The sequence below is a fragment of the Salmo salar genome, chromosome 06, assembly GCF_965601325.2.
Source record: "Salmo salar chromosome 06, fSalSal1, whole genome shotgun sequence".
NCBI lineage: Eukaryota > Metazoa > Chordata > Actinopteri > Salmoniformes > Salmonidae > Salmo > Salmo salar.
In genome coordinates this window covers 4,286,298-4,358,386 of record NC_138296.1, presented here as the reverse complement: position 1 = coordinate 4,358,386, position 72,089 = coordinate 4,286,298, and the positions used below count along the sequence as shown (strand labels likewise).

The following is a 72,089-nucleotide window of genomic DNA, read 5'->3' as shown; positions in this document are numbered from 1 at the left end:
CACAATCTGTTTTGAGGAAGTGTAATTTGTTGTTAGTCTTTCCACAATATTTATCTGTCTCTCTTTCACACAACATACCTTCCTGAGTGAAAAGCATAAACTTTAGACTAGAAAGAGAAAATGTTTGTTGCTTGTTGTGTTTTAAGCCTGTTTTGAGAAGACAAGTCTATAGACCTATGATACAGTACACACTTAGAATAAAGGGTTCCATACGGGTCCTCCGGCTGTCCCCATAAGAGATTATTTGGGGTTCCAGGTAGAACCCTTCTGGCTTCAGTGTAAAACCCTCTGTGGAAAGGGTTCTTCATGGAACCCAAAAGGGTTCTACCTAGTACCAAAAAGGGTTCTACAAAGGGTTCTCCTGTGGGGACAGCCAAATAACCTTTTTAGATTCTCGATAGTGTAGGAGCGATCACCCTGGGGCACACAGATGGGCACAGAACGAATTCACCCCACGCATCTAATTTATATCGAAAATATCATCAACTATATGAATACACATACCAATATCATCAACTATATGAATACACATAACAATATCATCAACTATATGAATACACATTACAATATCATCAACTATATGAATACACATTACAATATCATCAACTATATGAATACACATAACAATATCATCAACTATATTAATACACATAACAATATCATCAACTATATGAATACACATTACAATATCATCAACTATATGAATACACATTACAATATCATCAACTATATGAATACACATAACAATATCATCAACTATATGAATACACATAACAATATCATCAACTATATTAATACACATAACAATATCATCAACTATATGAATACACATTACAATATCATCAACTATATTAATACACATAACAATATCATCAACTATATGAATACACATAACAATATCATCAACTATATTAATACACATAACAATATCATCAACTATATTAATACACATAACAATATCATCAACTATATGAATACACATAACAATATCATCAACTATATGAATACACATAACAATATCATCAACTATATGAATACACATAACAATATCATCAACTACATGAATACACATTTGTTGTCTTACCTTTTATCTCTCAATAGAAACAGAGTCTGGAATGATCATTAGGTCGTCGAAGTTGCTTTCGTTTACTCTGCTCATTTACATATCAGGTTCTGCCTGTTCTCTCTCCACTCCCTCTCTCTTAACAGCTCTTACAATGAGCCTTGGCAAACATTCTACAACTGTCTGGAACTCTATTGGAGGGATGTGACACATTCTTCCACAAGAAATTCCATCATTTGGTGTTTTGTTGGTGGTAAGTGTTCAATTAGGTTGAGACCTGGTGACTGAGACGGCCATGGCATATTGTGAAACATCAGCAAGTTCAGCAGTCTTCATCACTGAAGCTCCTGACAAACGTTCCACAACAATCAACAAACGTTAAGCTCTTATAGAGCATGGTCGCAGTCTCTCCTGGTTGCAGCTCCTCTCTCCCCAGGGGTAGCACCTCCTCTCTCCCCAGGGGTAGCAGCTCCTCTCTCCCCAGGGGTAGCACCTCCTCTCTCCCCAGCGGTAGCAGCTCCTCTCTCCCCAGGGGTAGTAGCTCCTCTCTCCCCCAGGATTTGAAGACATTGGTGGCTTAGCCTACAGCCAGTAGGGGGGTCTGGGACGAAATTTCAACAGCTAAATCCATGAATACATCTAAATTGTATTGCCAAAACCCACTCCACCACTTCAAACATAGACTCTGACCTGTCCAATGAACCAAACTGATGAAAGAATCCCACAGTACCTAACCACCCTCTCTCTCTCTCACACACACACACACACACACACACACACACACACACACACACACACACACACACACAGTGCAGTAATTAGAATCCCTATAGCAGCTTACTGATACAGTCTGCTGTGTGCTCTCCCCTCTGCCTCTCTCCATCACTTTCTCTGTGTCGTCTGTTGCTGTCTCCGTGTCTTGTCTGGTGTCTCTCTCCATCATATCCTATTCTTCTGTTGCTGTCGCCGTGTCTTGTCTGGTGTCTCTCCATCATATCCTATTATTCTGTTGCTGTCTCTGTGTCTTGTCTGGTGTCTCTCCATCATATCCTATTCTTCTGTTGCTGTCTCTGTGTCTTGATTGGTGTCTCTCTCCATCATATCCTATTCTTCTGTTGCTGTCTCCGTGTCTTGTCTGGTGTCTCTCCATCATATCATATTCTTCTGTTGCTGTCACTGTGTCTTGTCTGGTGTCTCTCTCCATCATTTTATTTTCTTCTGTTGCTGTCTCTGTGTCTTGATTGGTGTCTCTCTCCATCATATCCTATTCTTCTGTTGCTGTCTCTGTGTCTTGTCTGGTGTCTCTCCATCATATCCTTTTCTTCTGTTGCTGTCTCTGTGTCTTGTCTGGTGTCTCTCCGTCACCTGAAAAATAGGTGAGGGTAAGGTCTACTACGATGCAACATTCAAAACATGACAACAGAACTACGTAACACCATTAAACACAGTTGGTTACGACAATACAACATTCACAACATGACAACACAACTACGTAACACCATTAAAAACAGTTGGTTACTACAATACAACATTCACAACATTTGAGGGATACTACAATACAACATTCCAGCCCTTGCACTTAGTCTGCCACCAGTCACTCCTATCGTCATGGGTACACCTTCCTGAAAACAATGACACCATACTTCGCTGAAACCTGTTCTGCCAGTTCATGTCCTTAAAGACTAGAATGTTCCAATGTGGTCACCCAAAAAGATGTCAAGATCGTTCACACATTCATCATCCAGGGTTACTGTCAAACAGATACAGTTGAAGTCAGAAGTTTACATACACTAAGGTTGGAGTCATTAAAACTCGTTTTTCAACCACTCCACAAATTTCTTGTTAACAAACTATAGTTTTGGCAAGTTGTTTAAGACATCTACTTTGTGCATGACACAAGTAATTTTTCCAACAATTGTTTACAAACAGATTATTTCACTTATAATTCACTGTATCACAACTCCAGTGGGTCAGAAGTTTACATACACTAAGTTGACTGTGCCTTTAAACAGCTTTGAAAATTACAGAAATTATGTAATGGCTTTAGAAGCTTCTGATAGGCTAATGGACATAATTTGAGTGAATTGGAGGTGCACCTGTGGATGTATTTCAAGGCCTACCTGCAAACTCTCTTTGCTTGACACATGGGAAAATCAAATTAATCAGCCAAGACCTCAGAAAAAAATGTAGACCTCCCTAAGTCTGGTCATCCTTCGAAGCAATTTCCAAACACCATGGGACCACGCAGCCGTCATACCGCTCAAGAAGGAGACGCGTTTTGTCTCCTAGAGATGAAGGTACTTTGGTGCGGAAAGTGCAAATCAATCCCAGAACAACAGCAAAGGACCTTGTGAAGATGCTGGAGGAAACAGGTACAGAAGTATGTATTTCCACAGTAAAACGAGTCCTATATCGACACAACCTGAAAGGCCGCTCAGCAAGGAAGAAGCCACTGCTCCAAAACCGCCATTAAAAAGCTGGACTACAGTTTGCAACTGCACATGGTGTCATGACGTTGGCCTCTTTGAGTACAGGGAGGACAGTTGACCCCCTCCCCCTCCCCCTTGCACCATCCCCCAACCTACCTCCCCCCACCCAGTCCCTGTGTGAAGGGGTGGTAAATTTCCAGAGGAGAATCTCTTGCCACATGGCCCATAGAGACACACATGAAATTCTTCCAACTCACAGAATTGGGGAACCGAACAACATTTATGTTCTGGAGAAGGTATGGAAGATTGGTGAAGAATCCAGCTACGAACTGGTCCGCTTGATACAACTTTGTGATACTCAGAAGAGACAATATTGCAATATTACCATAAAACTGTTGATATAAGAGCCTCAGCTGTGGGACTGGCATCCAAATGGTTGTATAGAATGTATTAATAAGGATAAAGCTATTTTGTTATACATTGAGATGCTGTGTACTGATGTTAATGTGATAGAATGTATTTATGTTCAAAGATTAAATCAGTCATCGGCACGCCCCCAGGGACACAGACAGGACCAGGCGTCATGTGACAAGCCTGTTCTGTGTTCACTATAAAACCCCACCCTGATTTACTTTCTTCGGACCAGGCCTCCACTCCATTGCGAGTTGGCCAATAGGTTTGACCATCCAATTCCTCTACTGAAAGTGAACTATACCACGTGGTTAACCTCTCTAGGGTAGGTGGCACCAAATCGTCCCACCTACGTAACAGCCAGTGGAATCCTGTGGTGCGTTATAAAATACCTTAGAAATGCTATTACTTCAATTTCTCAAACATATGACTATTTTACAACATTTTAAAGACAAGACTCGCGTTAATCTAACCACACTGTCCGATTTCAAAAAGGCTTTACAACGAAAGCAAAACATTAGATTATGTCAAGTTCATATTTATATCAAAAACCAGCTTTTTACATTAGCATGTGACTAGCATGTGACTAGCATTCCCACCGAACACTGCCGGTGAATTTACTAAATTACTCACGATAAACGTTCACAAAAAGAATAACAATTATTTTAAGAATTATAGATACAGAACTCCTCTATGCACTCGATATGTCCGATTTTAAAATAGCTTTTCGGTGAAAGCACATTTTGCAATATTCTCAGTAGATAGCCCGGCATCACAGGGCTAGCTATTTAGACACCCAGCAAGTTTAGCACTCACCAAACTCAGATTTACTATAAGAAAAATGTTATTACCTTTGCTGTCTTCGTCAGAATGCACTCCCAGGACTTATACTTCAATAACAAATGTTGGTTTGGTCCCAAATAATCCATCGTTATATCCAAATAGCGGCGTTTTGTTCGTGCGTTCAAAACACTATCCGAAAGGGTAAATAAGGGTGACGAGCATGGCGCAATTCGTGACAAAAAAATTCTAAATATTCCATTACCGTACTTCGAAGCATGTCAACCGCTGTTTAAAATAATTTTTTATGCCATTTTTCTCATAAAAAAGCGATAATATTCCGACCGGGAATCTGGGTTTAGGTAAACAGACGAAAGAAAATAAAGCATGGGGTCGACTCGGGCACGGCCACTTGCCAAAAGTTATAATGTGTTTCAGCCAGAGGCTGCCTCGATATTGTTCAGCTTTTTCCCGTGCTCTGAGAGCCTATGGGAGCCGTAGGAAGTGTCACGTTATAGCAAAGATCCTCAGTCATCAATAAAAAGAGCCAAGATGAAACACAACTTGTCAGACAGGCCACTTCCTGCATGGAATCTTCTCAGGTTTTGGCCTGCCATATGAGTTCTGTTATACTCACAGACACCATTCAAACAGTTTTAGAAACTTTAGGGTGTTTTCTATCCAAAGCCAATGATTATATGCATATTCTAGTTACTGGGCAGGAGTAGTAACCAGATTAAATCGGGTACGTTTTTTATCCGGCCGTGTCAATACTGCCCCCTAGCCCTAACAGGTTAACTTTTAGACTATCGATACCGACAGAATAAGAACAAGTCTTTGATATTAATTAATAGTCTGCAGCTAGAAATTATATCATTGAACGCGAAGACCGACGAAACATCCATCTATAACGACATTAATGAATGTCGCTTTGAAAGATCCATTCTAACCGAGAGAGAGAGAGAGAGAGAGAACTCTCCAGCAGAACGACGCTCCAACAAGGATCCCGACGACACACTGAGCGTAAATATATATTGATTGCAGTTGTTCCCGAATGAGTGAGCGTTCATGTACAAAGGATTAGCATATCAATTGTTAATATTAATGAACTCTGTGTGCCTCCTCAGCTGACCGTTTATGACCCTTTGTTCAACAGGCCGCCATGCCTGTTTAGCCCACTAGGGCACATTACTCTACCAATTCTTTGTGATGATAATTACTGTTTGTATGCTTTCTGTGAATTACTTAGTTTAGTAAATAAATGATTTTAAGACAATTGATGTATGGATGACTTTAGTAAAGACTGGGTTCGTGCAGATACAACAATTTACGACGTTTGGAATGAGACTGGACGCGAGGTAAAATACATCATTTAAACCAGAAGATAATCGGCCTATACTATAATAGAATATAATATATAATGTTATAATATAGGAAAGTTATATTAGGAAAATTATAACTTTGTAATCTGAATATTTTCCTTGGTGCCCCGATCTCCTAGTTAATTACAATTAAACGATTAATCAGTTTAATCGCATGATAATAATTGCAGGGAGTTAATTGATACACATGTCTTCAGTTTAATGGTACCCCAAAGACACGACATTTATGGAGCCCCCGTGTGAGGAATCTAAGATAGAATTGGACTTTGCTGTGAAATTCTATATATCAATTGTGCGAACAAAATTGTACAAACAGCCTGCTATCTAAACAAAGTGATTGTGTATTTTCCATTGGGAGAAGCTATTTAGAGTGGCTCCGGTCGTACGTCGATAGCAGTGAGGGATAAATTCCAGATTTAGTCCGTTAGGCCAAACGGTACTATTTCTGTCGGTCAATATTAACTTCTAGAGTAAGGTTAGAAATTAGAAGATAACTGTCCGGTGACCGAGCCGAATAATTTGTCTACCGCACTAAGACAGTGTGGACAGACCGTATGCGTATCTGTATTTAAGTACCGTGTCGCTCCGGTTAACATAAACGCTAGCAGAATATGCTGAATGGGGTTAAGGTGAGACGTCACTAGAAAACCCACCCTTTCCATTGTGAGAGGACCCTATTTTGGTGCTTGGAAGTGATACTCCTGAACAAAGTTAGGAAGAGCTTAGCATTACTGCAAGCTAACAAAGAGGGAACATTTTACCCTCCCCGTACCACGTCCGCTAGTGCGACGGAAGTCCCGACCTTTGTACTTCCGTTTAATTCCAGCATTCTATACCCTGGTGGTGAAGAATTTCCAGTACATCTCTAGGGGAAATCCAAACGTGGATCACGGTAAGATATCCAGACAATCGCAATTGACTGGATATGACGTCTCATTCAATTTAACTAACAAGTGAAATTGCCAGATTTACCTTTTCAAGTGGATCTTTTAAATAATATCCCAAATTGATTGGGCGTCTACAATGAGACATGATTAACTTTTTCCAAACTTAACTTAGATGAAGCAATGCTCTCAGGTTAATTGAAAGTTAATTCCCAGATAGCCTATACAGGTTTGATTTATCAAAAATAGATTAATCAGTAAAATCTGCTTTAGCAAAGCACATTCAGTAAAACCCATTACTGACGGGAGTGAATCCCATGTGGCTTCGGCCTTAAGGGAAAGTATAGCGGTGAATGTACCCTAAACATTTACTACATTACTGTTATGATAACCCCACAATCTGAATTGCTTGGGTATCATTGCCTCATTCAATTTATTTAGTTAAATTGTCGAACATACCTTTCTAGGTTCTTCCAATTAAATGAGACAACTTAAACTTTGCATATTAACCTGGATGAAGCAACCTCTCAGGTAATTCAAGTTTAATACCCAGATAGCCTACCCAGGTAGGACTAATCATTGGCATTGATTAATTCAATTTGCTTTCGCAAATTCATTCACGTCCAACTTCCACAGTACTGTACTGTACAGTACTGATGGTTCATTAACGTCTATAAATAGATTAAAATCGTCTTTGCAGCTCCCCACATTCCAAAACCAAATTTTGGAAAATTAGGAAAAACATTTTTCCTTTCAAATGTTCTAATAATGTGCAAGCTATCAGAGGGGGTGGTCCCCACTCGCCCGCTAATTAGTGAACCTCCACCCGTAAATGGAGTGATCTCTGACCTCAGCAGCGATAACAACCCTAATTATGCCATTAGTGGAAAAGCAGACAACAATGCTTTCCAAAATCAACCATCGGGCGCAGGCCTCGTAAAGGTTCTCTCCAGTCTAGCCCTAATGTCTTGCCATCCGAGATTGGCATCTGTCCAATACCGCAGTGCACAGCTGAAGCACGAGCAGGTAACGGTAGACATAAAGGGACAGGTGGAAATAACCGGGAAAACAATGACAAATGCAGAAAAGGGAGAAATTCTGCTAGCTATGGAACTGCATTTGAAAACTGAACAATTAAATGTAATTGCAAAAACGTACGACGATGAACAAGCACAAGCTCTTCAACAAAATTGTTTTCTACAGGAACAAAATCATATGCTACAGGAACAACTCGATTTAGCCAAAACTAAATACGATGATGTCCACGCCAAATTAGATAAATCTGAAGAGTTATCTACAAACAGGAGCGCTCAACTTGACAACATGCATGCTGTTTTGTTGAATGTTACTCAAAATAACACGGTTCTCCTCAAAGCGCTGCAGACCAAAGACGATCAGTTAATGAACACCGTGACAAAGTTGGATGATAAATCAGCAGAACTTATTGAAGACGCTGACCAAATGAATGATGAGAGAACTCCCACATGTGGACACCTCCTAGTGGTGGGGTTGTCAGGAGTGTTTATCAGAACATGTGGACACCTCCTAGTGGTGGGGTTTAATGTGATCTCATCTGTGACGAGACCAGTCATGTTTAATCACTGAATTGTATTATTTTTAGAGTGGTATTTTTAAAACATACATTTTGTCCTTCCTCCTCCAGCCATTTCTTCCTACATCTGACAAAGGTTCCGTCTGCTTTCAGTCTATAAATATCATCCAACAGAACAGATTTATCCTCCTCTGAAAGACTTTCAACAGGCTTTTGAACAAGACAGGTGATCTTTGTAATTACACTTTCTTCTTCAGCTCTCCTGGTCTTGGCAACAATACTCCCATGTTTTCTTGCATGTTTTCCAACCTTAAAAAGCTCCCAGTTATTACTGTATGAATTGTTATTCATAGCGTTGTTCCAGAAGTGTGTAATTACGTTGTTTATCTCCATCTGGACCAACTAATGTTTTAATAGAGCTATTAATCTTCCAATAGGATGCTCTGCCAGGGCCATTATCAGAGATAAACAGTGTAATGTCAATATAAACAGCTCTATGATCAGTAAGGGCCATTATCCTCTATGGGCTAGGTGGGACGCTTGCTCAACAGCCAGTTGAATCCTGTGGCGCGTTATTCAAATCCTTAGATATGCTATTACTTCAATTTTTAAAAAATATGACTATTTTACAGCTATTTAAAGACAAGACTCTCGTTAATCTAACCACACTGTCCGATTTCAAAAAGGCTTTACAACGAAAGCAAAACATTAGATTATGTCAGCAGACTACCCAGCCAGAAATAATCAGACACCCATTTTTCAAGCTAGCATATAATGTCACATAAACCCAAACCACAGCTAAATGTAGCACTAACCTTTGATCTTCATCAGATGACAACCCTAGGACATTATGTTATACAATACATGCATGTTTTGTTCATATTTATATCAAAAACCAGCTTTTTACATTAGCATGTGACTAGCATGTGACTAGCATTCCCACCGAACACTGCCGGTGAATTTACTAAATTACTCACGATAAACGTTCACAAAAAGCATAACAATTATTTTAAGAATTATAGATACAGAACTCCTCTCAGTAGATAGCCCGGCAGCACAGGGCTAGCTATTTAGACACCCAGCAGGTTTAGCACTCATCAAAGTCAGATTTACTATAAGAAAAATGTTCTTACCTTTGTTGTCTTCATCAGAATGCACTCCCAGGACTTCTACTTCAATAACAAATGTTGGTTTGGTCCAAAATAATCCATCGTTATATCCAAACAGCGGCGTTTTGTTCGTGCGTTCTAGACACTATCCTAAAGGCTAAATAAGGGTGACGAGCATGGCGCAATTCGTGACAAAAGAATTCTAAATATTCCATTACCGTACTTCGAAGCATGTCAACCGCTGTTTAAAATCAATTTTTATGCCATTTTTCTCATTAAAAAAGCGATAATATTCAGACCGGGAATCTGCGTTTAGATAAACAAAGGAAAAGAAAGCATTCGGTCGAAGCGGGCACGCGCCTAAGCCCATAGTACTCTGAGTGGCCACTTGCCAAAAGTGATAGTGTTTCAGCCAGAGCTTGCCTCGATATCGTTCAACTTTTTCCCGGGCTCTGAGACCCTATGGAAGACGTAGGAAGTGTCACGTTATTGCACAGATCCTGAGACTTCAATAAAAAGAGCCAAGATGAAACACTACTTCTCAGACAGGCCACTTCCTGCTTGAAATCTTCTCAGGTTTTGGCCTGCCATAGGAGTTCTGTTATACTCACAGACACCATTCAAACAGTTTTAGAAACTTTAGGGTGTTTTCTATCCAAAGCCAATAATTATATGCATATTCTAGTTACTGGGCCGGTGTAGTAACCAGATTAAATCAGGTACGTTTTTTATCCAGCCGTGCAAATACTGCCCCCTATCCCCAACAGGTTATCAGAGATAAACAGTGTAATGTCAATATAAACAGCTCTATGATCAGTAAGGGGAGTGACCAGGATGTTAACAGAAATAGCCTGTTTATCAAAACATTGCGACACCAACCAAAGATCTGTGGTGATTGTCTGGACCGGGTCTTATTACTCCAAGTGAAAGACAAGTCATTAGGAAACTTTACTATCCAAATATCTACAATATCAAACATTTCCATAGACTTCCTCAAAGAAATGAAATCCCCACCTACTATAAGTAAAGCATTAGGGAACTTGGTTAGCCAATGGAGAATAGGCTTTTCCAAAGATTCAAGTCACTGATCATTTTCAAGTTTGGAATTTAACCAATAAATGTTGGTAATAATGATGATGTCACAGTTGATGACAAGACACAGAAAGTGACCAATAGGGTCCCAGTCTGAGTGCAAAATACTTCCATTGAACTGATTCATTAGAGTGGTGACTCCAGCAGAGAGTTCAGAACCATGAGACAGAAACCATTTCCCCACTGACATCTGCAGAAGTTGACGTAAATCTGTTTGGCAATATAAAAATAAGGCATTGCGCTACATATGATTTCTTAACCCCCCGGCATTGAGTGAAACTATAGACAACGACAAAGTGGAATATAGAACAGAAAGTATTACGAGCTAAACAACAATTACAACCTCCAGTAAAACTGAGAAGAAACCAGAGCTGGACACCATATAGATTAAAATGATTGTTATGCTGACACTACTCTCACTCAAAGATAACTGTCTGACCTCCATATAGATTAAAATGATTGTTATGCTGACACTACTCTCACTCAAAGATAACTGCCAGACCTCCATATAGATTTAAATGATTCAGTGAGAATAGTGTAACATAACAAAGATAACTATCTAGGTATGTCAATAATAACAATAACAGTCTATGACAGTCCTCAAGGAGGAACAAAATTTAACTCCAGTTGAAGAACTGGGATGAACTACAAATCTCATTGTGGGGTAGGACACATGTTATAAAGATGGTTAAAGCTCCTAAACTGAATGACGGACACATGTTATAAAGATGGTTAAAGCTCCTAAACTGAATGACGGACACATGTTATAAAGATGGTTAAAGCTCCTAAACTGAATGACGGACACATGTTATAAAGATGGTTAAAGCTCCTAAACTAAATGAAGGCCACATGTTATAAAGATGGTTAAAAGCTCCTAAACTGAATGACGGACACATGTTATAAAGATTGTTAAAGCTCCTAAACTGAATGAAGGCCACATGTTATAAAGATGGTTAAAGCTGTCACGGTTGTCGTAAGGATTGGACCAAGGTGCAGCGGGAACGTGTATACTCATCTTCTTTATTAATTAAAAGAAGGAAAAAACGAACAAATCATGTATACAAAACAACGAACGACACTAACAGTCCTGTCAGGTGCACAGACACAAAACAGGAGACAACTACCCACAAATCCCATTACAAAAACATCCTATACATAGGACCATCAATCAGAGGCAACGAGGAACAGCTGCCTCCAATTGAAGGCCAATCAAAAACCCTAAACATAGAAATAGAAAGACTAGAACATAGAAATATACTATCATAGAACATTAACCAAAAACCCCGGAACACTCTAAACAAACACCCCTATACATAAACACATAGCCCAACAAACCTCGAAACACTCTAAACAAACAACCCCCTGCCACGTCCTGACCGAATTACAATAACAAATAACCCCTTTACTGGTCAGGACGTGACAAAAGCTCCTAAACTGAATGACGGATACATGTTATAAAGATGGTTAAAGCTCCTAAACTGAATGACAGACACATGTTATAAAGATGGTTAAAGCTCCTAAACTGAATGACGGACACATGTTATAAAGATGGTTAAAGATCCTAAACTAAATGACGGCCACATGTTATAAAGATGGTTAAAGCTCCTAAACTGAATGAAGGACACATGTTATAAAGATGGTTACAGCTCCTAAACTGAATGATGACCACATGTTATAAAGATGGTTACAGCTCCTAAACTGAATGACGTCATCAGCATGTTTCCACTGTCCATACCTGCCTACACCTTTAACACCAGAGACAAAATGATTAATCTGGACTATTAAAAGGACCAGGATGAACCAAGATAGATTACAGGCAAAGACTTAGAAGGAGGATTAAAGCTCCCTAACATGTAATTATATCAAGAAGACTTTATAACTGCCTTAATAGGCTCTTTATTGACAACTCTAACAGGACAATTTGGGTCGACATGGAAGAAGAACTTAATGCCCCATTTGGACCATCATATTATCTGAACACTTAAATGTGGGACTGCAGAATCCCATCATGTCCCAAACTAAGAAATATGGAGTCAGATAAATAAGAGACGGACATCTTCACCTTTCCTGTCTCTCACGGCTTCCGCCGCAGTCGGCACCTCTCCTTGTTCGGGCGACGTTCGGCGGTCGACGTCACCGGCTTTCTAGCCATTGCCGCTCCCTTTTTCATGTAACCATTTGTTTTGTCTTGTTCCCTGCACACCTGGTTTTCATTCCCCAATCACACTACATGTATTTATTCCTCTGTTCCCCCTCATGTCTTTGTGTAGGATTGTTTGTGTGATATGTGTTTTTGTAGGCTTGCGTTTGTTTTCTCTTGTGTTATTTTCACGAAGTCTGTTTGTATACATTTGATGGTTGTGACTGTTTTTGCGCGTTTTACACTTTGCCTTGTTGGTTGGAGTTTTTTTGGACGCAGCTGCATCCGTCTGTATATTCTCCCCTGGCGAAATAAAGTGTGCGCCTGTTCACAATTCTATGTTCTCCTGCACCTGACTCCACTCCCAGTACGCACACCATTGACAAGTAGTATAATTGTATCAACCTTTACATAGTAGTAGTAGTAGTAGTATGATTTTATCACCCTTTACGTAGTATGATTTTGCTTCCAAATCTATGTAGTGCTCAGCCCAAGTACGCACACGCCTGACACTGACAAGCTCTGCTTCGTTATGGAACAACCATGAATACACATCAGGAGGAAAGGTGGTTGTCTGGAAAGAGTGAGATAGGTTTTGTTTTAGCCTCAACACTAATACATTTCACTTCTGCTTTTAGTGTCAACTTGAATTAGAGTGTGGCTGTGGAAGACTGGTCCCTTGATGATGTCTGCAAGTGGCTGAGTACCAATGATTCCATGATTCCATCCCATCATTCCAAGGTTCACAATCTTTCTGAAGAATGCCAACTCTATTCAATTGTCCCCTTTGCAACGAGCATTCTTTCTCTGTGTCAAGACTACTCACACATATTGTCCTCTATCAGCAGCATGAACCACATGTTGTAATGACCTGTGGAGTTAATGGGTGTGGGAAAACAAATAGATGTTTCAGTGTCTATCAGTCACACATCTACCAAAACCACAGAGAGACTTTAAGAGACAACTTAGATGAGAATTGTCCTCATGATGAATCTGAGACTGGGACTGATCCCATTGAAGATGACATGAGCGATGTAGAGAGTCTGCCAGAGACTGAATATGTTCAAGACACAGAGATCAACACTGAGCAGCTAATTGAAGGTCTCTAAAACAATATCTGTCTTTTTATTTAGTAAATCAGGAAAGAACACTGCATCCCAGCTACGGTAGAGAATAACATTGTTGAGGACCACAGAACCATTTTGGATGCATTTATGACCCACTACAGTGATCCCCTCAGGTTTCATCTGACAAATAAGCAAATAAATGTGGTTGAACAGGACGATCTCAGGGACTTGCTGAACAACTCTGCAGTATTGGAGGAATGCATTAGATGCATAATCTATGAGTGGATGCTGGAGCATTACTGTGTGAAAGAATTGGACATGGTCAGGTCAATTGAAGTACCACTGAGCAACAAAGAAGGTTATAAAACAAGGTAATTTCAATACAGCTACATAGTCCCCAGGCTATATGAATATAAAGGGACATGAGACAAAACAATGGACCTGTTGAATGTAATAAGTTATAAGACCTCTATGATTCATTTCATTCTTCAGTTCTACCAGCGAATGTGAGATGTTTAGATTCCATAACATTTGAGGATACATACTGTAATTTATCAGGCAATCTTTTCACCTCCCTTCCTGGCTGCCCTCCTTCTTCCCTTCTCAGTTCAAGTTTGTTTATTTGTCATATACATGTATGACACAGTGCAATGAAATGCTTCCTTGCAGGTTAACCTCTTGACAATGCAACAACAATAGAACAAGTCAGTAGCTAAGTTAATAAAAAGAGTAATACAATAGTAATAAACCCTTCAATCATCAGTATCCTGAACATAGCTGGGTGTTTCTGGGATAGAGGGTTGATATTAAAGTCAGTACTACAATAGTAATAAACCCTTCAATCATCAGTATCCTGAACATAGCTGGGTGTTTCTGGGATAGAGGATTGATATTAAAGTCAGTACTACAATAGTAATAAACCCTTCATTCATCAGTATCCTGAACATAGCTGGGTGTTTCTGGGATAGAGGGTTGATATTAAAGTCAGTACTACAATAGTAATAAACCCTTCATTCATCAGTATCCTGAACATAGCTGGGTGTTTCTGGGATAGAGGGTTGATATAAAAGTATATATATTAAGATGTAAGCAATACAACAAGCAATACCCCCAGGCTATATGAATATAAAGAGACATGAGACAAAACAATCATAATGAATCAGATTACATGGAGAGGGGGACCTGATCCTAGATCTTAATGAATCAGATTACATGGAGAGGGGACCTGATCCTAGATCATAATGAATCAGATTACATGGAGAGGGGACCTGATCCTAGATCATAATGAATCAGATTACATGGAGAGGAGGGACCTGATCCTAGATCAGTACTCCAACTCTGGGACACTGCCTGTATAAAACAGAACACATTGTTGTAAAGTCTAGTTACAGCAGGTGTTTACTGCCATCTAGTGGAAGATACCAATAAAACACCTTATTATCAGGGTGGGGAGACGGCTGATTGAAACTGAAAGTAAAGTTGTTCTTTTGTTCAGGATCCATTTTGAGACGAAAGAGCAGAAAACACTACATGGAGATTATTGAAAAATAAAGTAAGTATTTCTGAACAATAATCTATTCTAATGGACAGAGTAAGATAATGAATACCAGGAATGAGATATTACTAGTTAGTAGAACTGCTACTTGAGCTGAGTTGCTGACAGACAGCAGTTTTCAAAGTGGAAACTAATCAGTAGGTCTACATGTTATCAGTAAAACGTCTGGTAAAGATGGTGGAGGAGCTTTTACATTATATGGTTTTATGTTTATCTCAGGGTTTCTCATCCTTTTGTTCTTACCAGCACTTACACACCTGATTCAACTAATCATCAAATATTTTAAGACAGTTTAAAATTTGAAGCATACAAATTAACATTCTCAAATTAAAACCTTTTGGGTTTGTAGGCCTGTTAACAATTATTAAAGTCCTACAGTAATTCACATTTTGGAGTAAAAAAAACACAGCTAAACTTGGTTTCGAGTAAATTATATGTTTATCAAAAATAATGTAAGAGAGATGTCTTGAAGAAACGCGTCTGGGTTTAGAACTCTGTGTCTCAGTGCCCTGCGACAGTGGGAAGTTCGTTTTGCATGGCCCGGTGCTACAGGTGAGTGGACATTTATTTTAAGGACCAATGGAATGGTCTAAAATGCGTAAACTCTGCACACCCGGGGAGCCGGGCAATGCAAAACGAATTCACCCAGTGACCGTTACTTTATTTCCTTATATGAAATTGAAAGTAACTTTGTAGCCTACGCAGTTACAAAATGTCTGTTGAAACTGTGGCTCATATGTCTCTAGAACATTAGAACAGTGGTGGAAAAAGTACTCAATTCTCATACTGGAGTAAAAGTAAAGATACCTTAATAGAAAATGACTCAATTAAAAGTGAAAGTCACCCAGTAAAATACTTCTTCAGTAAAAGTCTAAAAGTATTTGGTTTTAAATATAAATAAGTATCAAAAGTAAAAGTAAAGTAGTAATAATTTCCTTTTATTAAGCAAACCAGACAGCACAATTTTCTTGTTATTTTAATTTACAGATAGCCAGGGTCAAACTCCAACACTCAGACATAATTTAAAAACAAAAGCATTTGTGTTTAGTGAGTCTGCCAGATAAGAGGCAGTAGGGACGACCAGGGTTGTTCTCTTGACAAGTGTGCAAATAGTACAATTTTCTGTCCTGCTAAGCATTCAAAATGTGACGAGTGCTTTTGGGTGTCAGGGAAAATGTATGGAGTAAAAAGTACATCATTTTCTACATGAACGTAATGAATTAAAAGTAAAAGTTGTTAAAAATATAGATAGTAAAGGACAGATAACCCAAAAACGACTTATGTAGTACATTAAAATATTTTACTTAAGTACTTTACACCACTGCATTAGAAGACAGATAAATGTGTTGATTTGAAGGAAAGACGGGCAGATTCTGGTAGGTAGTCTACAAACTATTATAAAGTTAGGTCGTCGTCAGACATTCAACAGTCACAGTAGGTTTGAGCTACAGTATGATCACTAATCATGCCGACCAACCTGATGGTCTCTGTTGGAAATGTTGTGAAAAGTATCTGGCCTCGGCTATAAATATCTGGCATTACTCATCTCATATGTATATACTGTATTCTATCCTATTCTACTGTATCTTAGTCTATGAATTACTCATCTCATATGTTTATACTGTATTCTACACTATTCTACTGTATCTTAGTCTATGTATTACTCATCTCATATGTATATACTGTATTCTATACTATTCTACTGTATCTTAGTCTATGCCGCTCAGACATTGAGACCAATAACATTTGATTTGATTTAGATTAGGCTATATACACTACATGACCAAAAGTATATGGACACCTGCTAGTCGAACATCTCATTCCAAAATCATGACCATTCATATGGAGTTGGTCCCCCCCTTTGGTGCTATAACAGCCTCCACTCTTCTGGGAAGGCTTTCCACTAGATGTTGGAACATTGCTGCAGGGACTTGCTTCCATTCAGCCACAAGAGCATTAGTGAGGTCGGGCACTGATGTTGGGTGATTAGGCCTGGCTTGCAGTCGACGTTCCAATTCATCCCAAAGGTGTTCAATGGGGTTGAGGTCAGGGCTCTGTGCAGGCCAGTCAAGTTCTTCCACACTGATCTCGACAAGCCATTTCTGTATGGACCTCGCTTTGTGCACGGGGACATTGTCATGCTGAAACAGGAAAGGGCCTTCCCCAAACTGTTGCCACAAAGTTGGAAGCAAATAATCGTCTAGAATGTCATTTCATGCTGTAGCGTTAAGATGTATCTTCCCTAGAACTAGGGGGCCTAGCCCGAACCATGAAAAACAGCCCCAGACCATAATTCCTCCTCCACCAGTCCGTCGGACTGCCAGATGGTGAAGTGTGATTCATAACTCCAAAGATCATGTTTCCATTGCTCCAGTGTCCAATGGTGACGAGCTTTACACCACTCAAGTTGATGCTTGGCATTGCGCATGGTGATCTTGTGTGCGGCTGCTCGGTCATGGAAACTCATTTCATGAAGCTCCAGATGAACAGTTATTTTGCTGACGTTGCAGTTTGGAACTCGGTAGTGAATGTTGCAACTGAGGACAACGCTTCCCCAATCAGCCGGCCCATTCTGTGAGCTTCTGTGGCCTACCACTTCACGGTTGAGCCGTTGTTGCTCCTAGACATTTCCACTTTACAATAACAGCACTTACAGTTGACCTGGGCAGCTATAGCAGGGCAGGAATTTGACAAACTGACTTGTTGGAAAGGTGGCATCCTATGTAGGTGCCACGTTGAAAGTCTATGAGCTCTTCAGTACGGGCCATTCTACTGCCAATGTTTGTCTATGGAGATTGCATGGCTGTCTGCTCGATTTTTATACACCTGTCAGCAACGGGTGTGGCTGAAATAGCCGAATCCTCTAATTTGAAGGGGTGTACACATACTTTTGTATATATAGTGTAGATGCTCTGTCTTGCTACTGGTAGGCCCATAACATTATGTGAACTGATCTGAACAGGTTTAGACTGGTCATCTATGATATGTAGGTTATATACAGTACATTCTCTGTCCTGCTACTGGTAGGACTTTAACATTATGTGAACTGATCTGAACAGGTTTAGACTGGTCATCTATGATATGTAGACTATAGCCGAGGTATTGACCTTGATCTGCATATCACTAACAAACTGCTATTATACATTATAACCTAGCCTACTTTACATGATTTAACATCTCTTACTTGATGCAAATAAACTTTCTAAATGGATGAATGATTTCCCCCTCAGATCAATCATGTCCGTTTTATCCCTTCTGTCTATATTCTCAGATACGTTTAGAAAATAACAGATTGAAAGACAATAAATAGTCTACTGTTAGTGAATACAAATAAGTGTGAGACATGGCCTTGTGTTGCCGTACTGTCTATAACTACCTTAACAAACAGTGACTTATGATTATTATTATCATCATTATTATTATTATTATTATTATTATTATTATTATTGTTGCTGTACTGTCTATAACTACCTTAACAAACAGTGACTGATTATTACTGACAGTTACCATGGAGATGAAATGTCACAAATACATGTTCATGTGATGCATTAAATCACCTGACTGTTTCTATGTCTCTTAGTAAATGTTTTATTTCTCAAAGAGATAATGAATAAATGATAACAATTGACCTTCAATAATTAGTTGTTACTGTGTTAACCACAACCAACATGCTGGATCTCTGTTTAGTTGTCACTGTGTTAACCACAACTAACATGCTGGATCTCTGTTTAGGGGTCAGTGCTGTAAAATGAGTCTCTCTGAGGAGAGAGAGGAGGGGGGCCCTGCCTCTAAAATGAGTCTCTCTGAGGGACATGACACCAAAGCTAAGAGGTAAGATGACAATTTTATGAAGAATTTATTATGTTTATTTCCAAAATAAATAGCAATCTTAAGATGAATGCAGTTACTGTAAATCTCTCTGGATAAGAGCATCTGCTAAATCAGGGGTTCTCAATCCGGGGTCTGTGGAGGTACTGCAGGGGTTCCACGGCACCCTGACTGTACTCGTTGCAATGTAAGACATTTGATAGAATTTTCACATAACACAACCACTTTGTCTACTCTTAATTATTGCCTAATATAATGGAATGCATAGTTTTTTAACGAATTCTGATCGTTGTTACAATAAGAATTTTGACAATTTTACCATTATATCAACACACTCTTCACACCTGTTTAACAACTCTGAATAGCTTTGGCATAGTAGGCATCAAGTCCCTTGCCAATAATGTTGCCTACAACGTTGCATACAATGTTCATTTTCATCTAACACATATTACGCCCTAGATGCCTTCAATTTGCCTAATTTGTAGCCATGCCCAATTTAGGATTGTTTTTTAACAACGTGATGTTGCGCTCCAAAGGGATATCTAGAAATAACATGATGTAGATAATTAAATAATCAAAAGATAAACGTGTTAATTTTACACTCTTAGAAAAGGCTTCTATCACTTCCTTAATATATGGAACCACTAAAAGTTATATATATATTTTTGGGTTCAGTGAAGAAGAACCTCTAGAGTTCTGATCAACGAAAGGTTAATGTTTTGAGGATGTGAACCCAGCAGCCCTCCAGTGGTCAGATCAATTCCTCCCGTTTTTTCCAGCGCCCGGCCCGGGATATAAACCAGCCACCTTTCGACCACAGGTCCAACTCCTGCCACAGCTCCAACTCCTTAGCCGCTGGGCGAAAACCTGAGTTAATCTTGAGAAATTAGCTTAAATGAATCTGCCAAAATGAAGACAAAATACTTTGCAGACATACATGGTATCACTTGTTATACATAAGTATTATACATAAATCATTGCCAAAAGCACAAGACATATATTATTTATGGGTTTATCATATCAAATATCAAAACATTATTTTTAACTACTACAAAGCATTTACATGTGGAGCAGGAACCACTGACTCACTGCATTATTCTATAGTATTATCAAGACACCTGCTGTTAACTCTTAACTACTTAGGACAGCTCATGAGGTGTCCTAAATATCTACCGACTAGGTGGGACTAGAGAATTCATGCATAGCTTTAATTTATGCCCATAAGTGTAAAATGTCTTTATTCTCAGCACTTATATGACCAATTCTCTACTCTGAGACGCTTTGTGGACATGGGCCTAGATCTCAAAATATTGTTACAAAAAAAGTTGAATGTTTGTTTAACATAATAATAATAAAAAAAATGAATATTACTAATGTAACCCACTGTAAAGACTGGGTTTAGTTGATTGTGTTGTACTGCTCATGTCCGCGTTCTGGAACTTCCCGCGTCCCCGTACAGAACTGTCCGCGTCCACGTACAGAACTGTCCGCGTCCGTGTCCGGTGTGGCGCCAAACATATTGTCCGGTTACGCGCAGGGCTGAGGTGATCTAACGACTGAGTTTGTTACAGTGTTGAAACGCCGAAGTTTATTGTTCAATTAGCTTTTTGCTTTACAGTCAGGGACAGTATGAGTGTAGCCAGATCCTTTTCACTCTCTATCCTTGTTTCATTTTGTGGTTCACCTGATTCGTCATCATCATTGAGACAGATGAACGACCTGCTAGTTATCCAAGCTAGTCGGTACAGCTAGGTAAGCTAGCTAGCTACTCTACCAGCAGCATCCTAGTTATCCTAGCTAGTCGGTACAGCTAGGTAAGCTAGCTAGCTACTCTACCAGCAGCATCCTAGTTATCCTAGCTAGTCGGTACAGCTAGGTAAGCTAGCCAGCTACTCTACCAGCAGCATCCTAGTTATCCTAGCTAGTCGGTACAGCTAGGTAAGCTAGCTAGCTACTCAACCAGCAGCATCCTAGTTATCCTAGCTAGTCGATACAGCTAGGTAAGCTAGCTAGCTAGCTACTCTACCAGCAGCATCCTAGTTATCCTATCCTCCTTCTCTCGTTGACGGATGCTGGCTACCTCTGTCCGGTTCTCCTCTCTTCACTAGATGGACGGTAACTTTAATGTTTAACCCCTCTGCCCAAGGACCAATCTTTTGAATATTATTTTCGGGGCGTCTCAAGTAGGCTGGACACATTCCATTTTTTTTTATTCTCAGCTGCCTCACCAATGTCTGTAAGTAAATTAATTACTTTTAATTGCTAAATATTTTCAATAGATGGCAGCATAAGACCACGAAATGTCAGTTATTTGCTAACGTTACATGCAGCAATATGATTGACATAAAATAGCATGCAACCACAGACTATATGTCCCATGATTTTCTAAAATGGTCACTCATTACTTTAGTTAGCTATATATCTCTTATTAGGCCTGTGTTGCTTTTGGGAGAGCAACAAAATAGTGACTATAGCAGGTATTGAACCCCGGGTAAATGATCACTACTCAGAACCTCAACCTTAGTATACATACATTATAAAAAATCATCTTAATATCTGATATTGCGAGTAAACAACCTCGGAACAGAAAAGATGACAGCGTCTTTCAGCCCGCCAATAAATGACATAATTCAATCCTCCCGGTTAGTAAATTTACCTCAACATTTTACCTTTAAATTAAATTTACCTCAACATGCCCCAGGCTTGCGCGAGAAGGCAGAGCAGGTGGATGCTGGTTGATGAATTAGAGAATGAATGTACTGGGAAAATACGTTTTTCTCGACCAGAGGTGACTGAATTAATGTTCAGGCTTAATGATAATCGTTATATTAATGAAGTATAAAACATGAGCATAAAAACAGGTAATAATAAACATGAATCATCGTTATATTACTTCACAGTAATCTGTTAAATGCTTTTTCAGTCCTTCCTCTTGCATTAGCAGTGTGGAAAGGGACAGAAAGAAGCGTGGGGTGTGGTGGTGTATCCAGGGAGAACTAAACTAATCTTCTGAAATATCATTGTGGTCTTATGTTTCCATCTATTGGAATTATTTAGCAACTGCAGTAATACTGAAAAATGTGTTATTCCTTACTAAAGTAGTAATTACTCAGAATTACTAGTTAATTTTATCACTTACAACCATAAAATAACCATTTATAGCATAACAAACAACTAAACTGACATAAAACAAAGTCACTATATATGTAGTTATTTAGTTAATTACCAAAATGAGCCGGTCGGTCACATTTGAGAGTGAGGCAGATATATAGCATTTTGCATAAAAAACATGATTTTTGTCTCTCTGAAATGAAACCATCAAGTGATAGATTTTAAACAAATCCTTGTCTGTGAGAGATGTAATAATTAATACATAATTTCTTTAAACAGTAAAAGCTAATTTCTGAAAAGTGATATATAGCGTTTTGGAATGAAACTCTTCTGATGTTTCACCATCTGAGCTCAGAGTAGATGAGAGATGTAATGTTTGTCTCTGTTGTGTTGAAGCCCAATCAAGCAGGAGAGACCAGCCTCCCCTGTACCCAGCTGTGTGTCCATGAAGAGTGACTGGTCTATGGGTGAACCTATAAAGTTTAGAGAGGGAGACTTTTCTACTGAACAAAGGTAAGAAGAACTCATGGGTCATGGTCAGTGAGTTAAACAACACTGTCTCTAGTCATTTCTCCTCTCCCATTTTCCCATTTCTTTTTGTTGTTTTCATAACCCATAGGCTAATCATTTTGTCCATTTCATAGTCCTAAAACAATATTAAACAAACACAACGTTCCCTCCCTGTGTGCTTGTGTGTGTGTGTGCACTCCCTGCACGAGGAGATGTAATCTCATGTGTTGTCCACAGAAACCTACAGAAGGACTATAGTATGTTGTAGATACTTCAGTCCCCAGAGGTCTTAACCTATAGAAGGACTATAGTATGTTTAGTCCACATAGGTCTTAACCTACAGATGGACTATAGTATGTTTAGTCACAGAGGTCTTAACCTACAGAAGGACTATAGTATGTTGTAGATACTTCAGTCCCCAGAGGTCTTAACCTATAGAAGGACTATAGTATGTTTAGTCCACATAGGTCTTAACCTACAGATGGACTATAGTATGTTTAGTCACAGAGGTCTTAACCTACAGAAGGACTATAGTATGTTGTAGATACTTCAGTCCCCAGAGGTCTTAACCTATAGAAGGACTATAGTATGTTTAGTCCACATAGGTCTTAACCTACAGAAGGACTATAGCATGTTGTAGATACTTCAGTCCCCAGAGGTCTTAACCTATAGAAGGACTATAGTATGTTTAGTCCACATAGGTCTTAACCTACAGAAGGACTATAGCATGTTGTAGATACTTTAGTCTCCAAAGGTCTTAACCTACAGAAGGACTATAGTATGTTTAGTCTCCAGAGGTCTTAACCTACAGAAGGACTATAGTATGTTTAGTCCCAGAGGTCTTAACCTACAGAAGGACTATAGTATGTTTAGTCCACATAGGTCTTAACCTACAGAAGGACTATAGCATGTTGTAGATACTTTAGTCTCCAGAGGTCTTAACCTACAGAAGGACTATAGTATGTTGTAGATACTTTAGTCCCAGAGGTCTTAACCTACAGAAGGACTATAGTATGTTGTAGATACTTTAGTCCCAGAGGTCTTAACTTACAGAAGGACTATAGTATGTTTAGTCCACATAGGTCTTAGCCTACAGAAGGACTATAGCATGTTGTAGATACTTTAGTCTCCAGAGGTCTTAACCTATAGAAGGACTATAGTATGTTTAGTCTCCAGAGGTCTTAACCTACAGAAGGACTATAGTATGTTGTAGATACTTTAGTCCCCAGAGGACTTAACCTACAGAAGGACTATAGTATGTTTAGTCCCAGAGGTCTTAACCTACAGAAGGACTATAGTATGTTATAGATACTTCAGTCCCCAGAGGTCTTAACCTACAGAAGGACTATAGTATGTTTAGTCCCAGAGGTCTTAACCTACAGAAGGACTATAGTATGTTATAGATACTTCAGTCCCCAGAGGTCTTAACCTACAGAAGGATTATAGTATGTTTTTGTTAAAGGTCATACTTTGGCTATTGGAGCCACATGCACTTCTTGTTCATTGACGGAAAAGGTTACTAGCTCACTATTGTCCAAACCAGTTGTCTTAGACCTGTTTATTATATAGTAATGGTTTTAAATCAGTTATATCTACTGCACTTGAAATATCCACCCCTCCCAACTTGTTGTTTATTTTCCAATACTTAATATATTGGACATGTGTTATATAGCAATGTTCTACAATAATTATATCTACTGCAGTTGAGTTATGCTTCCCCTGTCTCCCAAATAGTTGTTCAGGTTCCATTACTGTATTTGACCACTAGGTGGAGACATTGACCACAGTAGCCCTCACCCTGAGGACCAACCTGTATAATCCACCACAACCTCTCTCATTAGCACCACCAGCTGAAGAGAGTTTCTCCCTTATTGTCTTCCCCATGCCCTACATGAACTTGTCCATTCCCTTTGTGTGATTATTCTGAGGAAGGCCATTGAAAGCTGAAACATTAATCTTTCTAAACTTTTTCTTTTCAACAATAGATTTTGTTTGGTTGCACCTTTATTCACGTTGGTTGAGCCAAATTAGACGGTCGCCTACATGTAGCAAAACAGAACTCCATTGATTGAACATGAAATGTATTTCAATATGTTTGAAAGAGGCTTATAGCTGCTGTTTAATGCAGTCATCTCGGGTTTTCATTTTAAGCATCATTTTATATGTCGCTTGTTTGTATCGATTGCAAAGACATTGACAACTTCGTATTTGTAGTCAACTTTGAGGTGAATTTATCGGTGGTCAGAGAGAGATGGATAAACCATGTAATTCTATGTTTAGATCTTCTGTGTATAAAGTCACGCAGGAGGGTAAAAAAGCATCTAACGACTCACTCAGCTGTTCTAGTTGTCTGAGACAGGAGGTACATTACTCAGCTGTTCTAGTGGTCTGAGGGAGGAGGTAGATTACTCAGCTGTTCTAGTGGTCTGAGACAGGAGGTAGATTACTCAGCTGTTCTAGTGGTCTGAGGGAGGAGGTACATTACTCAGCTGTTCTAGTGGTCTGAGACAGGAGGTAGATTACTCAGCTGTTCTAGTGTTCTGAGGGAGGAGGTAGATTACTCAGCTGTTCTAGTGGTCTGAGACAGGAGGTAGATTACTCAGCTGTTCTAGTGGTCTGAGACAGGAGGTAGATTACTCAGCTGTTCTAGTGGTCTGAGACAGGAGGTAGATTACTCAGCTGTTCTAGTGGTCTGAGACAGGAGGTAGATTACTCAGCTGTTCTAGTGGTCTGAGACAGGAGGTAGATTACTCAGCTGTTCTAGTGGTCTGAGAGAGGAGGTAGATTACTCAGCTGTTCTAGTGGTCTGAGACAGGAGGTAGATTACTCAGCTGTTCTAGTGGTCTGAGACAGGAGGTAGATTACTCAGCTGTTCTAGTGGTCTGAGACAGGAGGTACATTACTCAGCTGTTCTAGTGGTCTGAGGGAGGAGGTAGATTACTCAGCTGTTCTAGTGGTCTGAGACAGGAGGTAGATTACTCAGCTCTTCTAGTGGTCTGAGACAGGAGGTTGATTACGAGCATTTTCCAAGTGCAACGTTATTGATGGTTTTGGGAAACAGCTCTTTTACGAATTCCATGCGGGTGACTGTTATCAGCACCTCACAACCCCAAGCTGAACATCCCCCACAACCAGAGCCTGAGAGTCTAGGGGAACCATAAACCTGCCTCTCCAACTCTCCCTGACCTGAGTGTGTTAACTCCTGAGAGTCTAGGGGAACCATAAACCTGCCTCTCCATCTCTCCCTGACCTGAGTGTGTTAACTCCTGAGAGTCTAGGGGGGGAACCATAAACCTGCCTCTCCAACTCTCCCTGACCTGAGTGTGTTAACTCCTGAGAGTCTAGGGGAACCATAAACCTGCCTCTCCATCTCTCCCTGACCTGAGTGTGTTAACTCCTGAGAGTCTAGGGGGAACCATAAACCTGCCTCTCCATCTCTCCCTGACCTGAGTGTGTTAACTCCTGAGAGTCTAGGGGGAACCATAAACCTGCCTCTCCAACTCTCCCTGACCTGAGTGTGTTAACTCCTGAGAGTCTAGGGGGAACCATAAACCTGCCTCTCCAACTCTCCCTGACCTGAGTGTGTTAACTCCTGGGAGTCTAGGGGGAACCATAAACCTGCCTCTCCAACTCTCCCCTGACCTGAGTGTGTTAACTCCTGGGCTACTTTATTCCCCTCTGGCTGGGGGTGGATTCAGTGAGTCACAAACCAGTAAAATAGGTAGAGACGGGTCGCTCTCTTTCAAGCTCTGAGATTTAACGATGTTCCTATGAAGGTTCTAACGATTCATTTAGCCTTCAGATGCTTTTGGGAAACCAGGCCCTGGATAAGAACATCTGCTAAATGACAAAAGTGTCAAATGTAAATGTTTTACAAACAGATCACATATACATTTCTTGAATATTTGTTTTTATATATATATATTGATGTCACCTATGTATCATTTGTACATATCGTTATTAAAAATGTATATCTATGTTATATTTGACTGTATAAAACCTAGCAGTACTACTGATTTCTCTGAGATTGAGACAGATATATATTATTACTGTGTAAAACCTAGCAGTACTACTGATTTCTCTGAGAGTGAGGCAGATATATATTATTACTGTGTAAAACCTAGCAGTACTACTGATTTCTCTGAGAGTGAGGCAGATATATAGCATTTAGCAAAAAAACATGATTATTCGTCTCTCTGAAATGAAACCATCAAGTGATAGATTTTAAACAAATACATGTCTGTCATTGAACAACCCCATGCCATGATTAGATAGTGAAAAAACACACCAATCTCTTTCATAATTTCTTTAAACAATAAAAGCTAATTTACCAACATTTATGAAAATGGATATATAGCGTTTTGGAATGAAACTCTTCTAACGTTTCCCCATCTGAGCTCAGAGTAGGTGGGAGATGTAATGTTTGTCTCTGTTGTGTTGAAGCCCAATCAAGCAGGAGAGACCAGCCTCCCCTGTACCCAGCTGTGTGTCCATGAAGAGTGACCAGTCTATGGACCGTCCTATATGTTTTAGAGAGGGAGACTTTTCTACTGAACAAAGGTAAGAAGAACTCATGGGTCATGGTCAGTGAGTTAAACAACACTGTCTCTAGTCATTTCTCCTCTCCCATTTTCCCATTTATTTTTGTTGTTTTCATAATCCATAGGCTAATCCCTTTGTCCATTTTCATAGTCCTAAAACAATATTAACCAAACACAACATTCCCTCCCTGTGTGTGTGTGTGTGTGTGTGTGTGTGTGTGTGTGTGTGTGTGTGTGTGTGTGTGTGTGTGTGTGTGTGTGTGTGTGTGTGTGTGTGTGTGTGTGTGTGTGTGTGTGTGTGTGTCTGTGTGTACTCCCTGGACGAGGAGATGTAATCTCATGTTTTGTCCACAGAAACCAACAGGAGAGATCAGAGTCAGAGATTCTCAGTGGTCAGTCTTCCCAGAGTCATCAAACAGACCTGGCCTCCATATTCAGTGTATGTGGTCCTGTTATGTACATTTGTGTTTGTTTACCTCAAGTAAAGTTGATCTGTCAATTATTCATTAATGTGTTAATGAGAGAGCATTTCTTCTCTTGCTTAACTTATTTACTTGATTTTTTTTCAGTTGCTTGAACAGAATATTATGACATTTGTGAAGAACGAGCTGAAGATGTTCAAGAGGATTCTTAGTCCAGAATTTCCAGAAGGCTTTGAGAGTCAGAAGCAGGATAAGGAAGTGGTGGATGCTGAAGATGAGAAGCAGGAGAGCAGTGCCAGAGAGGGGGCTCTGAAGATCACACTGCACGTCCTGAGGAAAATGAACCAGAAGGAGCTTGCTGACACACTGGAGAAATGTAAGATCTGTCTGCCTCATGTTGAATGCTGTTTTATAACATTTAAAAGCTGTAGCTAAAGTACAGCTAAAGTAGCTGAGTAACTCAATGATATTGTAGCAGCCTTAACACAACACCTAGTGACCTCATCAAGTAGCAGCAGGGATGTGTTGTGGTGATTAATTTAGAGAGAGAGAGAGAGAGAGAGAACATTAATAATACCATCAATAATACCAATAATAATATAATCAGTCACACCAGTCTGTAATGCATTATGAAAACATTTACACATTTATACAGTCAGTTAAGAGAATAAATTATTATAATTGAAAACTTTATAACAGTCTTACAATACTGTAGACATTAAAACAGATGTAATATTAATATCCTCTGTGTTATGTCTTAATTCAGATGAGCTTGCTGTGATTTGCCAGCGTGAACTCAAATCTAATCTAAAGAAGAAGTTTCAATGTGTATTTGAGGGGATCGCTAAACAAGGAAACCCAACACTTCTCAATAAGATCTACACAGAGCTCTACATCACAGAGGGTGGAACAGGAGAGGTCAATAATGAACATGAGCTGAGACAGATTGAGACAACAATCAGGAAACAAGCAAGACCAGAGACTGCAGTCAAATGTAACGACATCTTCAAACCCTTAACTGGACAAGACAAACTTATCAGAACTGTGCTGACAAAGGGAGTCGCTGGCATTGGAAAAACAGTCTCTGTGCAGAAGTTCATTCTGGACTGGGCTGAAGGAAAAGCAAATCAGGATGTCCAATTTGTATTTTCATTCCCTTTCCGGGAGCTGAATTTGATGAAAGGGGACAAACACACTTTCATTGAACTTCTTAATCACTTCTCATTGGAAACCAAAGAATCAAGAATCTCCAACTTTGACAAGTACAAAGTTCTGTTCATCTTTGATGGTCTGGATGAGTGCCGACTGCCCCTCGACTTCCAGAAGAACAAGATCTGTTGGGACGTCACAGAGTCAACCTCAGTGGATGTTCTGCTGACAAATCTCATGAAGGGAAATCTGCTTCCCTCTGCTCTCCTCTGGATAACTACCCGACCTGCAGCAGGCAATAAGATCCCTCCAGGGTGTGTTGACCAGGTGACAGAGGTACGAGGGTTCAATGACCCACAGAAGGAGGAGTACTTCAGGAAGAGATTCAGTGATGAGGACCTGGCCAGCAGAATCATCTCACACATAAAGACATCAAGGAGCCTCCACATCATGTGCCACATTCCAGTCTTCTGTTGGATTTCTGCAACAGTCCTTGAACACATGTTGAAACATAAGAGAGAAGAGATGCCCAAGACTCTGACTGAGATGTACACACACCTTGTGGTGTTTCATACCAAACAGAAGAATGAAAAGTATCTTGGGAAAGAAGAGACAGGTCCACACTGGAATAAAGAGAGCATTCTGTCACTGGGAAAACTGGCTTTTCAACAGCTTGTGAAGGGCAATCTGATTTTCTATGACGAAGACCTGAAAGAGGCTGGCATTGATGTCAATGAAGCCTCAGTGTACTCAGGATTGTGCACACAGCTCTTTAAAGAGGAATGTGGGCTGTACCAGGACAAGGTGTACTGTTTCGTTCATCTGAGCATTCAGGAGTTTCTGGCTGCTGTATATGTGTTCCTCTCATTCAACAACAACAATGAGAATCTAATGGCCAAACTGCAAACAAACGACATGCCTGAAGTTACTTTCTACAAGAGTGCTGTGGATAAAGCCTTACAAAGTGAGACGGGAAACCTGGACCTTTTCCTCCGCTTCCTTCTGGGCCTCTCAATGGAGTCCAATCAGAAGCACTTACGAGGTCTACTGACAAAGACAAGAAGCAGCTCACAGAGACATGAAGAAACAGTCAAGTACATCAAGGAGAAGATCAGGGAGAATCCCTCTCCAGAGAGGAGCATCAATCTGTTCCACTGTCTGAATGAACTGAATGACCATTCTCTAGAGGATGAGATCCAAAGATACCTGAGATCAGGAAGTCTCTCAAAACCCAACCTGTCACCTGCACAGTGGTCAGCTCTGGTCTTTGTGTTGCTGACTTCAGAAAAGGAGCTGGATGTGTTTGACCTGAAGAAATACTCCAGATCAGAGGAAGGTCTTCTGAGGCTGCTGCCAGTGGTCAAAGCCTCCAGAGCTGCTCTGTGAGTAAATAAAATAAATAAATAAAATGACATATAAAACTAATCATCAGGAAGAAATATTCAGTTTAGAGAAAAATATGTATTATTGAATAACATATTTAATCAGTGTGTTGGTATTCACATTAGAATTACAATATGACCATACAATTCTAGGAGATTGAAGATGAATCTATATGTTGTTTGGGAGAATAAACAAAATGCATCTGCCATTGTCCTTCTACACTACTGGTCTTAAATTAACATTGTGTTTGTGAAATCATGATGATCTCTTTGCAGGCTGTCAGGCTGTGGAGTCACAGAGGAAGGCTGTGCTTCTCTGGTCTCAGCTCTGGAGTCAAACCCCTCACACCTGAGAGAGCTGGATCTGAGTAACAATGACCTGAAGGATTCAGGAGTGAAGCGTCTCTCTGCTGGACTGGGGAATCCCCACTGTAAACTGGAGACTCTGAGGTCAGTATTCCTGTAGTTGGTCAACAAGTGATAACTGTTCACCAGATCCACATGTGTTTACCAGGCACACATAGTCCACACCATATGTGTTTGGACAGTGACGCTTACAGTTTTCAAGTTGATTCTATACTCCAGCAATTTAGATTTGAGATAAAATGTTTTATATTAGCTGACAGTACAGAATGTCACCTTTTATTTGAGGTTAATGGTGAGATGTTAGCATGTTTTGTTGTAGCCTCTGTTATTGGTGATGGTGAGAGGTTAGCATGTTTTGTTGTAGCCTCTGTTATTGGTAATGGTGAGAGGTTAGCATGTTTTGTTGTAGTCTCTGTTATTGGTAATGGTGAGAGGTTAGCATGTTTTGTTGTAGCCTCTGTTATTGGTAATGGTGAGAGGTTAGCATGTTTTGTTGTAACCTCTGTTATTGGTAATGGTGAGAGGTTAGCATGTTTTGTTGTAACCTCTGTTATTGGTAATGGTGAGAGGTTAGCATGTTTTGTTGTAACCTCTGTTATTGGTAATGGTGAGAGGTTAGCATGTTTTGTCGTAAGCCTCTGTTATTGGTAATGGTGAGAGGTTAGCATGTTTTGTTGTAGCCTCTGTAACTCTCCACTCATTATTATTAATGATCCATTCATGATTTTTCTTAATCATAGCAGTTACAGGCTTGATGAAGTCTTTGTCGGCAAGGAATTTGGGACCAAATACTAAACTTTTGACTACTTTAATACACTATAAGTGAATTGGTCAGAATACTTATGACTTCTTCAAATAGGGGGACTAGATACATAAAGTGCTTTCAATTTCTAAATGGTGAAACAGATATGTATTAAAATACCCTCAAATAAAAGGTGACATTATATACTGTCACCTCATATGAAACATTTGATCTGAAATCCAAAATGCTGCAGTATAGAGCCACATTTAAAATGTTAGCTTCACTGTCCAAATAGATATGGTGTGGACTGTATACTCAATACAATCTAAATCTGATACCTCACTGTCAGTCTTTTGACATATACTGCTTTTAAACTGGTCTGGTCAGTCTACTCAAATATTTGTACTTCATATTTTTCTCTCTACAAGCAGTACTTTGATAATTTGTCATTTCTAATAATGATACATGCATTTATGTATAGATATGGAAGGCTTCGGGACAGTGATATATCTGAATATGTTAAAAAAATATACTGCCGCTATTTTCACCACCAAAGAATAGCAGTGTGGTTTTAATATGATTTGACTCTTTACAGGCTGTCAGGCTGTCTAGTAACAGAGGAAGGCTGTGCTTCTCTGGTCTCAGCTCTGAGGTCAAACCCCTCACACCTGAGAGAGCTGGACCTGAGCTACAATCACCCAGGAGACTCAGGAGTCAGACTGCTCTCTGCTGGATTGGAGGATCCACACTGCAGACTGGAGAAACTCAAGTATGTAGAGGGTTTATGTCAATGTTCATATCAGACATGTTTGACTTATCAGGCTAGTTAAGACAAACATTCTTACCAACACTTGGACAAAGTTATATGCTGTGTGTGTGTGTGTGTGTGTGTGTGTGTGTGTGTGTGTGTGTGTGTGTGTGTGTGTGTGTGTGTGTGTGTGTGTGTGTGTGTGTGTGTGTGTGTGTGTGTGTGTGTGTGTGTGTGTGTGTGAGAGAGAGAGTTCAGGTGTATCCCTCAATGACTGTCTGTTCTTCTGCTTACCGCTACAGTGTGGAACATGGTGGAGAGAACACAATGAAACCTGGACTTAGAAAATGTGAGTGTTGACTGCTGTGAGGAATATGACTAAGAATAAGTCTTAATTCAAGTTATGTCAAAGACCACCATCATTACTTACTTGGTCATATTAAATATCAGCTGTAGTTCTACAGAAGCAGAAATCAGTGACACCAAAGTTTACAAAGAGTTGCTTTGACAATATGTGTGTGGAGTGTTCGTGTTTCGTAGGAAATGTTTGTTCATGATGCAAACACGTGTGTGTGTGTGTGTGTGTGTGTGTGTGTAATTCATGGGAATAAGTGTGTTTTATATTACCATACAGTATAACATATTATCATCCAACAAGTCTCAAGTTACCTTAACTTCTCCTTTTGATACCTAGAAACATCTACATGAAATTATTTTGTGAAAAGTGAGTTAACATTCTAATGTGAATGATGATGATTTCTAATATTGTGTCTGGTTTCATCCATCAGATGTCTGTGATCTCACACTGGACCTAAACACAGTAAACAGACTCCTCTCTCTGTCTGAGGAGAACAGAAAGGTGACATGTATGAGAGAGGAGCAGCCGTATCCTGATCACCCAGAGAGATTTGAGGTCTGGAGACAGGTGCTGTGTAGAGAGGGTCTGACTGGGCGCTGTTACTGGGAGGTAGAGTGGAGTGGGGGAGGGGCTGATATAGGAGTGACATATAAAGGAATCAGCAGGAGAGAAGGGGGTGATGACTGTTGTCTTGGATACAATGACAAGTCCTGGAGTCTGGACTGCTCTGACAACAGTTACATTGCCTGGCACAATAATAATGACACTACCATAGACGTCCCCTCCTCCAGCTCCCACAGAGTAGGAGTGTATCTGGACTGGCCAGCCGGCACTCTGTCCTTCTATAGAGCCTCCTCTGACACACTGACCCACCTGAACACATTCACCACCACATTCACTGAGCCTCTCTATCCAGGGTTTAGGGTTTATGAAGACTCCTCAGTGTCCCTGTAAATTGTAACCTGACACACACACACTGGACTAACAACCACATGCTGCACCAACACACACTAGACACACACACACACACACACACACACACTGGACACAGACACTGGACTCATACACACACTGGACTCATACACACACTGGACACACACACACACTAGACACACACACACACTGGACAAACAAACACACTGGACAAACAAACACACTGGACACACACACACACACACACACACACACACACACACACACACACACACACACACACACACACACAGGACACACACACACACTGGACACACACACACACACACACACACTGGACACACACACACACACAAACACACTGGACATACACACACTGGACACACACACACACACACTGGACATACACACACTGGACACACACACACACACACTGGACAATCACACACTGGACACACACACACACACTGGACAATCACACACACTGGACAAACACACACACACACACACAGACACAGTAGACACACACACACACTTGACACACACACTGGACTCATACACACGCTGGACTCATACACACACTGGACACACACACACACTGGATACACACACACACACACACACACACACACACACACACTGGACACACACGGACACACACACACAAACACACACACACTGGACAAACAAACACACACACACACACACACACACACACACACACACACACACACACACAGGACAAACAAACACACACACACACTGGACAAACAAACACACACACACTGGACAAACAAACACACACACACTGGACAAACAAACACACACACACACACACACACTGGACAAACACACACACACACACTGGACAAACACACACACACACACTGGACAAACACACACACACACACACACACACACACTGGACAAACACACACACACACACACACACACACACACACACACACACACACACACACACACACACACACACACACACACACACTGGACAATCACACACACACACAGTGGACACACACACGCTGGACACACAGGACACACACACACTAGACACACTCTCACACACACACACATGCGCGTCTTCCTATAATTGTGAGGACCTTGACCCAGGACCTCTTACAATAACACCGTTAAAATACCAATGTGATCATTTGTTGTCTTTAATGTTGAATAACAAATTGTATAATTATATATGGACATACGCTCCATAGTTGTACAAGTATACAAGGATATATTGTACTTTTCATAATAAAACATACTTGAAACAAGAAACAGCATGTTAATTGTGAAAACTATTTAGTTATTGATTTTACATTGTCTCTGTCAGGTTGACATTAACCTGCGACTGGTTACAGGAAACAAATATGAAATGAAATACAAAACAATTAAATATGTACAACAGAGTGTTGTGATGCAGGGTCACTATGGCAACAGAGATTTGCGATGCAGGGTCACTATGGCAACAGAGTGTTGTAATGCAGGGTCACTATAGCAACAAAGTGTTGTGATGCAGGGTCACTATAGCAACAGAGTGTTGTGACGTCATCATCAGAGAGTGAGATTCTAGACACACTTTCTCAGCCTGATTTCTCTCTCTCTGCTCTCTGCTCACTCTACTCTCTCAGCACTGCTCTCTGCTCTCTCTCTGCTCTCTCGCTCTCTCAGCTCTCTCTCTGCTCTCTCTCTCTGCTATCTCTCTCTGCTCTCCCGGCTCTCTCTATCTGCTCTCTGCTCTCTCTCTCTCCGCTCTCTCTCTCTGCTCTCTCCTCTCTCAGCTCGCTCTCTCTGCTCTCTCTCTCTCTCTCTCTCTCTCTCTCTCTCTCTCTGCTCTCTCTCTCTGCTCTCTCTGCTCTCTCTCTGCTCTCTCTCTGCTCTCCTCTCTGCTCTCTCTGTGCTCTCTCTCTCTGCTCTCTCTCTCTGCTCTCTCTCTGCTCTCTTTCTCTCTGCTCTCTCTGCTCTCCCTCTGCTCTCTCTGCTCTCTCTCTTCTCTGCTCTCTCTGCTCTCTGCTCTCTCGCTCCCTCTTTATCAATCAATCAAAATCAATCAAATTAATTTTTATATAGCCCTTCGTACATCAGCTGATATCTGCTCTCTCTCTCTGCTCTCTCTGCTCTCTCTCTCTCCCTCTCTCTCTGCTCTCTCTCGGCTTTCTCTCTCTGCCCTCTCTCTGCTCTCTACTCTCTCTCCTCTGTGCTCTATTTCTCTGCTCTCTCTGCTCTCTCTCTCCCTCTTTCTCTCTCTGCTCTCTCTCTGCTCTCTCTCTCTCTGCTCTCTCTCTGCTCTGCTCTCTCTCTGCTCTCTCTCTCTGCTTGCTCTCTGCTCTCTCACTCTCTGCTCTCTCTCTCTCGCTCTCTTCTCTCTCTGCTCTCTCGCTCTCTCAGCTCTCTCTCTGCTCTCTGCTCTCTCTGCTATTTCTCTCTGCTCTACCGGCTCTCTCTATCTGCTCTCTGCTCTCTCTCTCTCTCCGCTCTCTCTCTCTGCTCTCTCCTCTCTCAGCTCGCTCTCTCTGCTCTCTCTCTCTCTCTGCTCTCTCTGCTCTCTCTGCTCTCTCTGCTCTCTCTGCTCTCTCTCCTCTCTGCTCTCTGCTCTCTCGCTCCCTCTTTATCTTTCTGCTCTCTCTGCTCTCTCTCTCTCCCTCTCTCTCTGCTCTCTCTCGGCTTTCTCTCTCTGCCCTCTCTCTGCTCGCTACTCTCTCTCCTCTCTGCTCTATTTCTCTGCTCTCTCTCTCCCTCTTTCTCTCTCTGCTCTCTCTCTCTCGCTGCTCTCTCTGCTCTCTCTCTCTCTGCTCTCTCTCTGCTCTGCTCTCTCTGCTCTCTCTCTCTGCTTGCTCTCTGCTCTCTCACTCTCTGCTCTCTCTCTCTCGCTCTCTTCTCTCGCTGCTCTCTCTCTGCTCTCTCTCTGCTCTCTCTGCTCTCTCTGCTCTCTCTCTGCTCTCTCTCTCTCTACTCTCTCTCTACTCTCTCTCTACTCTCTCTCTACTCTCTCTCTACTCTCTCTCTACTCTCTGCTTTCTCTGCTCTCTCTCTCTCTGCTCTCTCTGCTCTCTCTCTCTGCTCTCTCTCTGCTCTCTCTCTGCTCTCTCTCTCTCTGCTCTCTCCCCTCTCCTCTCTCAGCTCTCTCTCTATCCTCTCTCTCTGCTCTCTATGCTCTCTCGCCCTCTTTTCTTGTCGTGGAATATTGCCTCAAAAATATAACACTCTTACAAAAACTTTGTGAATTCAATATAGGCTTTAATACAAAGCAGCAAAGCCGAGGTGGTCCGCGGAACATCTAACTTCCCTGAGCATCGTCTCTGCTTTTATGCACATATGGGTACATCCCCTATGTTAATGCAATTACTCCCCTTAGCCCTTCAGCCACCATTATCTTCCAACCCGAGTTTCTTGCTTGCTTACGCCTGATAACGCACACATCTGTTCCGGTTTTGGATTATAATGGTGGCAGAACCCCTAGCTCATACAACAAATAATACATTTATTGCATAATTATGTTTCACATGGCTGTCAATTTGCTACCATCCTCCCCTGCTCTCTCCTGACATTAGTATGTTAGAAGGCGGAAATGTAATTATGTTCTCAGCCAATGCAATCTTTAGCATGACATCCTACTCAGAGATGGTAATTGTATTACATGCCCCCACTTCTCTATCCGGTCAATGTACTTATTGTCTACATTAGTGGCTCAGTATATCAGCTGCCCCTATTTACATTACATTAACTCCCACATAAATCCCTCCTCTGGGACTAATTAGTCCCACAACTCAACCCCTGAGTGACAGTAAAAGGACGGAAGGAAAAAGATATCAACTGTATATACACAAATATAATGGGAATATAGAACGAAATGTGACTAAGGCACACAAATAAACTGGACCAAACATCTCCAATTAATAACACAGACAGGAGTAAAAGATCCAGTCAAAAACAAAATAAAACACTTATAACAAACCAATGTACTATGAAGAAGCAATGAGCATGTAGTACATAGCCTTGCCTGATGTTATCTCAGTTATGTAGACTAAAATATATATATATTCATAGATATATATAAAGAACCCAAATAATACAAAATAATACAGGACTTTAGGCTAGACAAAGATATACTAGAAATCATACCATTGGACTGGTAGCCTTTACCTGTTCTCCTAAGGCAGTTAAAGCAGAGTCCGTATAACTAATAAACCTCTGTTGATTATAGTAAATATAATTGATCCACTCCGAGTTCTTGTTGGGAGTTATCCACAAAAATATGGTTTCAAATCCAGATTTAACCTCATCCCTGGCTTTAAACTTATTAGGCACTCCTCGAGGTTGTCTAATTGCATCAAGGTATACTTTAGCATCTGATTCACAGGCCCTTTTAGCTCTAGTTTTATCATGTTCCTCCTTCGGTACTTTTATAATGGTAACCTGTTGTATTGCTCTGACTAGAGCACATAGACCAGTCCATCCTTCAGGTAGGAAGGATGGACTGTTTATCCCACACATCCTGAAACTATCAGCTATACCTTTTTCCTGATTCTTTACCATTTCAATAGATAACACTACTTGAGTTATATTACCACATTTACCTTTGTGATTCACAATCATTCCTTTATCATCAAATTTACCAACTCCTGCAGTTTCTAACACCCAAATCATTTAACAATTAACTGTAGTGTTTCTCACATCTATCCCATTATCTCCATAGCTGTAGAAACATTTATATCTACTTTTTACAATAGTAAACCTATCATTATGAGGACCATTTAATTCAGTTCTTATATCATATGTTGAACATTCATGTTCTCCCAACATATTTGTTTAATTCACTTCTACCTTTTACTGCTACCTAATGCCAACCTGCATTCTATGTTACACAGAGGAATGTAGTATTTTCTCTGAATACATTGAACATTTTCCACCTAACACATTCTTCAAAAGATGCAAGTTCAGGTACTATTAAAAGATGAGACAAATGTGATTGTCCATCCTATGTTTAGCTGTTGTGTACTGAGCCCACTTATACACGCCATTTGTTATTGCTTTTCTCCATTTTTGATCAATGTTTGATTTTGGGGTAGTTTCTTCATTGTAGCTACCCCAGTTGGTAACAGATGTCCAGATTTTCTGCATCAACCCACTTTCCTGTGGTTTTTCTATTGTCTTAGTTGGTGTACTAGACTCTAGTGGGAGATGATTTTACAATTTCTTCTAGGTTTGTCGCTGTTGCTGTCAAGGCCATTCTACCGTTCTTCATCTGTCCTGTTTCACTGTCTGTTAAAAAGACCATGTGAGGACAGAGAAGTTGATGATAAGAAAGTCTCCTTTCCATTCTTCTGTCGTTGTTTCTCCGTCCCCTTGAACAGCACCTCTGTCAAGGGTATCTGCCAGAGTAGGTATGTCATCAGGAGCAAAAGGCATGTCACTCCTCCCCATCCCTGGACTCTCTGGATATTCAGGAGAGAGTGTCTGTTGGCTGTTGGAAGTTGCTCCTTGATCCACCTCCTCTTCGGCTTCTTCCTGGCTCCTGCATGGCTCCTGCCTGGCGCATCGATTTCCTCTGCTCCCGTTCCCTTTGTATCAGCATCCTCTTCGTCTTCATAGCCTGGTGGTTGTCTCCTCCTTTCCGACAGGACTTTGGTACAGTGGTTTAGATGGTACCACATGTTGCTTCCTTTCACCTGGACAGCAGTTAATGTTGTTCGAGCCACCTTGTAGGGACCCTCCCTCCTTGGCTCATTCCTTTCTTCCGGAACACTCGGACCTGGTCTCTTGGATCACCGGACGTGGAACCTCTGGTCCTGGTTCAGGTTTCTGCCTTCTTTCTGTGAGGCATTCAAACTTAGAGACTTATGGCCTCTGTTTAATGATTACACCATACATCCACTTATTTCCATCACTCATCACACACCAACTAACATTCCAGCTGAAGCTGGCGACCCCTCTCCTTCTTGTTCCTAAGCATAAGACTTGGAAAGTGTCACGTCCTGACCAGCAGAGGGAGTAGTGGTGTAGTATTTTGGTCAGGACGTGGCAGAAGAAGTCTGTATGTGTTGTCTAGTATGTCTGTTTCTGTGTTAGTCTTGTGATTCCTGATCAGGAACAGCTGGGGATCGTTGTTCCTGATTGGGAGTCATATATTTAGGAGTATGTTTGTCACTTGGGTTTGTGGGTGGTTGTGCTAACACTGCTAGTCTTTTGTTTGTACGTAGCCTGTTAGCATGTCGTTAGTGTTTATTGGTTTTTCTGTGGATGCTTTGCTCTTATATATTAAAAAGATGAGTATCCACATTCCGTCTGCAGTTTGGTCCATACAACACGGCTTCAAATACTGTGACAGAAAGTGAAAAACAAAAACACAACAGTATTGACAATGTGATGCACAAATATATTCATGAAAACCGAAATCTGAGACCATGACAATTCCCACTCTCTCTTCATCTGACTCTATGCCTCCAGGATACTTTTCTGCTGGAATCCACAAAAATAAAATCCCTAAAAAGCTTCCTCATGCTTTCACCCAGTCTTCCCCTTTCGGCCCCAGGTTCAGAGAGGTGTTCCCAAATCATGTCATTTTCACTTTGTTTCCCATCTGCTCCATTTCACCCGATAGGCATATCCCTAATCAACATTATATCTTATCTTCTTAATCCATCACTGTATATGCTTTCGCATTATTGCCTTCAACATGTTGTTTAGAGCACAATTACCCTAACATCTGTCCTTTTTCATATGATGCATTAACCAATAAAATAAGTAGCTCCCAAACCCAACAACTGTATGTCTACAGTGGAATCTAGTCTCTCTCTCTCCGTGTCCTCTGTCATGGTGCTTTCAAGCTCACCCATTATTCAGCTGGACCTTACTTCTTGTGAGAATTATGCGCCCATCGAAGAGAGACATGATGATCTTTACCACTGCAGGTGCTGTAAGAAGTATACCCCCAGCCTGGTGTATCTTGATGTACACTCAATCTCCAGAATTCAGCCCATGCCCTTGGTTATTTCTGGCTTCTTGTGTGCTGCTTTTTCTCCTGAGGACATACACACTAACACATGGGTTATTTCCTGACAACAGACTTTCCTCTTATGTCAAGATCACCACTTTGTAATATTTAAATAACAGCCCTATGTAAACATTCTGTCTCAAATACCTGGCCCCCTGCCACAGATATACTTATACATAATGCTAGCCAAATTATGGTCCCTACAGCAACTGCTGTTAGAATAACATGTAATCGGTCAAGTGTCTTCCAGTTGGAAGAATATCCAACCTCTTAAAACTCCAAGTCATAACTCTCTTAAACTTTTACCATAGTGTTCAAAAATGTCACCACTATCACTTTTACTCTTTCCATAATCTAGGTATGTGTAATGTTCAATTTGCTCAGAATTGTCCCCATGTTGTGCATCCCTATATTTTACACAGCCAGCTGTCCTTTCTCTTCTGTGAGTTATCTTCCTCTAATAATATACATAGTCTCTAGAAATAACACCCCTCTACTACCATAACCTTAATTTATGAGCCCCCTCAGATCCCCAATGTAGTCACAGTTCTTCTAACTTCTAACCCATAACACATCATTTCCTACTTCTAATTTCCTTCCACAGTTTGATACATACCAAAACATTCTCAAATCAATTTTAGTCAATTTATAACATTCCCTCCTCAGGAACAATAAACACACTTAAGTTCCTTAAAACAAAAAATAAATTGACCAGACAAGAAAAGAGAAAAATAAATTACAATAACTGCATATTTGTAATAAGTGACCACTACTCATAATGTAACTAAACCTGGGGAAAACGTCCATCCGTTACGTTCTATGACCATGTTATGTTGGTCTCCTCCTTCATCCTTGTGTGTTATCGCAAAACAGACTATAAACCTTTTATGCAATTAATTATATCAATACAATTTAACATTACATTTCTAATGACATAATAAAACAAAAGAAACTAAAACCTTTAATCTAATCTTCTGTAAGTTCTGTCAACCTCCCTGTCTCAGGATTTAGTTTCCAGAGCTTCCTTAGAACTGTTTAAATTTACTAGGCCTATGTCCAAATCATAACTACAACGTTTTATAAATTGTCCAACCCAAATCAGAATTCAGTCCTTAGTGCTTCATCCCCTTAAAAGTTTACATTTATACTAAACTTGTAGTACCAGTACTATCTATTCATATTACAGCCCCCTTTTGCCTCTGTTTTTCTGTCATGAGAGGCCTGGTAATGAAAGATCAGTAACCTATTCCCCTTTAGTCTTCCTTCACATATCATTCCAGCATGTTTTATTTCAAATACAGTTCACAGGTCATCAGACACAGTTGTCCCTCACTCTTCAGCCGGTTAGGGAGGGTTTGAGCTTCACACACACTTGTTGTGGTAAAAATATCTCTCCCATGTATTAAAGCATTCTGACATCACCTTCCATTATAACTCCCTTATTCTACTGGTGATCTCTGACGAGTTACAGATCATTTAACAACATAACCCCTCGCAAACTTCAATATCCCAATGTTGCAAATTTTGTATTGAAATAAAAACACAAAATGAAATCATCTTTACTTATATCATAATCCATTTGGAGTAACTGTCATCCCTTGTTAACAGATATTCCCTTCTATATGCAGACTGAACAAAGCACATTTGTATATTTACCCAAAACCCATAACCCCATGGAACTGATAATTTTCCCTATGAACACATGATTCAACAACAACATGTTAAATCAAGAACACAATTATTAGAGTAACTAGTCAATTTAAGATTACAACTCTTCATCGTTTTCATATGGAAATAATAGAATTTCAAAGTAATTGTACACTCTGAATAGAGACTGGTGTTCCTTAGTCATTTTATTTTTAAATCCCACCTGTTCCAATAATTTCTAGTGAAGTTGATCAGTCTTCACGGGGAATTCTTAGGATTCAGGGCATTTGACACAATTAAATTGTTTCTCTCCCTTCTCTGTCCCTGTCCTTCAGAAACCATTTGGACACATTTCAAAACATTTCCATCTTCCTGTATACCCAGTTTAAAACTGAATTGAAAAAGGTCCATCCAAATTAAATCCCAGAGGCCTTTCCAGTAATCTTATCATTTTAACCTGTGTCATTAGTTTAGTATATAATACAAAACTATTGGTTAACCACTGTAGAACCTTCAAAAAGTTGATGCTGTGTTATCATCTTGTTAGTCAATACGTATTTCAAACAGATTACAATGTCCAGAATACATAACTTTCCTGCTCAAATGTACTAGTGTTATCTAACTATAAAACCAAACAATAGTAATGTTTATTCATACCTTCAAACATCGCATTAGTTGCTTGTTTGATGCCAACCGCAAATTATTTTATTCTTTTTTATTTTTACAATCTCAAGGTTCAATTTACTCATTATATAACCTTGTATTGAAACCTTAGTTTTTCAATCAGACTTCAAGCATTTGTAAACTAATCCGTTATTCTGCACTCTGGTATATTCATACTAGTGCTTTTGACATCCCACCAAAATAGCCCAATCCAGATACTTTTACTCTTAAAACAGCCGACTATCACTAACTGTTTTCCCCAGTATCGCAGTCTCCAAGGACATTTGCGACAAAAGAAAATGAAAACCCCTTCTGGAAAAGAAAGTGTACATTTCGTTAGCATTCACAATGTTACCTTTTAGTCAGCAAGCCAATAGTATTACTTTTATACTGAACATTATAATGATAATTCCACTATCCTTACTCCAATCATTAAATGTGAGTTTAGCCATGCCTCAGAATGCATCGTTTCTACCCGATCCCGGGTTAAGTCTTGCTTTCAGAAATTGAAAACCTCAAATATGTTACACTTTGCTTTGCCTGTTCCTCCAATTAATTTACTAAGGTGGTGAACTCTCATATAAGTTTATTTTCCGTTGTTCGACGCCAATAACAAATCATCCTCGTATTTTATCACCACAGAAACGATTGTTTCAATGCAAAATGATACCAAGTGGAACCATTTGTAAATCCCATCGGTGCTCTGATAACAGTTAGGTAAAACGTGATTTGAAAAGGATGCAAACTCTCGTAAGCTGCATTTGCTGCCACTGCACCAGGCTCCAGTGTCTCCCTACACACATATCTAATAGCTCCCTGTTTTAGATATGGGACTATCTTCTTACGTTTTGATATTGTATGGCTTTTATGGCTCTACTCACCCCTCGCACGTCTGCGAGGCGAGCAGAGTCATATCTGGCCCCCATCTCCAGTGTCTTTTCTGATGATAGAATGCTGATTTCAAAACACTGGTAAATTGAGCTTCTTATTCTGGTTTTATTTTATTCTATTTATCCAGTTTACCGGGTAATGTTGCCCTACATTATCCAGTTTGCTCTTTCACATTCAAACCGAATTGGTGGAATTATTATGCGCTTCTCTCAGCGACTCCATGGCTTTACTAAATTCCATTACTTTAACTTTATTACATCATATTTATCACACTTTCCTGTCTAATTCAGCTGTTGTTTATATCTACACTTTCTTATCTCTTTAAATGTATTCACTTATGATATTCTATCCTATTGTTACTTATATTCCTAATTTATCCTACCTATTCTCTATACTTGTAGAGTCTCTCCAGACCCACTCTCTCTCCTAGATGGTGTAACTTCCTAAGGGTCCTGCAGCTAAAGTGTTACCCACTGTTTTCCTCCTTGGTCCTTCTTCTTTATGTATTTGTTGTTACTATTTATTCTAAATAGCCTGAGTTTATTGTAACCTTATAGTATATATTTTGCTTATCTGTATGTTCTATCTCCTCACGTCACACACCGTATATACTATATGTCTTGTTTAATACTTTTTACCACAAGTTCTATGCATTCCAGAATAGTTCTTTAACACATTTATTATGTTAACGTGTTATCTTTACATGGTTCCTTTTGTCTAATATCTATTGATTTATTATTTCTTCTTCCTAGTATACTCTAGACACACCCTTCTCAAATTACTCAATCAACTGTCACAGAGAGGTTTGCGCATTCCTTCCCCTTGACTAGTTGGCACACACACACACACACACACACACACACACACACACACACACACACACACACACACACCAGTATATTCTATATTTAACTGCAGTTTTTAGCTTCTCTGGTTCAATTCCTCAACACAGAGAAGCTTCCACTAATTCAGGTTTTTATGGTATGACGGAAGTCCTGCCTAATCGGGTCAGTTTCCCTTCCTCTCCCATTTACGTTCATACACTCTTTGTTCACCTTCGTTCATTCACACCTCGCCTTACCTAAAGCGACCTATAAACCTCAGTCTATTCCTGATACACTTCCTCAACACAGGATAACTTTGCATTTATAGGATTTTTTCAGTGTGTCGGGAATTCTGCTTAATCGAGTCAGATTCGCTTCACTCTGTTCGCCCACCCGTACTATCCTCTGTCCCTCAGAGCAGCTACGAGGTGCAACCTACTGATCTTCCGACCCCGTTAGCAAGGCGGAGCGTTATTATCCGTAGGATTAGTTTTGCAGTTACCATTCGCCTACCTAGGATGAATTTCTCCGGCGCCCTACCTGTTCACTGCAATCAGACCCTCGTTACTCGAGCGGTGTCGTGAATAGCCCACCCAAAGCAGACCTCCTTATTCCCTCCCGGGAGCGGTATTGTGGGATTTCTGCAACCCTTTAACCTAGCAGAGCCACATAGCCAAATAGCCTGTCCAAGCAGTCCTTCATAAAAAATTTTGTTCGAAGCGGTATCACAGGATTTTCTATCTATTTATCAATTTGTTCTGACCACACGCAAACAGTAGCAGTAGCCCCACACCAGGTCAGGCAGTTCAGCTAAAAGAGAGCAAACACACGCACCCCCCGGGCCACCCAAGGTCCCCAGATGAATGGTCTCGTGAGAGAAGCATCCCGAATCACACACCCAACACGATCCGCCTGATCAGGTTGATTGGGCTGTGTTAACGCACATCCCAAAACAGGTCCTGAAACAGTCGAACTCGGCCAAGTAGAATCAGATGGGACAACCCCACCCAACCAAACCACACATGTGGGTCCGTTAGAACGGTCCGATCAGCGCAAGCGCAAGCCCCTTCCGCTAAACACCCAACACCAGCAGGTTCACAACTCACTACGCATGTAATCCTCACAAATGTACATATAATTACATTTAACAACCCCCAAAATTCATGCATGCATGCAGTTCTATTGAATTCAAAAGCTCTTAGTATTACTGTTTTTTTAGGAATTTAAAGAGAGACCTAGGTGACGTCCCCTCCGCTGAGACAGAATTCCTGAAGCAATCTACACAAACATTTCAACAAGATTACCTGTATGAAGTTGGGAGGCCACCCGTTTGTAAGATTGTCCAGAGAAACTGTCACCAGCCAAGAACGACACTGTCTGAGGTCCCTTCGATCTCCTGGCAAGCTCGCCATTTATGTCGTGGAAAATTGTCTTAAGAACATAGTCTTACAAGAACTTGTGAATTCAATATAGACTTTAATACAGAGTAGCAAAGCCGAGCCCTTCCATGGAAGGACCCTACCACACACGCAACAGAACCGAGCCCCTCCATGAAAAAGACAAAATTCTCGTATTACAGAGTCCTTTTTTTATATGATTCTGTCTTTGCTTAACGTATAGAGTCCCCTCCCTCTATATGAAAATAGCTTCCCTTGACCGTTCTTTACCATTATCTCTCCATATCAGTTGTTGCTTGTTAACGCCCACATCTGACAGCTGTATAGGTTATAATGGTAGCAGGGTCTCCTCATGTGGTACAAAAATAATGCATGCAGTGTATGCTCATCCTTTCCACTGTACTTCTTTGTCTGGCTATCTTGAGTATTTGGGGCCCTTTCTGCAAAACTCAAGTCTGGAAGTCAGGTTGCTATGCCTCCCACCGTGGCCTGTTGCTCTATCAGAACCAGATGTCTTCTTCTCCTCCTATAGCCAAAATATTTATGTTCTTTCCCCTTCAACACAGCTGCTTATCTCCCACAAGAGTAGAGAGAGAGAGAGCAGAGAGAGAGAGCGCAGAGCAGAGAGAGAGCAGAGACCGAGAGCAGAGAGAGAGAGCAGAGACAGAGCAGAGAGAGAGCAGAGAGAGAGCAGAGCAGAGAGAGCAGAGAGAGCAGAGCGAGAGTGAGAGCAGAGAGAGAGAGCTGAGAGTGGAGAGAGAGAAAGAGCAGAGAAAGCAGAGAGAGAGCAGAGCAAGCAGAGAGAGAGAGTGGAGAGAGAGAGCAGAGAGAGCAGATAGAGAGAGCAGAGAGCAGGCTGAGAGTGTGTCTAGAATCTCCCTCTCTGATGATGACGTCACAGGGTTCCTCTCCTAGAAGACAGTCCTCTGGTCTGGAGAGAGTCACTCTGTTGCTATATTGACCCTGCATCACAACACTGTTGCTATTGTGACCCTGCATCACAACACTCTGTTGCTATTGTGACCCTGCATCACAACACTCTGTTGCTATAGTGACCCTGCATTACGAGTTGGGCATCTCCGGCGCGGCCCACGCTTGGATTGCGTCCTACCTGACAGGTCGCTCCTACCAGGTGGCGTGGCGAGAATCTGTCTCCGCACCACGTGCTCTCACCACTGGTGTCCCCCAGGGCTCTGTCTAGGCCCTCTCCTATTCTCGCTATACACCAAGTCACTTGGCTCTGTCATATCCTCACATGGTCTCTCCTATCATTGCTATGCAGACGACACACCATTAATCTTCTCCTTTCCCCCTTCTGATAACCAGGTGGCGAATCGCATCTCTGCATGTCTGGCAGACATATCAGTGTGGATGACGGATCACCACCTCAAGCTGAACCTCAGCAAGACGGAGCTGCTCTTCCTCCCGGGGAAGGACTGCCCGTTCCATGATCTCGCCATCACGGTTGACAACTCCATTGTGTCCTCCTCCCAGAGTGCTAAGAAACTTGGCATGACCCTGGACAACACCCTGTCGTTCTCCATTAACATCAAGGCGGTGACCCGATCCTGTAGGTTCATGCTCTACAACATTCGCAGAGTACGACCGTGCCTCACACAGGAAGCGGCGCAGGTCCTAATCCAGGCACTTGTCATCTCCCGTCTGGATTACTGCAACTCACTGTTGGATGGGCTCTCTGACTGTGCCATTAAACCCCTACAACTCATCCAGAACGCCGCAGCCCGTCTGGTGTTCAACCTTCCCAAGTTCTCTCACGTCACCCCGCTCCTCCGCTCTCTCCACTGGCTTCCAGTTGAAGCTCGCATCCGCTACAAGACCATGGTGCTTGCCTACGGAGCTGTGAGGGGAACGGCACCTCCGTACCTTCAGGCTCTGATCAGGCCCTACACCCAAACAAGGGCACTGCGTTCTTCCACCTCTGGCCTGCTCGCCTCCCTACCTCTGAGGAAGCACAGTTCCCGCTCAGCCCAGTCAAAACTGTTCGCTGCTCTGGAACCCCAATGGTGGAACAAGCTCCCTCACGACGCCAGGACAGCGGAGTCAATCACCACCTTCCGGAGACACCTGAAACCCCACCTCTTCAAGGAATACCTAGGATAGCATAAAGTAATCCTTCTACCCCCCCCCCCCCCCCTAAAAGATTTAGATGCACTATTGTAAAGTGGTTGTTCCACTGGATATCATAAGGTGAATGCACCAATTTGTAAGTCGCTCTGGATAAGAGCGTCTGCTAAATGACTTAAATGTAAATGTAAATTACAACACTCAGTTGCTATAGTGACACTGCATCCCAACACTCTTGTTGTACAATTTGTTTAATTCAATTTCACATGTTTTATTGTTTTGTATTTCATTTCATATTTGTTTCATGTAACCAGGTCGACGCAGGTCGACGATAATCTGACAGAGACAATGTAAAGTCAATAACGAAGTGGTTTTCACAATTAACATGACTTTTATTGTTTCAAGTATGTTTTATTATGAAAAGTACAATATATACTTCTATACTTGTACACCTATGGAGCGTATGTCCATATATAATTGTATAATTTGATATTCAACATAAAAGACAACAAATGATCACATTGGTATTGTGAGAGGTCCTGGGTCAAGGTCCTCACAATTATAGGAAAACGCGCATGTGTGTGTGTGTGTGTGTGTGTGTGTGTCCAGAGTGTGTGTGTGAGAGTGTGTGTCCAGAGTGTGTGTGTGTCCAGTGTGTGTCCATTGTGTGTGTGTCCTGCGTGTGTGTGTCCTGCGTGTGTGTGAGTGTGTGTTTGTCCAGTGTGAGTGAGTGTGTGTTTGTCCAGTGTGAGTGAGTGTGTGTTTGTCCAGTGTGAGTGAGTGTGTGTTTGTCCAGTGTGAGTGTGTCCAGTGTGAGTGTGTTTGTCCAGTGTGAGTGTGTGTGTGTCCAGTGTGAGTGTGTTTGTCCAGTGTGAGTGTGTGTTTGTCCAGTGTGTGTGTGTGTGTGTGTGTGTTTGTCCAGTGTGTGTGTGTGTGTTTGTCCAGTGTGTGTGTGTGTGTGTTTGTCCAGTGTGTGTGCGTGTGTGTGTGTTTGTCCAGTGTGTGTGTGTGTGTGTGTGTGTTTGTCCAGTGTGTGTGTGTGTTTGTCCAGTGTGTGTGTGTGTGTGTGTTTGTCCAGTGTGTGTGTGTGTGTTTGTCCAGTGTGTGTGTGTGTGTTTGTCCAGTGTGTGTGTGTGTGTTTGTCCAGTGTGTGTGTGTGTGTGTGTGTTTGTCCAGTGTGTGTGTGTGTGTGTGTGTGTGTGTGTGTTTGTCCAGTGTGTGTGTGTATCCAGCGTGTGTATCCAGTCTGTGAGTCCAGTGTGTGTGTATCCAGTGTGTGTGTTTGTGTTTCTGTGTCCAGTGTGTGTTTGTGTTTCTGTGTCCAGTGTGTGTGTCCTGTGTGTGTGTTTGTGTGTGTATCCAGTGTGTGTTTGTACGTCGTGTGTGTGTGTCCTGTGTCTGTGTGTGTGTCCTGTGTGTATGTCCTCTGTGTGTGTGTGTGTGTGTGTCTGTATCCAGTGTGTGTGTGTCCTGTATATGTGTGTGTGTGTGAGTGTCCAGTGTGTGTGTGTTTGTCCAGTGTGTGTATGAGAGTGTGTCCAGAGTGTGTGTGTCCAGTGTGTGTGTGTGTGTGTGTGTCCAGGGTGTGTGTGTGTCCAGTGTGTGTGTGTGTCCAGTGTGTCCTGTGTGTCCAGCGTTTGTGTGTCCAGTGTGTGTGTGTGCGTGTGTGTCCTGTGTGTTTGTTTGTCCAGTGTGTGTGTGTGTGTTTGTTCAGTGTGTGTGTGTGTGTTTGTTTGTCCAGTGTGTCCAGTGTGTGTGTGTGTGTGTCCAGTGGGTGTGTGTGTGTCCAGTGTGAGTGTGTGTGTTTGTCCAGTGTGAGTGTGTGTGTTTGTCCAGTGTGTGTGTGTGTGTGTGTGTTTGTCCAGTGTGTGTATGAGTCCAGTGTGTGTGTGTGTGTGTGTGTGTGTGTGTGTCCAGTGGGTGTGTGTGTGTGTGTGTTTGTCCAGTGTGTGTGTTTGTCCATTGTGTGTGTGTGTATCCAGTGTGTGAGTCCAGTGTGTGTGTGTATCCAGTCTGTGTGTTTGTGTGTGTGTGTATCCAGTGTGGGTTTGTGTTTCTGTGTCCAGTGTGTTTGTACGTCCTGTGTGTGTGTGTCCTGTGTGTGTGTCCTCTGTGTGTGTGTGTGTGTCTGTATCCTCTGTGTGTGTCTGTGTATGTGTTTGTCCAGTGTGTGTGTGTCCTGTATGTGTGTGTGTGTGTGTGTGTGTGTCCAGTGTGTGTGTGTGTGTGTGTCCAGTGTGTCCAGCGTGTGTGTGTGTCCTGTGTGTTTGTTTGTCCGGGGTTTTTTATTTGTCCAGTGTGTGTGTGTGTCCAGTGTGTGTGTGTGTGTGTGTGTGTGTGTGTCCAGTGTGAGTGTGTGTTTGTCCAGTGTGTGTATGAGTCCAGTTTGTGTGTGTGTCCAGTGTGTGTGTGTGTGTCCAGAGTGTGTGTGTATGAGTCCAGTGTGTGTGTATGAGTCCAGTTTGTGTGTGTGTCCAGTGTGTGTGTGTGTCCAGTGTGTGTGTGTGTGTCCAGTGTGTGTGTGTGTATCCAGTGTGTATCCAGTGTGTGTGTTTATCCAGTGTGTGTGTGTCCAGCGTGTGTGTGTATCCAGTGTTTGAGTCCATTGTGTGTGTATCCAGTGTGTGTTTGTACGTCATGTGTGTGTGTGTCCTCTGTCTGTGTGTGTGTATGTGTTTTTCCAGTGTGTGTGTCCTGTATGTGTGTGTGAGTGTCCAGTGTGTGTGTGTTTGTCCAGTGTGTGTGTGAGAGTGTGTCCAGAGTGTGTGTCCTGTTTGTGTGTGTGTGTGTGTGTGTCGTGTGTGTCCAGTGTGTGTGTGTGTCCTGTGTGTCCAGTGTGTGTGTGCGTGTGTGTGTGTGTCCTGTGTGTTTGTTTGTCCAGTGTGTGTGTGTGTGTGTTTGTTTTTCCAATGTGTGTGTGTCCAGTGTGTGTGTTTGTCCAGTGTGAGTGTGTGTGTGTGTTTGTCCAGTGTGAGTGTGTGTGTGTGTTTGTCCAGTGTGTGTGTGTGTGTTTGTCCAGTGTGTGTGTGTGTGTGTATGTTTGTCCAGTGTGTGTGTGTGTGTATGTTTGTCCAGTGTGTGTGTGTGTGTATGTTTGTCCAGTGTGTGTGTGTGTGTATGTTTGTCCAGTGTGTGTGTGTGTGTGTTTGTCCAGTGTGTGTGTGTGTGTGTTTGTCCAGTGTGTATCCAGTGTGTGTGTTTATCCAGTGTGTGTGTGTCCAGCGTGTGTGTGTATCCAGTGTTTGAGTCCATTGTGTGTGTATCCAGTGTGTGTTTGTACGTCATGTGTGTGTGTGTCCTCTGTCTGTGTGTGTGTATGTGTTTTTCCAGTGTGTGTGTCCTGTATGTGTGTGTGAGTGTCCAGTGTGTGTGTGTTTGTCCAGTGTGTGTGTGAGAGTGTGTCCAGAGTGTGTGTCCTGTTTGTGTGTGTGTGTGTGTGTGTCGTGTGTGTCCAGTGTGTGTGTGTGTCCTGTGTGTCCAGTGTGTGTGTGCGTGTGTGTGTGTGTCCTGTGTGTTTGTTTGTCCAGTGTGTGTGTGTGTGTGTTTGTTTTTCCAATGTGTGTGTGTCCAGTGTGTGTGTTTGTCCAGTGTGAGTGTGTGTGTGTGTTTGTCCAGTGTGAGTGTGTGTGTGTGTTTGTCCAGTGTGTGTGTGTGTGTTTGTCCAGTGTGTGTGTGTGTGTGTATGTTTGTCCAGTGTGTGTGTGTATGTTTGTCCAGTGTGTGTGTGTGTGTATGTTTGTCCAGTGTGTGTGTGTGTGTATGTTTGTCCAGTGTGTGTGTGTGTGTGTTTGTCCAGTGTGTGTGTGTGTGTGTTTGTCCAGTGTGTGTGTGTGTATGTTTGTCCAGTGTGTGTATGAGTCCAGTGTGTGTTTTTCCAGTGTGTGTATGAGTCCAGTGTGTGTGTGTGTCCAGTGTGTGTGTGTGTGTCCAGTGTGTCCAGTGTGTGTGTGTGTGTGTCCAGTGTGTGTGTGTGTGTGTGTGTCCAGTGTGTGTGTGTGTGTGTGTGTGTCCAGTGTGTGTGTGTGTGTGTGTGTGTCCAGTGTGTGTGTGTGTGTGTGTCCAGTGTGTGTATGTGTGTCCAGTGTGTGTGTGTGTCCAGTGTGTGTGTGTGTGTGTGTCCAGTGTGTGTGTGAGTGTGTGTATCCAGTGTGTGTGTGTCCAGCGTGTGTGTGTATCCAGTGTGTGTATCCAGTGTGTGAGTCCATTGTGTGTGTGTATCCAGTGTGTCTGTGTCCAGTGTGTTTCTGTGTGTGTTTCTACGTCCTGTGTGTGTGTGTCCTGTGTCCTGTGTGTGTGTCCTGTGTGTGTGTCCTGTGTGTGTGTCCTGTGTGTGTGTCCTGTGTGTGTGTCCTGTGTGTGTGTCCTGTATGTGTGTGTCCTGTATGTGTGTGTGTGTGTGTGTGAGTGTCCAGTGTGTGTGTGTGTGTTTGTCCAGTGTGTGTGTGAGTGTGGCCAGAATGTGTGTCCAGAGTGTATGTGTGTCCAGAGTGTCTGTCCTGTTTGTGTGTGTGTCCTGTGTGTGTGTGTGTCCTGTGTGTCCAGCGTGTGTGTGTGTGTGTCCTGTGTGTTTGTTTGTCCAGTGTGTGTGTGTGTGTGTGTGTGTGTGTGTGTGTGTGTGTGTGTCCAGTGGGTGTTTTTGTCCAGTGTGAGTGTGTGTTTGTCCAGTGTGTGTGTGTGTCCAGTGTGTGTGTGTGTGTGTGTGTCCAGTGTGTGTGTGTATCCAGTGTGTGTGTGTATCCAGTGTGTGTATCCAGTGTGTATATCCAGTGTGTATGTGTCCAGCGTGTGTGTATCCAGTTTGTGTGTCCAGTGTGTGGTTGTGTTTCTGTGTCCAGTGTGTGTGTGTGTTAGTAATGTGTGTGTGTGTCCAGCGTGTGTTTGTGTCCAGTGTGTGTGTGTGTGTGTCCAGTGTGTGTGTGTGTGTGTCCAGTGTGTGTGTGTGTGTGTCCAGTGTGTGTGTGTGTGTGTCCAGTGTGTGTGTGTGTGTGTGTCCAGTGTGTGTGTGTGTCGTGTGTCCTGTGTGTGTGTCCTGTGTGTGTGTCCTGTATGTGTGTGTGTGTGTGTGTGAGTGTCCAGTGTGTGTGTTTGTGTTTGTCCAGTGTGTGTGTGAGTGTGTCCAGAATGTGTGTCCAGAGTGTGTGTGTGTCCAGAGTGTCTGTCCTGTTTGTGTGTGTGTCCTGTGTGTGTGTGTGTCCTGTGTGTCCAGCGTGTGTGTGTGTGTGTCCTGTGTGTTTGTTTGTCCAGTGTGTGTGTGTGTGTGTGTGTGTGTGTGTGTGTGTGTGTGTCCAGTGGGTGTTTTTGTCCAGTGTGTGTGTGTGTCCAGTGTGTGTGTGTGTGTGTGTGTGTCCAGTGTGTGTGTGTATCCAGTGTGTGTGTGTATCCAGTGTGTGTATCCAGTGTGTATGTGTCCAGCGTGTGTGTATCCAGTTTGTGTGTCCAGTGTGTGGTTGTGTTTCTGTGTCCAGTGTGTGTGTGTGTTAGTAATGTGTGTGTGTGTCCAGCGTGTGTTTGTGTCCAGTGTGTGTGTGTGTGTGTCCAGTGTGTGTGTGTGTGTCCAGTGTGTGTGTGTGTCCAGTGTGTGTGTGTGTGTGTCCAGTGTGTGTGTGTGTGTCCAGTGTGTGTGTGTGTGTCCAGTGTGTGTGTGTGAGAGTCCAGTGTGTGTGTGTGTGTGTCCAGTGTGTGTGTGTGTGTCCAGTGTGTGTGTGTGTGAGTCCAGTGTGTGTGTGTGTTTGGTGTGTGTTTGTCCAGTGTGTGTGTGTGTTTGTCCAGTGTGTGTGTGTTTGTCCAGTGTGTGTGTGTGTTTGTCCAGTGTGTGTGTGTTTGTCCAGTGTGTGTGTCCTGTGTGTGTGTGTTTGTGTGTGTATATCCAGTGTGTGTTTGTACGTCCTGTGCGTGTGTGTGTCCTGTGTGTGTGTCCAGTATGTGTGTGTGTGTGTGAGAGTGTCCAGTGTGTGTGTGTGTGTAAGTGCAGAGTGTGTGTGTAAGTGCAGAGTGTGTGGTGTGTGAGTGCAGCGTGTGTGTGTGGGAGTCCGGAGTGTGTGTGTGTGTGTCCAGTTGTTTGTGTCCAGTGGTGTGGGTGTGTGGTTGTGTGTGTGTATGCGCATGTGTGTGTGTGTGTGTGTGTGTGTCAGGTTAGTATTTCAGGGACACTGAGGAGTCATAATAAACCCAAAACCCTGGATAGAGGGGCTCAGTGAATGTGGAGGTGAATGTGATCAGGTGGGTCAATGTGTCAGAGGAGGCTCTATAGAAGGACAGAGTGCCGGCTGGCCAGTCCAGATACACTCCTACTCTGTGGGAGCTGGAGGAGGGGACATCTATGGTAGTGGGATTATTATTGTGATAGGCAGTGTAACTGTTGTCAGAGCAGGACAGACACCAGGACTTGTCATTGTATCCAAGATAACAGTCCTCATCCCCTCCTCTCCTGCTGATTCCTTTATATGTCACTCCTATAACAGCCCTTCTCCCACACCACTCTACCTCCCAGTAACAGCGCCCAGTCAGACCCTCTCTGCACATCACCTGGTAACAGTCCTCAAATCTCTCTGGGTGATCAGGACACGGCTGTTCCTCTGTCCTCCATGTCACCTTTCTGTTCTCCTCAGACAGCGAGAGGTGTCTATTTACTGTGTTTGGGTCCAGTGTGACATCACAGACATCTGATGGATGAAACATACACAATATTGGAAATCATCATTCACATTAGAATAACTCACTTTTCACAAATTCATTTAATGTAGATGTTTCTAGGTATCAACAGGAGAAGTTAAGGTAACTTGAGACTTGTTGAATGATCATATGTTATACTGTATGGTAATATAAAACACACTTATTCCCATTAATTACACACACACACACACACACACACACACACACACCACACACACACACACACACACACACACACACACACACTGTCAAAGCAACTCTTTGTAAACTTTGGTGTCCCTGATTTCTGCTTCTGTAGAACTACAGCTGATATTTAATATGACCAACTTTTAATTAAAATTTCTTGGGGCTAGGGGGTCAGTATTTTCACGGCCGGATGAAAAACGTACCCAAATTAAACTGCCTGCTACTCAGGCTCCGAAGGTACGATATGCATATTATTAGTAGATTTGGATGAAAAACACTCTGAAGTTTCTTCAACTGTTTGAATGATGTCTGTGAGTATAACAGAACTCATATGGCATGCAAAAACCTGAGAAAAATCCAACCAGGAAGTGGGAAATCTGAGGCTGTATTTTTTTTTTAATGATTCTCTATTGAATTTATAGTGTTAACGGGGTCATATTGCACTTCCTAAGGCTTCCACTAGATGTCAACAGTCTTTAGAACCTTGTTTGAGATTTCTATGGTGGATTTGAAGGGAATAACAGCCCATGAAAACAGGTGTCCCATAATAAGGCATGGGTTCAGTCACACGCTCAGCCTTGGGAGCAAGCTGAGTTCGTCTTCATTCCTAAAGACAAAGGAATCGTCCGGTTGGAATTTTATTGAAGATATATGTTAAAAACAACCTAAAGATTGATTCTATACATCGTTTGACAAGTTTCTTCAAACTGTAGTATAACTTTTTTTGACTTTTCGTCTGGACTAAGTAAGCACGCGCATTGTGGATTTGGATAGTTAACCGAACGCGCAAACAAAATGGATGTATTTGGACATAAAGATAAACTTTATCGAACATTTATTGTGGAGCTGGGATTCCTGGGAGTGCATTCTGATGAAGATTATCAAAGGTAAGTGAATATTTATAATAGTATTTGTTTTATTGATTCCAAGATGGTGGGTTTCTGTTTGGCTAGTTGTTGTTGTCTGAGGGCTGTACTCAGATTATTGCAAATTGTGCTTTCGCCGTGAAGCTTTTATGAAATCTGACACAGCCATTGCATTAAGGATTAGTGTATCTTTAATTCTGTGCATAACACTGTATATTTTGTCAAAGTTTATGATAAGTATTTATGTAAATTGATGTAGCTCTCTGCAAAATCACCGGAGGTGTTGGGGCAAAACATTACTGAACATGAGATTTTTGGATATAAATATGAACTTTATCCTCTAGGGGCTAGGGGGCAGTATTTTCACAGCCGGATAAAATACGTACCCAATTTAACCTGTTGGGTCTAGGGGGCAGCATTTGCACGTCTGGATAAAAAAAATGTATCCGATTTAATCTGGTTACTAATCCTACCCAGTAACTAGAATATGCATATACTTATTATATATGGATAGAAAACACTCTAAAGTTTCTAAAACTGTTTGAATGGTGTCTGTGAGTATAACAGAACTCATTTGGCAGGCAAAACCCTGAGACATTTTCTGACAGGAAGTGGATACCTGATGTGTTGTATTGACTTTAAACCTATCCCATTGAAAAACACAGGGGCTTAGGAATATTTTGGCACTTCCTATTGCTTCCACTAGATGTCACCAGCCTTTACAAAGTGTTTTGAGTCTTCTGGAGGGAGATCTGACCGAACAAGAGCCATGGAACGATGATGTCCCATTAGACACCTGGCGCGCGAGTTCATGTTGGGTACCCTCGTTCCAATACGTTATAAAAGAGTATGCATTCGTCCACCTTGAATATTATTCATGTTCTGGTTAAAAAAGGCCCTAATGATTTATGCTATACAACGTTTGACATGTTTGAACGAACGGAAATATATTTTTTCCCCTCGTTCATGACGAGAAGTCCGGCTGGCTTACATCATGTGCTAACGAGACGGAGATTTTTGGACATAAATGATGAGCTTTTTTGAACAAAACTACATTCGTTATGGACCTATGATACCTGGAAGTGACATCTGATGAAGAGAATCAAAGGTAATGGATTATTTACATAGTATTTTCGATTTTAGATCTCCCCAACATGACGTCTAGTCTGTATCGCAACGCGTATTTTTCTGGGCGCAGTGCTCAGATTATTGCAAAGTGTGATTTCCCAGTAAGGTTATTTTTAAATCTGGCAAGTTGATTGAGTTCAAGAGATGTAAATCTATAATTCTTTAAATGACAATATAATATTTTACCAATGTTTTCTAATTTTAATTATTTAATTTGTGACGCTGACTTGACTGCCGGTTATTGGAGGGAAACGATTTCCTCAACATCAATGCCATAGTAAAACGCTGTTTTTGGATATAAATATGAACTTGATAGAACTAAAAATGCATGCATTGTCTAACATAATGTCCTAGGAGTGTCATCTGATGGAGATTGTAAAAGGTTAGTGCATCATTTTAGCTGGTTTTATGGTTTTGGTGACCCTGTCTTTGACTTGACAAAACATTACACACAACTCTTGTAAATGTACTGTCCTAACATACTCTAAATTTATGCTTTCGCCGTAAAACCTTTTTGAAATCGTAAAACGTGGTTAGATTAAGGAGATGTTTATCTTTCAAATGGTGTAAAATAGTTGTATTTTTGAAAAATTTGAATTTTGACATTTATTTGGATTCAAATTTGCCGCTCTTGAAATGCACCTGCTGTTGATGGAGTGCACCACGGGTGGCACGCTAGCGTCCCACCTAGCCCCAAGAGGTTAAACAGGTTACTACTCCGGCCCAGAAACTAGAATATGCATATTAGTAGTAGATTTGGATAGAAAACACTCTGAAGTTTCTAAAACTGTTTGAATGGTGTCTCTAAGTATAACAGAACTCATATGGCAGGCAAAAACCTGAGAGAAAATACAAGCAGGAAATGAACATTGTGGCTGTACTATTTTCAAGTCATTGGCAATAAAACACACAGTGACAAAGGATTCATTTTGCACTTCCTATGGCTTCCACTAGATGTCAACGATCTTTATAAAGTTGTTTGAAGCGTCTAAGACGAACAGAGACCGAATGAGAAGGAAGGGAAGTTGACGTCCCTGGGATGTTGTCACTTCATTATGGCGCGCACATGCGCGTTCTTGTGAGGCGAGACATTTTTCAAAACGTTTTTCAAGACACAGGAGAGGTCGGGTTGAAATATTATTGATGTTTCACGTTAAAAATGGACCAAAAGATTGATGCTAAACAACGTTTGACATGTTTGAACGAACGTAAATAGATTTTTTTTTACTTTTCGTCGTGACTTTTCACTCCCGCGCCCTACATTTTGAGTAGCCTACCGAACGCGCTAACAACACGGAACAGCATGGAGTTATTTGGACATAAATTATGAACTTCATCGAAAAAAACAACATTTGTTGTGCACCTGAGATTCCTGGAAGTGCCTTCTGATGAAGATGATTAAAGGTAAGGGAATATTGCTAATGTTATTTATGGTTTTAGATGATTCCAACATGGCGGCTATCTGTATAGCCTAGTGTATTTTTCTGACCAGAGTACTCAGATTATTGCAAAGTATGTTTCCCAGTAAAGTTATTTTGAAATCTGTCAATGCGGTTGCATTCAGGAGAATGCAACCATTATTCTTTGAATAACAGTTTAATACTTTAACCACGTTTTATAATGAGTATTTTTTGTAAATTCACTGGCAGTTTTGGGGGGTACATATTTTCTCAACGACACGCTTCGATTTAAAATGCTGTTTTTGGATATAAATATGAACTTGATAGAACAAAAATGCATGTATTGTCTAACATAATATCCTAGGAGTGTCATCTGATGAAGTTTGTCAAAGGTTAGTGCATAATTTTAGCTGGTTTTCTGCTTTTGGTGACGCCTGTCCTTGAATTGAAAATGGCTGTGTGTACTTTTTTGGCTATGTACTCTCCTAACATAATCTAACTTTATGCTTTCGCCGTAAAGCCTCTTTGAAAATCGGACAATGTGGTTCGATTAAGGAGATGTTTATCTTTTAAATGGTGTAAAATAGTTGATTGTTTGAGAAATTGAAATTATTAGATTTTTGATGTTTTGAATTTCCCGCCATGCTAGCAATTCCGTCAGTGGGATTAGGTTACCCTCGATCCCCAAACAAAACATACAGTGAGGGAAAAAAGTATTTGATCCCCTGCTGATTTTGTACGTGGTAGGTTTATTTGAACAGTGAGAGACAGAATAACAACAACAAAATCCAGAAAAACGCATGTCAAAAATGTTATAAAATGATTTGTTTGAAGACAAACAATGTATACGAAACGCTTCAGTCTGGTTTTAGACCCCATCATAGCACTGAGACTGCACTTGTGAAGGTGGTAAATGACCTTTTAATGACGTCAGACCGAGGCTCTGCATCTGTCCTCGTGCTCCTAGATCTTAGTGGCGCTTTTGATACCATCGATCACCACATTCTTTTGGAGAGATTGGAAACCCAAATTGGTCTACATGGACAAGTTCTGGCCTGGTTTAGATCTTATCTGTCGGAAAGATATCAGTTTGTCTCTGAATGGTTTGTCCTCTGACAAATCAATTGTAAATTTCGGTGTTCCTCAAGGTTCCGTTTTAGGACCACTATTGTTTTCACTATATATTTTACGTCTTGGGGATGTCATTCGAAAACATAATGTTAAATTTCACTGCTATGCGGACGACACACAGCTGTACATTTCAATGAAACATGGTGAAGCCCCAAAATTGCCCTCGCTAGAAGCCTGTGTTTCAGACATAAAAAAGTGGATGGCTGCAAACTTTCTACTTTTAAACTCGGACAAAACAGAGATGCTTGTTCTAGGTCCCAAGAAACAAAGAGATCTTCTGTTGAATCTGACAATTAATCTGGATGGTTGTACAGTCGTCTCAAATGAAACTGTGAAGGACCTCGGCGTTACTCTGGACCCTGATCTCTCTTTTGAAGAACATATCAAGACTGTTTCAAGGACAGCTTTTTTCCATCTACGTAACATTGCAAAAATCTGAAACTTTCTGTCCAAAAATGACACAGAAAAATTAATCCATGCTTTTGTTACTTCTAGGCTGGACTACTGCAATGCTCTACATTCCGGCTACCCGGATAAAGCACTAAATAAACTTCAGTTAGTGCTAACTACGGCTGCTAGAATCCTGACTAGAACCCAAAAATGTGATCATATTACTCCAGTGCTAGCCTCCCTACACTGGCTTCCTGTTAAGGCAAGGGCTGATTTCAAGGTTTTACTGCTAACCTACAAAGCATTACATGGGCTTGCTCCTACCCATCTTTCCGATTTGGTCCTGCCGTACATACCTACACGTACGCTACGGTCACAAGACGCAGGCCTCCTAATTGTCCCTAGAATTTCTAAGCAAACGGCTGGAGGTAGGGCTTTCTCCTATAGAGCTCCATTTTTATGGAATGGTCTGCCTACCAATGTGAGAGACGCAGACTCAGTCTCAACCTTTAAGTCTTTACTGAAGACTTATCTCTTCAGTAGGTCCTATGATTAAGTATAGTCTGGCCCAGGAGTGTGAAGGTGAACGGAAAGGCTGGAGCAACGAACCGCCCTTCTGTCTCTGCCTTGCCGGTTCCCCTCTTTCCACTGGGATTCTCTGCCTCTAACCCTTTTACAGGGGCTGAGTCACTGGCTTACTGGTGTTCTTCCATGCCGTCCATGGGAGGGGTGCGTCACTTGAGTGGGTTGAGTCACTGACGTGGTCTTCCTGTCTGGGTTGGCGCCCCCCCTTGGGTTGTGCCATGGCGGAGATCGTTGTGGGCTATACTCGGCCTTATCTTAGGACGGTAAGTTGGTGGTTGGAGACATCCCTCTAGTGGTGTGGGAGCTGTGCTTTGGCAAAGTGGGTGGGGTTATATCCTGCCTGTTTGGCCCTGTCCGGGGGTATCATCGGATGGGGCCACAGTGTCTTCTGATCCCTCCTGTCTCAGCCTCCAGTATTTATGCTGCAGTAGTTTATGTGTCGGGGGGCTATGGTCAGTCTGTTACATCTGGAGTATTTCTCTTGTCTTATCCGGTGTCCTGTGTGAATTTAAATATGCTCTCTCTAATTCTCTCTTTCTCTCTTTCTGTCTTTCTCTCGGAGGACCTGAGCCCTAGGACCATGCCTCAGGACTACCTGGTATGATGACTCCTTGCTGTCCCCAGTCCACCTGGCCGTGCTGCTGCTCCAGTTTCAACTGTTCTGCCTGCGGCTATGGAACCCTGACCTGTTCACCGGACGTGCTTGTTGCACCCTCGACAACTACTATGATGATTATTATTTGACCATGCTGGTCATTTATGAACATTTTAACATCTTGACCATGTTCTGTTATAATATCCACCCTGCACAGCCAGAAGAGGACTGGCCACCCCTCATAGCCTGGTTCCTCTCTAGGTTTCTTCCTAGGTTTTTGGCCTTTCTAGGGAGTTTTTCCTAGGGAGTTTTTCCTAGCCACCGTGCTTCTTTCACATGCTTTGCTTGCTGTTTGGGGTTTTAGGCTGGGTTTCTGTACAGCACTTTGAGATATCAGCTGATGTACGAAGGGCTATATAAAAATAAATTTGATTGATTGATTTGATTTGCATTTTAATTAGTGAAATAAGTATTTGACCCCTCTGCAAAACATGGCTTAGTACTTGGTGGCAAAACCCTTGTTGGCAATCACAGAGGTCAGATGTTTGTTGTAGTTGGCCACCAGGTTTGCACACATCTCAGGAGGGATTTTGTCCCACTCCTCTTTGCAGATCTTCTCCAAGTCATTAAGGTGTCGAGGCTGACGTTTGGCAACTCAAACCTTCAGCTCCCTCCACAGATTTTCTGTGGGATTAAGGTCTGGAGACTGGCTAGGCCACTCCAGGACCTTAATGTGCTTCTTCTTGAGCCACTCCTTTGTTGCCTTGGCCGTGTGTTTTGGGTCATTGTCATGCTGGAATACCCATCCACGAACCATTTTCAATGCCCTGACTGAGGGAAGGAGGTTTTCACACAAGATTTGACAGTACATGGCCCCGTCCATCGTCCCTTTGATGCGGTGAAGTTGGCCTGTCCCCTTAGCAGAAAAACACCCCCAAAGCATAATGTTTCCACCTCCATGTTTGATGGTGGGGAGGGTGTTCTTGGGGTCATAGGCAGCATTCCTCCTCCTCCAAACACGGCGAGTTGAGTTGATGCCAAAGAGCTCCATTTTGGTCTCATCTGACCACAACACTTTCACCCAGTTGTCCTCTGAATCATTCAGATGTTCATTGGCAAACTTCGGACCGGCATGTATATGTGCTTTCTTGAGCTGGGGGACCTTGCGGGCGCTGCAGGATTTCAGTCCTTCACGGCGTAGTGTGTTACCAATTGTTTTCTTGGTGACTATGGTCCCAGCTGCCTTAAGATCATTGACAAGATCCTTCCGTGTAGTTCTGGGCTGATTCGTCACTGTTCTCATGATTATTGCAACTCCACGAGGTGAGATCTTGCATGGAGCCCCAGGCCGAGGGAGATTGACGGTTCTTTTGTGTTTCTTCCATTTGCGAATAATCGCACCAACTGTTGTCACCTTCTCACCAAGCTGCTTGGTGATGGTCTTGTAGCCCATTCCAACCTTGTGTAGGTCTACAATCTTGTCCCTGACATCCTTGGAGAGCTCTTTGGTCTTGGCCATGGTGGAGAGTTTGGAATCTGATTGACTGATTGCTTCTGTAGACAGGTGTCTTTTATACAGGTAACAAACTGAGATTAGGAGCACTCCCTTTAAGAGTGTGGTCCTAATCTCAGCTCGTTACCTGTATTAAAGACACCTGGGAGCCAGAAATGTTTCTGTTTGAGAGGGGGTCAAATACATATTTCCCTCATTAAAATGCAAATCAATTTCTAACATTTTTTACATGCGTTTTTCTGGATGTTTTTGTGGTTATTCTGTCTCTCACTGTTCAAATAAACCTACCATTAAAATTACAGACTGATCATTTCTTTGTCAGTGGGCAAAAAAACTAAATTATCAGGGATCAAATACTTTTCTCCCCTCACTGTACATGTATTGTGTAACATGAAGTCCTATGAGTGCCATCTGATGAAGATCATCAAAGGTTAGTGATTAACTTGTTATGGATAGGGGGCAGTATTTTCACGGCCGGATAAAAAATGTACCCGATTTAATCTGGTTATTACTCCTGCCCAGAAACTAGAATATGCATAGAATTAGTAGCTTTGGATAGAAGACACTCCAACGTTTCTAAAACTGTTTGAATGGTGTCTGTGAGTATAACAGAACTCAAATGGCAGGCCAAAACCTGAGAAGATTATGTACAGGAAGTACCCTGTCTGACCATTTCTTGGCCTTCTTTGTCATCTCTATCCAAAACAGGGGATCTCTGCTGTAACGTGACATTTTCTAACGCTCCCATAGGCTCTCAGAAGGCGCCAGAACGTTGAATGATGACTTTGCAGGCCATGGCTGAAAAACAGTAGAGCAATTGGTAAGTGGTCGATCTGAGAACAATGAGACTGGTGCGCGCGTGCACGAGACGACTCCATGTTTACATTTTCAGTCTGAACGAAAACAACGACTCCCGGTCGGGAATATTATCGCTTTTTTACGATAAAAAAATTGCATAGAAATTGATTTTAAACAGCGTTTGACATCCTTCGAAGTACGGTAATGGAATATTTTGAAATTTTTTGTCACGAAACGCGCCGGCCGCGTCACCCTTCGATAGTGTCTTGAACGCACAACAAAACGCCGATATTTGGATATAACTATGGATTATTTGGAACCAAACCAACATTTTTTATTGAAGTAGAAGTCCTGGGAGTGCATTCTGACGAACAGCAAAGGTAATCCAATTTTTCTTATAGTAAATCTGAGTTTGGTGAGTACCAAACTTGGTGGGTGTCAAAATAGCTAGCCTGTGATGGCAAGCTATCTACTCAGAATATTGCAAAATGTGCTTTCACCGAAAAGCTATTTTAAAATCGGACACCGCGATTGCATAAAGGAGTTCTGTATCTATAATTCTTAAAAGAATTGTTATGTTTTTTGTGAACGTTTATCGTGAGTAATTTAGTAAATTCACCGGAAGTGTTCGGTGGGAATGCTAGTTCTGAACGTCACATGCTAATGTAAAAAGCTGGTTTTTGATATAAATATGAACTTGATTGAACAAAACATGCATGTATTGTATAACATAATGTCCTAGGAGTGTCATCTGATGAAGATCATCAAAGGTTAGTGCTGCATTTAGCTGTGGTTTTGTTTTTTGTGACATTATATGCTAGCTTGAAAAATGGGTGTCTGATCATTTCTGTCTGGGTACTCTGCTGACATAATCTAATGTTTTGCTTTCACTGTAAAGCCTTTTTTAAATTAGACAGTGTGGTTAGATAAAGGAGAGTCTTGTCTTTAAAATGGTGTAAAATAGTCATATGTTTGAAAAATGGAAGTTTTCGGATTTTCGAGGACTTTGTATTTCGCGCCACGCCCTTCATTGGATATTGGAGCAGGTGTTCCGCTAGCGGAACATCTAGATGCAATTATACAATACATGCATGTTTTGTTCAATCAAGTTCATATTTATATCAAAAAACAGCTTTTTTACATTAGCATGTGACGTTCAGAACTAGCATAGCCACCGAAACTTACGGTGAATTTACTAAATTACTCACGATAAACGTTCACAAAAAACATAACAATTATTTTAAGAATTATAGATACAGAACTCCTTTATGCAATTGCTATGTCCGATTTTAAAATAGCTTTTCGGTGAAAGCACATTTTGCAATATTCTGAGTAGATAGCCCGGCCATCATGGCTACCTATTTTGACACCCACCAAGTTTGGCACTCACCAAACTCAGATTTACTATAAGAAACATTTGTTTACCTTTGCTGTTCTTCGTCAGAATGCACTCCCAGGACTTCTAGTTTACACCCAATGTTGTTTTGGTTCCAAATAATCCATAGTTATATCCAAATAGCGGCGTTTTGTTCTTGCGTTCAAGACACTATCCGAAGGGTGACGCGCCGGTGCATATCGTGACAAAAAAATTCAAAATATTCCATTACCGTACTTCGAAGCATGTCAAACGCTGTTTAACCTCTTGGGGCTAGGTGGGACGCTAGCGTGCCACCTGTGGTGCACTCCATCAACAGCAGGTGCATTTCAAGAGCGGCAAATTTGAATCCAAATAAATGTCAAAATTCAAATTTTTCAAAAATACAACTATGTTACACCATTTGAAAGATAAACATCTCCTTAATCTAACCACGTTTTACGATTTCAAAAAGGTTTTACGGCGAAAGCATAAATTTAGAGTATGTTAGGACAGTACATTTACAAGAGTTGTGTGTAATGTTTTGTCAAGTCAAAGACAGGGTCACCAAAACCATAAAACCAGCTAAAATGATACACTAACCTTTTACAATCTCCATCAGATGACACTCCTAGGACATTATGTTAGACAATGCATGCATTTTTAGTTCTATCAAGTTCATATTTATATACAAAAACAGCGTTTTACTATGGCATTGATGTTGAGGAAATCGTTTCCCTCCAATAACCGGCAGTCAAGTCAGCGTCACAAATTAAATAATTAAAATTAGAAAACATTGGTAAAATATTATATTGTCATTTAAAGAATTATAGATTTACATCTTTTGAACGCAATCAACTTGCCAGATTTAAAAATAACCTTACTGGGAAATCACACTTTGCAATAATCTGAGCACTGTGCCCAGAAAAATACGCGTTGCGATACAGACTAGACGTCATGTTGGGGAGATCTAAAATCGAAAATACTATGTAAATAATCCATTACCTTTGATTCTCTTCATCAGATGTCACTTCCAGGTATCACAGGTCCATAACGAATGTAGTTTTGTTCAAAAAAGCTCATCATTTATGTCCAAAAATCTCCGTCTCGTTAGCACATGATGTAAGCCAGCCGGACTTCTCGTCATGAACGAGGGGAAAAAATATATTTCCGTTCGTTCAAACATGTCAAACGTTGTATAGCATAAATCATTAGGGCCTTTTTTAACCAGAACATGAATAATATTCAAGGTGGACGAATGCATAGCCTTTTATAACGTATTGGAACGAGGGTACCCAACATGAAGTAGCGCGCCAGGTGTCTAATGGGACATCACCGTTCCATGGCTCTTGTTCGGTCAGATCTCCCTCCAGAAGACTCAAAACACTTTGTAAAGGCTGGTGACATCTAGTGGAAGCAATAGGAAGTGCCAAAATATTCCTAAACCCCTGTGTTTTTCAATGGGATAGCTTTAAAGTCAATACAACACATCAGGTATCCACTTCCTGTCAGAAAATGTCTCAGGGTTTTGCCTGCCAAATGAGTTCTGTTATACTCACAGACACCATTCAAACAGTTTTGGAAACTTTAGAGTGTTTTCTATCCATATATAATAAGTATATGCATATTCTAGTTACTGGGTAGGATTAGTAACCAGATTAAATCGGGTACATTTTTTTTATCCAGACGTGCAAATGCTGCCCCCTAGACCCAACAGGTTAAAATACATTTTTATGTGATTTTTCTCGTAAAATAGTGATAATATTCCGACCGGGAGTCGTTGTTTTCGTTCAAAGACTGAAAATGTGAAATGGACTCTTCACGTGCATGCGCACACCCGTTTCATTGTTCTCAGTTCGACCACTATCCAAATGCGCTACTGTTTTTCAGCCAGGGACTGGAGCGTCATCATTCCCCGTTCTGGCGCCTTCTGAGAGCCTATGGGAGTCTTAGAAAATGTCACGTTACAGCAGAGATCCTCTGTTTTCGATAAAAAGGCTATAGAAGGCCAAGAAATGGTCATAGAGGGCACTTCCTGTTTAGAATCTTCTCAGGTTTTGGCCTGCCATATGAGTTCTGTTATACTCACAGACACCATTCAAACAGTTTTAGAAACTAGGGTGTTTTCTATCCAAATCAAACAATTATATGCATATTCTAGTTTCTGGGCAGGAGTAATAACCAGATTAAATCGGGTACGTTTTTTATCCAGTCGTGAAAATACTGCCCCCTATCCTAAACAGGTTAAGGAGAATCTTATCTTTAAAATGGTGTATAATACTTGTATGTGTGTGAAATTTCAATTATGAGATTTTTGTTGTTTTGAATTTTGCGCCCTGCTATTCCACTGGCTGTTGTCAAAATCAATCCCGTTAACGGGATCCGAACGGGAAGAGGTCACTAAGAGGTTTTAAGACTTATTCTTAGTCATATTCTTCACAGCAGTCAACACTCACATTTTCTAAGCCCAGGTTTCATTGTGTTCTCTCCACCATGTTCCACACTGTAGAGGTAAGCAGAAGAACAGACAGTCATTGAGGGATACACCTGAACTCACACACACAGGACACACACACACACACACACACAGGACACACATATACACACACACACACAGGACACACATATACACACACACACTGGACACACACACACACTGGACACACACACACACACTGGACACACACACACTCTCTGTGTTGGTGTGTGTGTCCATTGTGTGTGTGTGTCTAAAGTGTGTGTGTGTCCATTGTGTGTGAGTGTGTGTCCAGTGTGTTTGTGTGTGTCACAGTGTGTGTGTGTCCAAAGTGTGTGTGTGTCCAAAGTGTGTGTGTGTGTGTGTGTGTGTGTGTGTGTGTCTAAATTGTGTGTGTCCATTGTGTGTGTGTGTGTGTGTGTCTCCAGTGTGTGTGTGTCCATTGTGTGTGTGTGTGTGTCCACTGTGTGTGTGTGTCCATTGTGTGTGTGTGTCCATTGTAGGTGTGTGTGTCTCCAGTGTGTGTGTGTCTCCAGTGTGTGTGTGTCTCCAGTGTGTGTGTGTCTCCAGTGTGTGTGTGCAGTGTGTGTGTCCAGTGTGTCCAGGTGTGTGTCCATTGTGTTTGTGTGTGTGTGTGTCTCCAGTGTGTGTGTGTGTGTCTCCATTGTGTGTGTGTGTCCACAGTGTGTATGTCCACAGTGTGTGTGTGTGTGTGTGTCCACAGTGTGTGTGTGTGTGTGTGTGTTCGTGTGGACACACACACACTGGAGACGCACACACACACACACACACACTGGACACACACACATACAGGACACGCACACTGGAGACACACACACACACACACACACAAACACACTAGACACACACACACACACACACACTGGACACACACACACACACACACACACACACACAATGGACACACACACACACAATGGACACACACACTGGAGACACAAACACACAATGGAGACACAAACACAATGGAGACACACACACACACACACAGGACACACACACTGGAGACACACACACACACACAAACACACTAGACACACACACAATGGACACACACACACGCACACAGTGGACACACACACACTGGAGACACACACACACTGGAGACACACACACACTGGAGACACACACACACTCACATACACAAACACACTGGAGACACAGGAGACACAAACACACTGGAGACACACATACATAAAACACACTAGACACACACACACACACAATGGACACACACACAATGGACACACACACAATGGACACATACACACACTGGACACACACACACACACAGGACACACACACACTGGACACACACACACACACACAACGGACACACACACACTCACACAACGGACACACACACAACGGACACACACACACAACGGACACACACACACTCACACAACGGACACACACACACTCACACAACAGACACACACACACACACTCACACAACAGACACACACACACACAATGGACACACACACACACACACACAATGGACACACACACACACACACACACACACACACACACACACAATGGACACACACACAATGGACACACACACACACACAATGGACACACACACACACTGGACACACACACACACACACTGGACACACACACACTGGACACACACACACTGGACACACACACACTGGACACACACACACTGGACACACACACACACACACACACACACACACACAACGGACACACACACACTGGACACACAACGGACACACACACACTCACACAACGGACACACACACAACGGACACACACACACAACGGACACACACACACAACGGACACACACACACACACACAACGGACACACACACACACTCACACAACGGACACACACACACAATGGACACACACACTCACACAACGGACACACACACACAATGGACACACACACACACACAATGGACACACACACACACACACAATGGACACACACACACACACACACACACACACACAATGGACACACACACACACACACACAATGGACACACACACACACACACACACAATGGACACACACACAATGGACACACACACACACACAATGGACACACACACACACACACACACACACACACACAATGGACACACACACACAAACACAATGGACACACACACACACAATGGACACACACACAAACACTCGCTACACAACACACACAATGGACACACACACACAGTCAGCACGTAACTTTGTCCAAGTGATGGTCAGAATATTTGACTTATCTATCCTGATAAGTCAAACATGTCTGATATGAACATTGACATAAACCCTCTACATACTTGAGTTTCTCCAGTCTGCAGTGTGGATCCTCCAGTCTAGCAGAGAGCAGTCTGACTCCTGAGTCTCCTGGGTGATTGTAGCTCAGGTCCAGCTCTCTCAGGTGTGAGGGGTTTGACCTCAGAGCTGAGACCAGAGAAGCACAGCCTTCCTCTGTGACTAGACAGCCTGACATCCTGCAAAGAGTCAAATCATATTAAAACCACACTGCTATGCTTTGGTGGTGAAAATAGTGGCAGTATATTTTTTCATCATTTTCAGATATATCAGTGTCCTGAAACCTACCATATCTATTCATAAATTAACTTCTTTGGGGCAGGAGGCAGTATTTTGATGTCCGGATGAAAGGAGTGCCAGAACTAAACTGCCTGCTACTCAGGCTCAGAAGTTAGGATATGCATATGATCAGTAGATTTGGATAGAAAACACTCTGACGTTTCGAAAACTGTTTGAATGATGTCTGTGAGTATAACAGAACTCATATGGCAGGCAAAAACCAGAGAAATATCCAACCAGGAAGTGTGGAATTCTGAGGTCTGTAGTTTTTCAACTGATTGCCTATCAAACATAGTGTTTTAGGGTTCATTTTGCACTTCCTAAGGCTTCCACTAGATGTCAACAGTCTTTAGAACGTTGTTTCATTCTTCTGCTGTGAATAGGAAAAGAACAAGAGCTCATGGAAGATGATGACTCAGAAAATGACATGAGCTCAGTGGCTCGCATTCACGTGAGAGTTAGTTGAGTTCCTTTTATTTTTTGAAGACATTGGAATCGTCCTGTTGGAATAAAAACATCCTAAAGATTGATGCTATACATCGTTTGACATGTTTCTATGAACGTAAATATAACTTTTTTTTACTTTTCGTCGTGACATTTCGTGTGCGCTTTGCATTTGGAGTAGTGGACTGAACGCACGAACAAAAAGGAGGTTTTTGGACATAAATGATGGACTTTATCGAACAAAACAAACATTTATTGTGGACCTGGGATTCCTGGGAGTGCATTCGGATGATGATCAAAGGCAAGTGAATATTTATAATGCTATTTCTGACTCCAAAATGGCGGGTATCTGTATTGCTTGTTGTTGTTGTACTAAGATTATTGCAAAGTGTGCTTTAGCCATAAACTTTTTTGAAATCTGACACAGCGGTTGCATTAAGGAGAAGTTGATGTTTAATTCTTTGAATAACAGTTTAATATTTTATCAACGTTTATGAGTATTTCTGTAAATTGATGTGCTCATTCACCGCAAGTTTTGGGAGGCAAAACATTTCTGAACATTACACGCCAATGTAAAAATGGGATTTTTGGATATAAATATGAACTTTATCGAGCAAAACATACATGTATTGTGTAACATGAAGTCCTATGAGTGCCATCTGATGAAGATCATCAAAGGTTAGTGATTCATTTTAGCTGTATTTCTGGTTTTTGTGACGCCTCTCCTTGCTTGGAAAATGGCTGTGTGGTTTTTCTTGTTTAGGTGCTGTCCTAACATAATCTAATGCTATGCTTTCGCCGTAAAGCCTTTTTGAAATCGGACACTGTGGTTAGATTAACGCTAGCGTCCCACATACCACAGAGAGGTTAATGTATCCTCATTATAAATTATCATAATATTTATTGTAGATAGAAACATGTATAGTACAAATATTTGAGTAGGCTGACCAGAGCAGTTTAAAAAGCAGTATCAGTCATTTTAAACATGGCTCTATACTACAACATTTTAGATTTCAGATCAAATGTGTCCTATGAGGTGACAGTATATAATGTCACCTTTTATTTGAATATATTTTTTTACATATCTGTTACACGTTTTAGAAATGAATGCACTTTATGTATCTAGTCCCTCTATTTGAAGAAGTCAGAAGTATTCTGACCAATTCACTTACAGTGTATTAAAGTGGTCAAAAGTGTAGTATTTGGACATAAACTAGTTGGTTGCATTTGAAGTTTGTTTTTGTTTTGTTTTGCCCAATAGTAACTGAACGGTGGATGATGACAGGAGTAATTTTCTGTCTCAGTGAGTAGATAACATGTTTCTAAACACTACTAAATTAATCCTGATGATGCCATAATTAATACAAATCATGAATGAATCATGAATAATAATGAGTGCGAAAGTTAGAGGCTACAACAAAACATGCTAACCTCTCACCATTACCAATAACAGAGGCTACAACAAAACATGCTAACCTCTCACCATTACCAATAACAGAGACTACAACAAAACATACTAACCTCTCACCATTACCAATAACAGAGACTACAACAAAACATGCTAACCTCTCCCCATTACCAATAACAGAGAATACAACAAAACATGCTAACCTCTCACCATTACCAATAACAGAGGTTACAACAAAACATGCTAACCTCTCACCATTACCAATAACAGAGGCTACAACAAAACATGCTAACTTCTCACCATTACCAATAACAGAGGCTACAACAAAACATGCTAACCTCTCACCATTACCAATAACAGAGGCTACAACAAAACATGCTAATCTCTCACCATTACCAATAACAGAGACTACAACAAAACATGCTAACCTCTCACCATTACCAATAACAGAGCCTA

General features: G+C 41.5%; 1 protein-coding gene across 1 annotated transcript; it reads left to right on the top strand.

The window, feature by feature from the left end:
* Positions 1 to 15,372: 15,372 nt before the first annotated feature.
* Positions 15,373 to 34,852, top strand: LOC145879791 (NLR family CARD domain-containing protein 3-like). Its single transcript, XM_082976249.1, has 11 exons — positions 15,373 to 15,461; positions 19,197 to 19,295; positions 22,800 to 22,916; positions 27,357 to 27,473; positions 27,809 to 27,893; positions 28,024 to 28,252; positions 28,643 to 30,407; positions 30,684 to 30,857; positions 32,111 to 32,284; positions 32,566 to 32,612; positions 33,052 to 34,852. The coding sequence occupies exons 2-11, from the start codon at positions 19,213 to 19,215 to the stop codon at positions 33,573 to 33,575; spliced, it is 3,315 nt and encodes a 1,104-aa protein (XP_082832375.1). The 5' UTR covers positions 15,373 to 15,461; positions 19,197 to 19,212; the 3' UTR covers positions 33,576 to 34,852.
* Positions 34,853 to 72,089: the final 37,237 nt, after the last annotated feature.

Excerpts from the sequence above, each read along its gene's own strand:
- LOC145879791 (XM_082976249.1), top strand. The coding sequence starts at position 19,213 with ATGAGTCTCTCTGAGGAGAGAGAGGAGGGGGGCCCTGCCTCTAAAATG. Across the intron at positions 28,253-28,642 it reads TGCTGACACACTGGAGAAAT|ATGAGCTTGCTGTGATTTGC; the intron begins GTAAGATCTGTC and ends GTCTTAATTCAG. Across the intron at positions 32,285-32,565 it reads TGCAGACTGGAGAAACTCAA|TGTGGAACATGGTGGAGAGA; the intron begins GTATGTAGAGGG and ends TTACCGCTACAG.